At 43.6% G+C, this 71,798-nt stretch overlaps 2 protein-coding genes and 1 long non-coding RNA gene across 13 annotated transcripts; 1 reads left to right on the forward strand and 2 right to left on the reverse strand.

Annotated features, from left to right (window-relative positions):
* Window positions 1-749: 749 nt before the first annotated feature.
* On the reverse strand, window positions 750-3,045 carry LOC112209817 (uncharacterized). The gene is made up of 2 exons (XR_002944779.2): window positions 2,309-3,045; window positions 750-882 (listed from the first exon to the last, which is right to left on the reverse strand). It is a non-coding gene; the product is annotated as an uncharacterized LOC112209817 (long non-coding RNA).
* A 23,039-nt stretch (window positions 3,046-26,084) lies between these two features.
* TMEM176B (transmembrane protein 176B) lies at window positions 26,085-58,543 on the reverse strand. 6 transcript variants are annotated; one of them, XM_016945938.4, is made up of 7 exons: window positions 58,472-58,543; window positions 31,133-31,341; window positions 28,758-28,868; window positions 28,341-28,397; window positions 27,885-28,112; window positions 26,853-26,972; window positions 26,085-26,421 (listed from the first exon to the last, which is right to left on the reverse strand). In XM_016945938.4, the coding sequence occupies exons 2-7, from the start codon at window positions 31,334-31,336 to the stop codon at window positions 26,329-26,331; spliced, it is 813 nt and encodes a 270-aa protein (XP_016801427.1). In that variant the 5' UTR covers window positions 31,337-31,341; window positions 58,472-58,543; the 3' UTR covers window positions 26,085-26,328. The 6 variants fall into 6 exon arrangements, with proteins under 6 accessions (XP_016801427.1, XP_003318950.1, XP_001135907.2 ...); XM_003318902.7 differs by lacking the exon at window positions 58,472-58,543 and adding an exon at window positions 35,768-36,136; XM_001135907.5 differs by lacking the exon at window positions 58,472-58,543 and adding an exon at window positions 35,074-35,178.
* Window positions 35,469-39,888, forward strand: TMEM176A (transmembrane protein 176A). 6 transcript variants are annotated; one of them, XM_063815821.1, is made up of 7 exons: window positions 35,469-35,822; window positions 36,312-36,500; window positions 36,986-37,096; window positions 38,170-38,226; window positions 38,390-38,602; window positions 39,132-39,242; window positions 39,597-39,888. In XM_063815821.1, the coding sequence occupies exons 2-7, from the start codon at window positions 36,327-36,329 to the stop codon at window positions 39,636-39,638; spliced, it is 708 nt and encodes a 235-aa protein (XP_063671891.1). In that variant the 5' UTR covers window positions 35,469-35,822; window positions 36,312-36,326; the 3' UTR covers window positions 39,639-39,888. The 6 variants fall into 6 exon arrangements, with proteins under 6 accessions (XP_063671891.1, XP_519474.4, XP_003318949.2 ...); XM_519474.7 differs by having other exon boundaries at window positions 35,523-35,603; XM_003318901.7 differs by having other exon boundaries at window positions 35,545-35,743.
* Window positions 58,544-71,798: the final 13,255 nt, after the last annotated feature.

The following is a 71,798-nucleotide window of genomic DNA, read 5'->3' on the forward strand; positions in this document are numbered from 1 at the left end:
AGAGGAGGCAAAAATTTGCCCCTCCTCTTTTACGGTTTTGTTGTTGTTGTTGTTGTTGGGGGTTTTTTGTTTTTGTTTTGTTTTCTTGTTTGTTTGTTTGTTGCCTGGGCCTGGAGAATTAAATAGACATAAGACAAATCAACAGGAGAAAAGCATATAAATTATTTAATGCAAGTTTTTCAATGGCAGGAGAGCCTTCATAAGGAAATGAAGACACAAAGCAGCAGCTAGAGTCAAACATTTATGCCCTGAATTGTGAAAATGTAACAAGGCAAAGGGGCTTATGCTAGGGTAAATAACTGGGTAAATAAGTAATTAGGAACATAAGGGATGCTTGTATAGATTCGTATCAGCCTCAACTTCCTATCCTTTGTGATGAGAATGTTACTTTCTTCTTGGTTTAGGGAGGACACCTTTCACATGGGAATTTCATCTCTGGCTTTTAAAGAACAGTGAAGGTCAGAGCGATCTTCTTGCATCTCCTGTTTTGATGTGCCTTTAGTTTAAAATAATTCTGATGCCAAAGTGGCATATTTGGGAATGATGTGTTCTGAGTGACATGTTTTGGGTAGTGTATTCTGAGCCTCTTCATTCCCCATTTGAAACTTTACTTTTAGAAAGTTTCATATGTTAAAAGCCAAGTTAGTAGCTGTGAGCAGATTTGGGTTGGAAGTTGTGAAACAAGAGATCAACGAAGGGAAAGAAAAACACGGAATGGAACACACAGAAGAACAAATATTCCCCGTATCTTATTGACACAGCCTTTTAGTCCTGAGAATAGTTCAGTTCAGTTGAACAGTTGCGTCTCATTTTAGGAGGCCGTGTTGCAGTTGGGCTTCCATCCAAGTTGAGACTTCATAGTGTAAACAATAAGAGGCATTTCTATGGAAACAAGAGAAAAATAAAGGTTAATGTTTAGGGCAAGTTATAAGCCCAGCTTTTGAGTCCAGACGGCAATCAGTTGGTAAGGGTACTATAGGTTGGGCTCAAAGCATCTTTAGATAGACAGTGAAGATAAGCAGTGGTAATTCTGATCAATTTCCTGATTTGCAGTTTGAATGTCTCTGGTGAGGTCATTGGGTGTTCCAGTGGACTTTCTGAGTGGCCTACACAGCAACAGGCACAAAGGTTGCTTATATATTAGTTGTGGTAGTGAGTTCTCTGAAGTTTATATCAAGTCATCCAGTTTCAGCTTGCAAAATTTCAGGAAAAGGGCAGCTTCAGTTTTCAGTGATGTCAAGTCAAGAGAGTAGGAGAAAAACATGAAGCATTAGCCTGAAGATTTGTTGCCGGATATGGGAGGAAATTAGAGTTTAATATCTAATCCATTCTACATATAGATAACAAAACCTCAAAGACAATGAATAGTACTAGAATCCAATAACGGGTACACTATAGTTTTTTTAAATATAATTTTTCTCTCCACAGTCACTCCCACTTTTACCAAACATAATCACAGTAAGACTAATTTTTTTACAAAATAAGTCTAGTCACATTAAACTTGTCTTGATTATTTATATAATGCAGCAAGAATAGTGATTGATCATATAGGCTCTTTTTAAGTCTGCTTTGCTGGAACTGCTAATAAGGAATCTAAAAGCCTCTCAAGTCTAGGAAGCCAAGCCAAGAGCTTGTCATTAGATTTCGCCTGTAACACCTCTAGATTTGGGTGAGTTCCTCTCTTCTCGAGGTCTCCAAAATATTTTTAAGGCTCCTGGGCCTGCATGAAAGTTACCTTCTTTACTCAACTATAAGGCTAGGAACTCTGTGAGCAAGGTACCAGGCTGGGGGTTTTTTAAGGGGCCTTATTCGCCCCACAAAGTCATCCTTAGTTTCTTAAAACTGTGTAGTCATATCTGATTCTATGACATTCTAAAAATTACATTCCAAAGCTTTGGTAATGTAACCAATGTTTTCCATTGTGTCCTGTTACAAACAGATAGATTCTTATTGGAGCTATACAAACAACTATTGTCATGAATGTAAGAATACTCACTCATCATTTTCAAATTCTGGAGGGATTAGGTAGGGAGAAAATTAAATGCTTTATTTCTGTTTACAAATGCATAATCTACCAGATTGTGGTCAACTACAGATAGCGTAGGATAAAAGAGAAAACATTTCCTCAGATCTGGAAAACAAAATATTAAAGAACGAGCAATGTTTTGAAAAAAGGTAATTTTTTAAAGCATCATTTTTTTTCATCAGTTCATTTAGTCCCATCCAATTAATTTTTGTTTTGCCCAACATCGGGTTAACAGTTTTACAAACCAGTCAGTTTCTTCATTAGAGTTCTGGAAATTCTTACCCAGGCCAATGGTGTGATCTTAAAGTTATCAAAAACCTGTACTTGTTGGAGTCTTTTCCATGAATCTCTTTGAAGACAAATTTTGACCATAGTGGCTTGCAAAAGCTTTTAGGAAAATATCAAAGTAAAATAACATGTAAATGATAAAAGATTTTTAAGTAGTCACATTTAAATATCTAATGAGAGTTTCTTACAATCTAATTGATGAGGAAATTTGGTTATTTCTGTGACATACAACATTGTAAAATAAGATGTAGAATTCTGATTGATAACATTATATCAGACATATGATGAATAGCTAAGGGTATTGGCAAATTTTAACAAATTTTATTTCTGAAACACTCTTATTAGTAACATGTGCCCATATAAATATAAAGAAAGCTAAACGTCACTTTTACTTGACAATGCTTCCCACATAATTTAACATATCAAATAAGCCAATTAGTTTAATGTCCCTCTTTTACAAGGTGAGAGAGAAATTCTTTCACATTTTCCAGGAGCCCATCTCAAAAATCCCAAAGTTAGTTCAAGATCAATAAAAAAGGCTTAATTTAGAAATTAATCTTGGGAAGTTTGTCAGAAACGTCAAAAGGGGCTGAGTATGGTGGCTCACACCTTTAATCTCCACATTTTGGGAGGCCAAGGCAGGAGGATGGCTTGAGCCTGAGAGTTAAGACCAGCCTGGGCAACACAGACCTATCTCTACAAAATATTTTTTAAAACATTAGCGGAAGATAATAGCATGCACCAGTAGTCCCAGCTACTCAGGAGGCTGAAGTAGGAGGATCCATTGAGCCTGGGGGTCAAGGCCGCAGTGAGCTGTGATCATGCCACTGCATCGTAACCTGGGTAACAGAGTGAGACCCTATTTCAAAAAATAAAAACAATAATAAAAACTAGGAGTGGAAAGGATAGGGGTTTAGATGAAACAAGATTGCCCATATATAACTGTTGATGCCTAATGATAGCTACGTTGAGTTCAGTACACTATTTTTTCTACTTCTATGTATTTAGAATTTTCCACTTAAAAAGTTTTTTTAAATAGATTGACAGAGGTTTATCAAAGTTCATAATATTTCAATTTTTCCAAATATTTTAGATATAATGGGTTAAATGGGATACTTTTCAACCTTTCAGTGAAAGAGTAAGACATACAATTTATAGTCATTTGATATGTCTTGATAAAGCTTTTTTGGTACACTTCCCAGATACTGAGAAATCAAGTGATTCTAATGACTGGCCATTAAATCCTTTTGCAAGTAAAGCAGTTTCCACTATTTTGTTTTCAACAAAAAGGAAGACAGATATATCCATCAATAGACAATTAAAAATTAATGAGAAACCACTATGCAGTTTTGGCATTTATTTTGGAAGGAGTACAAAGAATTGAGTGGCATTATCATAACAGAATTGATTATATTTCTATTGATTCATTTATATGAACAAGACTTCTCAATTTTTGCACTGATGAAAACAAAAAATAGGAAAAGAATTGATGCTGAACATTGTCTCATTCTGGCAAAGAATGATGTCATAGTGCATGCATGAAATAAATTAAAAGAAGCCTCATTCATCCCATTGAGAGATGCATTTTCAAAATTAAAAAGGTAGTGATAAATTATTTTACTAATGTTGTGATGTATTTATGTACTTTCATCAATCATGTACTGATAATTTATTTTATTTTTTACTGACCCCCCAAATGCTTTAATAATAACTAAATATGAAAGAAAATGTTCACACTAAATATCTATGGCCACAGAATTTTTTTCAAATTCCATATTTATTTTTGTGATAGAAAAAGATGCCAGGGTGACCAAGATTTTTCAAGCATAAAAATTGATCACAAGATACAATTCTGTGGGGAAATAAATGGACAGCCAAGGAGAAAAAGCAACAGGTAAAATTTCCGACTGTTAGAAAAAGGCTTGCTCATGTATTTTTTAAATAGCTGAAGACTGGTGTCCAATTGCTTTGTTATTTGTATTATATTGAAAATAATTTTAAAAGAAGAAGTAATTTCATTTAAAAATGTTAATATCTACAATGTGCTAGAAATTACATCCTTTGCAAATATTCATGATGAAAAAATTTTAGAAGTTCAGCATAAAATCAAGAGAAGACCTAAATTTTTAAAAATCCCTTTAGTGAATACAGAAGTAAAAAAGTTTGAAGACCATTGCCTTAAAGAAAACCTTACATGAATGCATAAGGATATTTTGTAAGAAGACTCATGATAGTAAAAAGCTAGAAACAACCCAAATATTCATCAATAGTGCATTGGATAAGCAAATTATAGACTATCCACACAGTGGAATGATATTCAGCAGGAAAAATGAACAAAACACAATTACCTACATCAACATGAATAAATATCATATACATAATGTTTAATCAAAGAAGAACCGTTCTTTTCCCAGAAGAATACAGAATCTGATTCCATTTTTGACAAGGTTAGTCATGGAAAAAAACTAAAAATATATATCGTTTAGAGCAACAGACATAGGTGATACAAAACTATAAAGAAAAGCAAGGAAAGGCTGGGCGCGGTGACTCACGCCTGTAATCCCAACCCTTTGGGAGGCCAGAGCAGAAGGATTCCTGAGGACAGGAGTTCGAGACCAGCCTGGGCAAAACAGTGAGGCCCTGTCTCTACAAAAAAAAAAAAAAAAAAAATTGGCCAGGTGAGGTGGTGCACAAGGTGATCTTGCTACACAAAAGTCCAAAGTGGGAGGATCGTTTGAGCCCAGGAGGTCAAGGCTGCAGTGAGCTATGATTGCACCACTGCACTCCAGCCTAGGCAATGGAGCAACACCCTATCTCAAAAAAAAGAAAAAGAAAGAAAGTGAATGATTAACACAAAAGAGAGGATAGTAGTAATACCCTAGCGACAGGGAGAGGAACTCATGGAGGTGGGATGGGAAGCTTTCAAGGGCAATGCTCTACTCCTTAAACTGGGTATGGCTTTATTGAGCTTTATGCTGTACATATACTCTTATATATATATATTCATGATATACTTAACTATAAATATAGCTCAACCATATTGAAAAACACGAAACAAGACCTGAACAAACAGAAAAACAGACCATGTTCTTGTATGAAAATACTTACCACTATGAAAATATACATTCTTCCAAAATGGATATATACATAATTAAATTCCAATTGAAATCTGTTGTTTTTGTGTGTGGAATTAGATATGCTTTCTTCAGGCTCCCTTGTGGGGAAAAAAAAAATGCCTGAACATAAGTTAGTCTGGCATCGGCATAAAACACACAAATAAATCAGTAGGACAATATACATAGTACATAATGAATCCTAGTTAATAATGGGAATAAATGTATGAAAAAGCAGAGGAAAATTGGTTATTTAGTTAAGTGGTGAGGAAAAAACAGCTTTCCAATTAGAAGAAAGTAAAGCTGGGCTGCTACCTCACACTACGTAAAAATCCAAGAGGCCAGGCACAGTGACTCACACTGTAATCCCAACACTTTGGGAGGCTGAGACAGGTAGATCACGAAGTCAAGAGATCGAGACCATCCTGGCCAACATGGTGAAACCCCATCTCTACTAAAAACACAAAAATTAGCTGACCGTGGTGGTGCCCGACTGTAGTCCCAGCTACTTGGGAGGCTGAGACAGGAGAATCACTTTAACCCGGGAGACGGAGGTTGTAGTGAGCCGAGATCGCACCACTGCACTCCAGCCTGGCAACAGAGCGAGACTCCATCTAAAAAAATAAAAAATAAAATAAAATCCAAGAAGGACTGAATTTGTGTCTGTAAAAAAATAAGAACATGAAAATCTTAAGACAAAATACAGGAGATTATACGTACAAGCCAAGAGTTGAATGTACCTTCTTAACCAAGATATGAAGCCAAAAGTTATAAAAGAAAAGATGGCTTTAAAGTGTTTAATATGGCAAAGATGCCATAAACAAATTTAAAGATAAAAAAATAAATTTTTCTCTTGAGCCCAGGAGTTGTAGGCTGCAGTGAGATCTGATTGCACCACTGAAATCCAGCTTGGGCAACAGAGTGAAACCTCATCTCTAAGGAAAAAAAAATTTAAGATGAAATTTTAAAATCTATGTTACCAAAAAAACTCACAAATATAAAAATGTGCAACATCCTTAGACTGTTCACAGATGAACAATCAATGGCCAATACACATGTGAAAAAAATTCACTTCATAATGAAGGAAATGAAAATCAAAACAACTTGAAAGCATTGTAAAAAGTTATATACTATTGACAAAAATTAGGGGTGAGCTGAGGTCTGGAGTTCGAGATCAGCCTGACCAACATGGAGAAACCCCATCTCGACTACAAATACAAAATGCCGGGTGTGGTGGCGCATGCCTGTAATCCCAGCTACTCCGGAGGCTGAGGCAGGAGAATCGCTTGAATCCGGGAGGCAGAGGTTGCGGTGAGCCAAGATCGCGCCATTGCACTCCAGCCTGGGCAACAAGAGCGAAACTCCATCTCAAAAAAAAAAAAAAAAAAATTAGTGGTGAGGTTGGGAAGAAACACAAAAGATGCTTTAATGCATTGCTGGTAAATGTAAATTATTACAGCCTTTTAAGAAAGCTCTCAATAGGATTTATTTTATTTTAAAATATTTATACACTTTAATGCATCAACCCTATTCCAAAGACTCCGTCTCATGGCAATAAAAGCTCCAGTTAGTATAGTCTGGTTTTGCAGAACTGTTTCTAGAGGCAAAAACATAGGAAGAGAGGTAAAAGTGCATCAGTAGGGCTACTCATATTGGTATACTCATATCATGGAAATATTATGCAGCACTAAAAAGGATTATTAGAATGGCTAAAATTAAATACACTGACCACACTGAGTGCTGGGGAAGATGTGGAGGGACTGGTGGTATATAAAATGGTGCAATTGGCCGGGCTCAGTGGCTCACGCCTGTAATCCCAGCACTTTGGGAGGCCAAGACAGGCAGATCACCTGAGGCCAGGAGTTCAAGACCAGCCTGGCCAACATGGCGAAACACTGTCTCCACTAAAAATACAAAAAAAAAAAAAAATTAGCCAGGTGTGGTGGCAGGCGCCTATAATCCCAGTTTCTCAGGAGACTGAGGCAGGAGAATCGCTTGAACCCAGGAGGCGGAGGTTGCAGTGAGCTGAGATCACACCAGTACACTCCAGCCTGGGCAACAAGAGCAAAACTGCGTCTCAAAAAAAAAAAAAAAAAGTGGTGCAATGACGTTAGAAAACAATTGGTCAGTTTCTTAAAAAGCAATCTTACACACCCATAATATGACTCAGGCATTCCACTCCTAGGTATATTCCTAAGAGAGAAGAAATCATGCGTTCATAAATGTCTTATACCTGATCATTCATAAAAGCTTTATCTGCAATAGGCAAAAGTTGGGAATAAACAAAATATCTATCAACAGGTGAATGGATAAACTAACTGTAGCGTATCTATACAATGGAATATGACTTCTCAATAAAAAGATATGAGCTACTGATTCACACAACATGGGTGAACCTCAAAATTATTATGCTTAGTGGAAAAAGTCAAACAAAAGGCGTACATATAGTATATATGGTGTGATTCCACTTACTCTAGAAAATGCTTACTATTCTATAGTGACAAAAAGCAAGTCAGCGGCTGCCTGGGGGTGGGGGTGAGAAGTGTCAGGAGGAAGGACTGACAAGGGTCATGAGGATATTTTGGGGGGGGCCAATGGATATGTGTCAAAACTTATTAAATCGTACACTTTAAATACGATTCTCTCTCTCCCACTCTGTCTCTCTCTCCCTCTGAATTCTCCCTCTATCTCCCACTGAAAACTGGAATAAGACAAGGATGCCCACTCTCACCACTCCTATTCAATATGGTACTGGAAGTACTAGCCAGAGCAATCAGGCAAGAGAAAGAAATAAAAAGCATTCAAATAGGAAGAGAGGAAGTCAAACTACCTCTGTTTTCAGACAATATGATTTTATATGTAGAAAACCTCATAGTCTCTGCCCAAAAGCTCTTACAGATTCAAGACAAACAAATTTAAGAAAGTTTCAGGATAAAAACTCAATGTACAAAAATTAGTAGCATTTCTATACACAAACAACGTCCAAGCTGAGAGTCAAATCAAGAATGCAAACCCATTCGTAATAGCCACGCACACAGAAAAAAATAAAATACCTAGGCATTTTCAAATACCTTTCAGTAAAATATGTTTCACCTCCCTAACCAAGGAGAGTTTTGTAATTCTCAACCCCAGTGAGGCGAAAGATCTCTACAATGAGAATTACAAAACAATGCTCAAAGAATTTAGAGATGACACAAACAAATGAAAAAACATTTCATGCTCATAGATAGGAAGAATCAATATTGTTAAAATGGCCATACTGCCCAAATCAATTTACAGATTCAATGCTATTCCTATCACACTACAAATTACCTTTTTAAATAATTAGAAGAAACAATTCTAAAATTCATATGGATCCAAGAAAGAGCCCAAATAGTCAAAGCAATCCTAAGCAAAAAGAACAAAGCTGGAGGCATTACATTACCTGACTTCAAACTTTCCTAGAGAGCTACAGTAACAAAAAACAGCACGGTGTGGTACAGAAACAGACATATAGACCAATGGAACAGAATAGAGAGCCCAGAAATAAAGCCACACACCTACAACCATCTGATCTTCAACAAAGTCAACAGAAACAAGCAATGGGGAAAAGACATCCTAGTCAATAAATGGTGCTGGAATAACTGGCTACCCATATGCAGAAGATTGAAACCGGACCTCTTCATTTCACTATATACAAAAATCAACTCAAGGTGGATTGAAGACTTAAATGTAAAACCAAAACTACAAAATCCTAAAAGAAAACCTAGGGAATACCATTCTAGACATAGGCCCTGGCAAAGATTTCATGACAAAGATAACAAAAGCAATTGCAACAAAAACAAAAATTGACAAATGGGACCTAATTAAACTAAAGAGCCTCTGCACAGCAAAAGAAACTACCAACACAGTAAACAAACAATCTACAGAATGAGAGAAAATATTTGCAAACTATGTATCCAACAAAGTTTGGATCCAGAACCTATAAGGAACTTAAACAAATTAACAAGCAAAAACCCATTTAAAAATGGGCAAAGGACATGAACAGACACTTCTCAAAAGAAGTCATATACATGGCCAACAAGCTTATGAAAAAATGAACATTACTAATCATTAGAGAAATGCAAATCAAACCCACAATGAGATACCATCTCACACCAGTCAGAATGGCTATCATTAAAAGTCAAAAAGTTTGGGAGGCCGAGGGGGGTAGATCATGAGGTCAGGAGTTTGAGACCAGCCTGGCCAACATAGTGAAACCCCATCTCTACTAAAAATACAAAAAATTAGCTGGGCATGATGGCGGATGCCTATAATCCCAGCTACTTGGGAGGCTGAGGCAGGAGAATCGTTTGAACCTGGGAGGCGAAGGCTGCAGTGAGCCAAGATCGCACCACTGCACTCCACTCCGGGTGACAGTGGGAGACTCCATCTCACCAAAAAAAAAAAAAATCAAAAAGTAACAGATGCTTGAGGTTGTTAAGAAAAGGGAATGCTTATACACTGCTGATGGGAATGTAAATTAGCTCAGCCACTGTGGAAAGCAGTTTGGTGATTTCTCAAAGAACTTATAACAGAACTACAATTTGAACCAGCAATCCCATTACTGAGTATATACCCAAAGGAATATAAATCATCCTACCGTAAAGACACACACATGCATACGTTCATCGCAGCAATATCTGTGATAGCAAAGACCTGGGATCTACCTAGATGGCCATCAATGGTAGACTGAATAAAGAAAATTGCTACATATATACCTGTATATGGAATACTATGCAGTCATAAAAATGAGATCATGCCTTGTGGCAACATGGATGGAGCTTCAGGCCATTATCCTAAGCAAACTAATACAGGAACAGAAAACCAAATACCACATGTTCTCACTTACAAGTGGGAGCTAAACACTGAGCACACATGAACACAAAGAAGGGAACAAGAGACTCTGGGGCCTGCTTGAGGGAGAAGGGTGGGAAGAGGGTGAGGATCAAAGAACTACCTATTGAGTACTATGCTAATTGCATAGGTGATAAAATAATTGGTACACCAAATCCCCATGACACACAATTTACCTGTACAACAAACCTGCACACATACCCCTAATCCTAAAATAAAAGTTGGGGGGAAAAAACAATAGATGTTGGCATGGATGTGGTAAAAAGGGAAATTCGTATAATCTCTATGGAAAACAGTGTGGAAATTTCTCAAAGAACTAAAAGTAGATCTACCATTCAATCTAGCAATCCCACTACTGGGTATCTACCCAAAGGAAAAGAAGTCATTATATCAAAAAGACACTTTCACATATATGTTTATTGCAGCACAATTCATAACTGCAAAGATATTAAACAAACCTAAGGGCCCATTAACTGATGAGTAGATAAAGAAAATGTTTTATATATGTGTGTGTGTATATATATGTATGTTATACATACACACATGTGTATGTATGACATATATATACCATAAGATTTTATATATACACATATATACATATACATATATTTTATATATATGTATATATATATTCACCTTAAATGAGACAAGCCAGGCACAAAAAGACAAACATCACATGTTCTTTTTTTTGAGACAGAATCTCACTCTGTCACCCAGGCTGGAGTGTAGTGGCATGATCTTGGTTCACTGCAACCTCCGCCTCCCAGATTCAAGTGATTCTTTTGCCTCAGCCACCTAAGTAGGTGGGTTTACAGGTGCGCGCCACCATGCCCAGCTTAGTTTTGTATTTTTAGTAGAGATGGGGTTTCACCATGTTGGCCAGGCTGGTCCCGAACTCCTAGCCTCTAGTGATCTACCCACCTCGCCTCCGAAACTGCTGAGTTTACAGGCGTGAGCCACCGCACCTGGCCCATATGTTCTCACTTATATGTGGGAGTTCAAAAAATTTGATCACATGGAAGTAGAGGGTAGAATGATGGATACCAGAGGCTGAGAAGGATGTGGAGGGCAGGAAGGTGAAGAAAGGTTGGTCAGTGGGTACGAATATATGGTTAGATAGAAAAATAAGTTCTAATGTTCGACAGCAGAGCAAGGTGACTATAGTTAACAATAATGTATTGTATGTTTCAAAATAGCTAGGAAAGAGGACTTGAAATGTTTTCATCACATGGAAATGATAAATACTCCAAGTAATGGATACCCTTAATAGCCTGATTAGACATTACACATTCTATACATTTAAGAAAACATTACATATACTCCATAAATACATATTTTATGTATCGATAAAAACTTTTTTAATTTACAAAAAAAAAAAAATCCCAGGACTGAGTCTTATGGGACAGCCTTGGATTACAAACCCATATCTGAACCCATCACTGTAGCCCCAGGGATAGAGCATACCAAGTCCCTGTGGTGCAAAGAGGATTAAGTTAGAGTCACTTAAAACCCAAGGACGGAGGAGGGAGGAATAATGTTTTCAAAGAAAAATCAGGGACCTGTTCCAGGAAGGAGCAGAACAGATGCAAAGCTGCAACAATAACCAATGTTTACTAAAGTCATTCAAGAAAGATTAATCATTTATTTATTGATAATCTTGGTGCACACTAGAGCAATGTAATTTTGGAACTTATTTATGCATAATTTAAGTAAATGTGTCCAATTTCTAAGTTATTTGGGGTTTTCTTTAAGATTTTTAAATTTTTAATTTTTTTCTACCCCTTCATGCAGGAATACCTGGAGTGAGTGAATTTTAAAATTCAAGTCCAAAATTATTTTCTCTCAAATTCCTAAGGACATTGCTCTGTTTGCTATCCAGCTTCTGTTAGGTCTGATGCCAATCTGATTCTTACACCTTGGTAAGTGACCTAGCTGCTGTTGTTATTATTGCTGCTGTTGTTGTTTGCGTTTTGGAGTCTTCTTATCCTTGGGGCTCTGGAACTTCATATATATGAGTCTAAGTGAGTATTTTTTTCCTACTTATTGTGCTTCCGTTAGGCAATCCTTTTCGCTCTGCAAACCAAAGTCTTCCTTAACTCTGTGCAGCTCCCTTCCCATGCCTTCATATTTCCTCTTTCTTCTGTTCTCACTCAGAGATGCCTGCCAGTGGATGTCCAATCTCAGATTGCCCTCTTGAATTGTTAACTTTTCGCTAATATTTTATGCCACTTTCTCTTTTTCATCATTTTCTAAGTAAAGGGTTTATGGGGGGAGTTTAGTTTAGGTGGTTTTTGTTGTTCGTTTTGTTTTTTTCTGTTTGTTTTTTTGTTTTTTGAGACAGAATCTCACTCTGTTGCCCAGACTGGAGTACAGTGGTGCAATCACAGCTCACTGCAGCCTCACACTTCCCGGGCCCAGGTGATCCTCCCATCTATGCCTCCCACGTAGCTAGGATGTAGTCCCAAGCTACAAGTGCATGCCACCATGCTCGGCTAATTTTTGCAATTTTTTCGTAGAGACAGGGTCTCCCTGTGTTGTCCAGGCTGGTCTTCAACTCCTGGGCTCAAGTGACCTGCCTGCCTCAGCCTCCCAAAGTGCTAGGATTACAGGTGTGAGCCACTGCGCCCGGCCAATAAAGGGTTTTTTAACTTCAGCAATTATATTTTCAATCTCTAGGTAACTCTTGTCTTCTAATTGTCTCTCTATATAGCATGTCCTTATTGTTGATAGATGCACGAGACTGCCATAAACTATAGTCTTAATCTCACTGAAGATGTTATTTGGACTTTCTCCTCTTCTGCTGCTCTTAGGGTCTGTTTTTCCATCGGCTCATGCAGTCTTCTACTGTTCACCTGTGTGGTGAGCCCTGGCTTTCCATTCGTCCTTGCAAATGGAGTAGGTAGTCAGACACCTGCTGCCTCTGCCCTCGTGGAAACCCTCCTGGTACCCTTCTCCCCACTGGGGCAGTCTGGTTAAGGACTCTGAGTCTGTCAGGCAGGGTTTTCAACCCCCATACAGTCCAAAAAATGGGACTTTGTTGTGCAGTGTCACAGCCCTATTTAAACTTATCTCTCACCAGATAGATTGCCCAATTCTTCCAGTAAAGGGCTGTTTGCCTTGTCCTGACTGCACTCTGGCTTCTCTTGTGAACCAGGTCATTCAATGGATCCTAGGATGTCACATGGTTGTCTCGTTTTAAAGAAGTAAATGACCAAAGCAGATAGGTTTAGTCATAAATCCAGAATGGTTCTAGTTACAGATGATAGAAAGGATCTAGGGGAAGTCTTCAGTTTTAAAAAATTTTAATGATTTTATTAAAATTTTTTTTTTGATTAGAGAATATTCAAAACATACAGGTGGGCAACACCTCAAAAGTACCCCCACACACACCTCACCTTCTAGATGCTCGGTTTCCCCCCCTAGAGGCAGTCAGTGTTGCTACTTTGGGTGTTTCCATCTGAAACTATCCTATGCGTATACAAACAAACATATTTACATATTTGTGTGTATTTGCATACATTGCAAAGAATATATACAATGTTATGTTACACAAGTTTTTGTAACCCGAATTTACTCATAAGGGAGTGATAAATTAGGGGAATGATGGCAGTATAACGTAGAGGCAGCATTAGTGCGTATATGATTTTCTTCCCAGTACTGTGTATTATACAATGTTTTATCCCAAGAAACACGAAGTTCACTATTCAGCTCTTACCGGCAGGTGGCGCCCTCTGGCTGTACATGATGCCCACTCCCATCTCCTTTCTCTTGGATCAGTTCTCCTCTGTCTTGGAGGTACTTTTCCATGCTTCTGGCTCATCTTTGCACATTTTCCGCTTGTGTCCTTGACTCAGCTGACTTCACTCTTCCTTACAGCGCTTTCCTCAAGCTAACTTCACCTTATTTCTAAAAGTAAAGAGGTTTCTTTTTTCTTTTTTACTACAGTGTTTCTGCATTTATAAGAAATTTAACTTGTCTCTCATTGTACTAATCTGTATTAAGACTGGTTTTTTGCTTTTGTTAGCGCTCTTCACAAAGCACTAACTTTCAACAACGTGATCCAACCATAACTCTCTCATAAGTCTGTTGTTTTTAACATGAAATATTTAAGGAATGCAAGATTTTTCACCAGTATATAAATGTTACAGCAGAAATGTCCATACTGTTCCCCACCACCACTACCTGCGCTTTTAAAATAAATCATAGCACACTCTACACACTGAGTTCACTGAGTTGTGTTTGCTTTTATTTTTTATTTTTTTAGATGGAGTCTTGCCCTGTCGCCCAGGCTAGAGTGCAGTGGCTCAATCTCAGCTCACTGCAACCTCCACCTCCCAGGTTCAAGCGATTCTCCTGCCTCAGCCTCCTGGGTAGCTGGGATTACAGGTGTGTGCCACCACGCCCAGCTAATTTTTGTATTCTTAGTAGAGACAGGTTTCACCATGTTGGTCAGGCTGGTCTCAAACTCCTGACCTCATGATCCACCCGTCTCAGCCTCCCAAAGTGCTGGGATTACAGGCGTGAGCCACCCCGCCCAGCCTTGCTTTTATTTTTGAATGAGATGAGTACATAAATAGCCTCTTCATGCTTTTTTCAGCTGCAGAGTGCAGGTAGTAAGTGGTAAATGGGATCTGGAATTCTGATTTGATTCTGTTTCTCTAGCACCGACATTAAGATAGACTCTTGGGGATTCAGTGTTCACAGGCACTAAGTTACTCCACCTGGATTTTGTCTACAGAGTGAATTATCTACAACAAATAAACTATACATTTTATGTATATGTATATATAAATGTACATACACATTTGCAAAACTTGAGTTTATATGCAGCTTTTTAAGGAACAGAACACTTGCTTGAAGTGAGTTTCCCCAAAGTATCTGAAGGCCTGCCACACTCACCTCTCCCCCATTACATGGTATTTCCTCACAGTTCAGATTGGCAAGTGCACTTGGGGTCACCCCAGACACATACCTTGCTCAGGAGCCTCTGAGTGCAGCTCCTAAATATCTGGGGCCTAGAGCCTAGACCACCCACTTAAGTGCTAATTACTATACCTAGTCTCTCAGCCTATTATAATTGGGACTCTTTCAACTGCATGTGTCGTAAGCAAAAGATTGCTTAATGATCGTATACTAACATGGTCAAGACTCAATCTGGCTTCAAGCACTGCTGAATTCAGAATTCAAGCAATACAATCAGGTGTGAGTTGTTTGTTGTTTTTCACCTGTCAGCTCTGACTTCCAGGTTGTCTTCATTCTGAAGCTCCTGGGGTGGTCTTTGGCAGCTCCAAGTGGACTTTTCACAGAGCAATGACGGCTGCCACAGCTCCAGGTTACATCCGTCTAGGTTCACGTTCAGTGAGAAAAGCAAGAGCCTGTGATGGTGGCATAACCCAGAAGCCCTAAGATTTACTCTGATATGACCCATTCAGGCCATGTGCTCACATTTGAAACAATCTCCATGGCCTGGGGAAAATGATCTGCGGTTTGATTTAAGTTTGGGTCACAGGCTTTATCCCTGGAACTAAGGACAGAGCCCCACCATGAACACTTAGCCTGATAAAAAGGAAAAGGTAGATCCAAAAATGGAAATCTGGGGCTGTTATTAGAAGAAAAGAGAATGGATGCAGGGCCATTTCTTGTTAGATTCTATGCTAGCACTAACTCGATGGTTCTCAAAAAAAATTTCCCCACCACAGCAATTTCAACCAAGGATGGTGGTGTAACTTGAGAAAGTCCCTAGATGATTTCACAATATCTCCAGGTGCAAAAGTTCTCCCAGCTCACACCAAGAACCACTGTCCTACTCGATTATTCCCCAAATATGTCCTGTTGATCACATTGCAAACTTTTCAATACAAATGGCTTAAACAAACTCCATGTACAGCTGGAAAAAATAATTCATTCCATTTATTGATTCATCCAACAAATATTTAGAAGCTGTCCTCCCAACTCCCCCTAATATCTCTCTTGTGTATACAAGGCAGGAGGATTTGTTTGCCATTACAATTTATTGCTGACTTCCAAGTTTATATATACCAAATGCTCCTAAACTCCAGGCTAACATGTCCAAATGCCTTCTCAACACCTCAACCTGATCTCTAAAAATCCTCTCATATTTAACATGCCCCAAATTGAACTCCTGTTTTCTGTCATTTAAAAATGTTCCCTCCATAGTCTTCCATGTCTTGGTAATTAACAATACTTTGAGCCAAAAACTTGGAAGCTGTCCTTTGCTCCCCTTCTTTTCTTACAACCCACATTCATCCTGTTTGGGAATCCTGTAAGTTCTGCTGCCCAAATATATTGAGAATCCAATCACTTCTTGCTACTTCCACTGCCACCATCATGGTCCAAAGCACATCAGTGCTTGCCTGGATTATTACAAGAGCCTGCTCAGTGTCCTTTGCCCTTTATCCCTAGCTCAGTAGTCAGGATTCATCCTTCTCACCCACCCACCCCCAATTCCACACATTCCCAGTTACAAAATGCTCTAGAAGGAACTGTAACAAGAGGCATCTAGCCCTACCTTTGCTGAAGAAGGGCAAGGCCCATCTCCTGGGGTTCCTGGCTCCTGCAGCCTCAGCATGGCCACATGTCCCTGCATCTGACTCCTGGGACCACAAACACTGACATACAACTGGTGCAGGGTTAGGATGTGGGAGGCCCCCTGGACATCTCAAGTAGCCCCACGTCAGTGACCATATAGACCCTTCTCTGACTCACTAACCCATTGAAGCCACTCATGCACCCTCCCATCCTCATCTCCACAACCAGCAGCCAGTGTGCATGTCATCTTTTCTGAATGCAGCCTCCCAGATTTTGTTAACTTCACAAGGAAATTTTCTGGGCTGCAGAAGAGATCAGCAAATGAGTGAAACAAAATCATAAGATGCTGCTCCCCAGGCTCACGAACCTGATCCAGAGGAGCTTCTCTCTGTTCCTGGGCTTCAGGAACAGGCATGTGATGAGGGCACAAAAGACTACACAGTAGGATGAAGTTCCAGAAGTGCCAGGCTTGGCAGTTTTCTGTCCTGACTGAGAAGACGCTTGGTGAAGAAGAAAAGAGCCAGCCACCAGAGCTGTTACTTTCAAGACAGACTTGGGCTTCCATATCTAAAAATATGGAGGTCTGGAGGCCTAAATCATCTAAAACATAATAATGTCATTAAATTAGAAATCAATAAGATCTAATGTAACTCAAGTATTCATTTTTTAGCAATGCAGTAGCCCAAAAGCCTTAAAAAATACTCACTACAAAAAAGCAGAAAATTCTGGACACAAATAGTTATTTTAAATTTTTGTAAATTCATTCAGAGCAACTGTCAATTTCTGTTAACTTGTTAAAAACTCGAGTTTTCATGGCTACATAGAGGACAGAAGAAAAACTGAGTGCCAACACGGGTGGAAAACAGATTTAGGTGCTTATATGAAACTGGGATGTTCAAATTATTCTATTTTATGGCCGGGCATGGTGGCTCACGCCTGTAATCCCAGCACTTTGGGAGGCTGAGGCAGGCGGATCACTTGAGGTCAAGAGTTCGAGATCAGCCTGGCCAACATGGTGAAATCCCGTCTCTACTAAAAATACAAAAATTAGCCAGGTGTGGTAGTGGGCACCTGTAATCCCAGCTACTCGGGAGGCTGAGGCAGGAGAATCACTTCAACCTGGGAGGTGAGATTGCAGTGTGCCATACTCCAGCCTGGGTGACAGAGTGAGACTCTGTCTCAAAAAAAAAAAAAATTATATTTTCAAGAGAAAAATAAACCCCAAAAGAATTTTGCCCATAACAAACTGTGGCAAGGGCACTACCTTGGTTCTGGATAGAAAGGAAAGACTCTCCTGAGAAACTGCCAGCATTATAGCTCACATGTAGATTTGGGGCCTGCCTTAGTTTAGATTTCCTCAAAGCAGACTATGGCAAGGATGTGGATACACATAATTTATTTTGGATCCTGGAGATCACAAGTGAGGGAGTTAGGAGAGTGAGAAAGAAAAGGAGAAAAAAAGAGCATGTGCACTATGGGCTTAATCCACTAGAAATCTTTTGAAAAATATGTAGAATTTATAGCCTAAACTTATGATACCAAAAAATCTCAATCTGGGAATTTTTTAAATCCCAAACTTATAGTGATCCCAGGTTTCTGGCAGAAACAAACTAAAATCTTCTCTGAAAAAAGTACATTCATCAACCTAGGTTTCAAATATATCCCACAGATAAAGTTCCAACAAACATGAGGTCAAAAATTTTTTTAAATCACAAAACATATAATTAAATAAAATATTTTTATATAAAAATCCCACAGCTAACATCAACGGTGAAAGACTGAAAGCCTTTTTGCTCATATCTGAAATGAGATGAGGAGGCTTATTCTTGCCATTTCTATTCCAAACAGTACTGGAAGTTCTAGCCGGAGCAAGTAAGCAAGAAAAATAAATAAAAGGCATCCAAGCTAGAAAGGAAGAAGCAGAAGTATCTCTGTTCTCAGACAACATGATTTTATATGTAGAAAACCCTAAAGATTTCAAACTCAGACACACACACCAAAGAAATCTGTTTGAACTAATAAGTAAATTCAGCAAAGTTGCAGGATACAGAATCAACATTCAAAAATCAGTTGCAGGGCCAGGTATGATGGCTTATGCCTATAATCCCAGGACTTTGGGAGGTTAAGGTGAAAGGACCACTTCAGTCCAGGAATTCAAGGCTGTGGTGAGCTATGATTACACCACTGTGCTCCAGCCTGGGCAACAGAGTGAGACTCTGTCTCTTTAAAAAAAAAAAAAAAAGGAGATGAACCTGAGTGGACTTTGCTCATGCCCATGCTAAAACCTCCACCCGGGGAAGTTACAGTTTCCTGTTCATTGTACACCACCTATATGCTGGCATGAGGACTCGCTGAGTGCAGCTGAGAATCCTCTGCATGTGATGACGATGACGCACCCTCTCCACGGCCCCATAAGCCCTCCTGTCACTTTCCGTCGGGGAGGCATGGCTTTGGAGAATACCCTCAGTGCTCTCCTCACTTGTACGAAGTACAAGGCCTCCCATTAATCAAAACCTGAGTTCCCGTTAAAAGTCGTTTGTTACTTGGCAAGTGAACAAACCTCGTTTTTAGGGGTGAAACAGGAGGAATAGATTAAACCAGTAAGAAAGTGAGGAGTCAGGGGAGGGAGGTAAATGAGATAAATCCTGAAGTTCATAGCAGCACCTATGAAAGTGAATTCCTACTTCAGGAGGGGATTTTTTTGTACAGTTGGCAGTTTTCCTAATACTTTGTTGCAATTTTTTGTGTGAGTGCTTCTTTGGATCTGAGGCTCCAGGCTTTCTCTGTGAAGTTTGACACCACAGGGCCTTATGCCATCCGCTAGAAAACCCTAAAGATTTCTTTAGGGTTAGAAATATCTGTAAAAGCAGACTCTGGGTTTTTGCAGAGGCAAGAGGTGGTCAAAAGAATTTTCCCAGTACAAGAAAATCCTCTCCTTTCTGCCATTTCATATCCTCCTCCTCTAGAAATACTTTTCCAGGAGGTTTTCCTGGTTGACCCAGGCAGCTAAGGTAGCAGAGGGCAGGGTAATTCCCAAGTGCCTCCCACACTGAGCAACAGAATTAGACACCACCCATCACCCACATCACATGAGCAAAGGCTGTGAACGCGAAGCCCAGACACTAATCCCTCTGCAGCTTTCCTGCAGCCAGTCACTTCTGGAAACCTTGCCCTGCATCCCTCTTCCTTGTCTCAGCTGGAGTGGGGTGAGAAGAGCAGTGGGAAAGCAGCGGGGAAGAGGAGTCAGCCCTGACCACACTTCCCTCCCCAGCTCCTCCCCGTCCATGCAATCTGAGTCTCCTCTGGGAGAGAGGCAAACCAGGATCCGATAACTGCAGTTGTGTTGTTTTGTTTTGTTTTTGAGATGGAGTCTCACTCTGTAGCCCAGGCTGGAGTGCAGTGGCGCGATCTCAGCTCACTGCAACCTCCACCTCCCAGGTTCAAACCATTCTCCTGCCTCAGCCTCCCAAGGATCTGGGACTACAGGCATATGCCGCCAGGCCTGGCGAATTTTTTTGTATTTTTAGTAGAGATGGGGTTTCACCGTGTTAGCCAGGATGGTCTCGATCTCCTGACCTTGTGATCCGTCCGCCTCGGCCTCCCAAAGTGCTGGGATTACAGGCTTGAGCCACTGCACCCAGCCGATAGCTGCAGTTTTTAACACGAAAAGGATTGGGCAATGACAGAGTTGTGAAATCTAGAATCTGGTCCCGATGTTAAAGAACCCAAGATCCGATGGGGAATGAGTGAGTTGACAAAATACAGTTAAAAGAAGTGACTAGAAAATAAAAAAAGAAGAAGAATCATTTCCTGTTTATACTCTGAAGAGTTTTAAATCCTTCAATAAATATGTTGCACACAAATAGGCTTGAGATTATCTGCATGCCCTCGTGCCAGGGCCGTGAAGTCATGCCCATCTGTGTCTGTGCAGTTTTACCACCAAGACTGAGCTGTGCAAAGAGACAAATAGCTGTCAGCTTTTCCAAGTAAACAGAAGCAGAAAGAAGGGGTGTCACATCTGACTTTCTACAGAGCACAAAGATTCAGACTTCTAAGGCTCTTCACAGGAGGGGAGGGGGAAAGGATGGGAAGGGGAGACAGGAATAGAGGAAGTGGGGCCGGGAGAGGGATCAGATAGAGGGGAGACCATCTTCACTCAGAGGCTTGGAAACTCCAGGGGAAAAATACAGAAGTTGCCTGGCAGAAAGGGGCCATTTTGTGCAACAACAACCCAGGGGGAACAAAGAAAAAGAAAAAAGAAAACCACCAAGTTGACATTTGTCTACCAGAATAAAAAAAGGAAAAGAATTGCTACTGGATTAACTTAGAGACACTGAAGTACAGGAATTAATACTATCTTCAGCTAAGGAAAGTAAGGAAAGAGGCCACTTTTTACTTTTAATTTCAGTATTTTAAAACCACTAGAGGTTTTTTTTTTTTTTTTTTTTTTTGGCAGGGGGTGTAGGGGACGGAGTCTCACTCTGTCGCCCAGGCTGGAGTGCAATGGCATGATCTCAGCTCACTGCAACCTCTGCCTCCCAGGTTCAAGCGATTCTCCTGTCTCAGCCTCCCGAGTAGCTGGGACTACAGGTGAGCACCACCATGCCCAGCTAATTTTTGTATTTTTACTAGAGACGGGGTTTCACCATGTTAGCCAGGATGGTCTCTATATCTTGACCTCATGATCCGCTCGCCTTGGCCTCCCAAAGTGCTAGGATTACAGGTGTGAGCTACCGCGTCCAGCCACCACTAGAATTATTTTGTAAAACTGCAAGGTTAACAAGTTCATGAAAAGAATGAAAACAAAGAGATTAAATTCAAAGAGCCCTGTTCTGTATCTGAATTCTTTCCTGCAAACCACCTAACTGTAATATTCATACCCGTGCCCCTCGAAATGTACGAAGCACATATAGTGCCTGGGACCTTGTGAAAATGCAGGTTCTGACTTGGCTGGTCTGGCGTGGAGGAGATTTTGCATCTGTAGCCAGTTCCCAGGGTTGCCCATGCAGGCCAGTGGATCACACCTTGAGCAGCAAGAATTGAGACCACCCACTGGCTGCCAAAATTTTTCTTTTACAGAATATAGAAGTGAAAAAAAAATCAACCTTTACCCCCTAGTCTCTAAAAAAAAAAATTTTTTTGTTGCTTATTGACTGAATATTTATTAATAACCCCTAGAAGGCTGAATACAAGAAAAACATAGCTCCCATCTTCCTCCAGGCCATGGAGAAGCTCAGGATTATGAGCCTAGAAACTGTGACATCTTCCCTCACCTCCAGTCTGGACCAGGTGTGTCCGCATGCCACCTGCTCTGCTAGTGCCAACAGGTCAGCACTGTGCCATCCCATGGGGAGTGTGACCTGCACAGAGAATCCTGTGCTCTGACCCCAAAGCCCTCACGATTATAGAGAACAGAGTAGAGTTTCTACTGCTCCTTCATTATCCCTGGCCAGGCTCTCCCTCCTTCACCTCATTCTGCTCCAGTGACACATCCCAAGGAACAGACATGCCCAGTTTGAAACAGGGCAGCTCCTGCAAAGCCCCACTCTGGGGTAGCAGAGTCATCTGCCTTACGTGGAAACAGAAAGAAAAGGTCCCAGAACAGAGTGGCAGGGCCTTGCTTTAGGGCAGAGAGGACATTCAGCAGGAGCTGCAAATGTCAGCACCCAAGGTCATCAGGACAAGATAACGAACAGACTTAAGTGGCCCCAGATTTCCAAGTATTTCTACTTCCTCTTTTTGACCATATAGCTGGGCCCTTGATAGAAGGACATTTCAGAAGCCTCTCTTGGCCTCAGACAGTTTTGGCTGATATCCAAAGCAGAAAGCAGAAGCTGCTCTTTCTGGCTTGTTAACGTCTGAGCTCCCGGAAGAGATTATACCAGAAAAGCCTAGGAGATTTACTGGAAATTATACTAGAGGAGACTGTGCTAGAAATGCCTGTGATTATAGAGATTATGCTAGAAGAGATGTTGTGAAGACAAAGGGGGTGGGGTGCCCCTCAGGCGGCACTTAGGGAGTGGGGAGCTGTCCTGGAGACCCTGAGGAGTCAGATGTGGAGGGAGAGGAGAGGCTGGTGGGACCAGGCAACACAGGGCGACGGTGGCCTGAGGATGTGATGAGACCTCAGGGTGATATGCCAGGAACACCAGCTCCTGGGAACTGCAGCTTTCAGCTGTGGCAAAGGCAGATGTGGTCCCACACCATGAGAGGCACCCCTTTATGGGGAACCCGGGGGGCTGCACAAAGGGCTCCTCAACAGTAAACAAGGAAGGGTCTTTGAAAACGCAGTGCTGGGGCACACCTGATCCCCCTCTCAGGCTGTCCCAAGCTGTCTCCCATCTCCCAGTGTCTGAGTTTGCTAGGGCTGCCGTAACAAAACACCAACTGAGGGGCTTAAACAGGAGAAGTTTCTTTTCTCTCAGTTCTGGAAGGCCAAAATCCAAGATTTGGCACCAGCGGAGTTCCTCTGAGGCTCTCCTTGGCTAGTAGATGCCGTCTTCTCCCTGTGTCCTCACGTGGCCTTCCCTCTGGGCCTGTCGGCATTCTAATTGCCTCTGATATGACATCAGACATATTGGATGAGGGCCCACCACAATGATCTCATTTTAACTTAATTACCTCTTTCAAGACACTGTCTCCAAATACAGTCACATCCTGAGCTACTAGGGGTGAGGGCTTCAACATATAAATTTGGAGGGGACAAAAATTCAGCCTCTCACGCCCACCACCTCCCACCCTACCCCAGAAGCAAAAAAGGTTTCCTTCCTGCCTCAAGGACTCTGGTACTCTCCAGGCTTGAAGACCAGCCCTCTGTCCATGCTGCAGTATAGATTGAGATCTTTGCAGATGGAGTTGTGAATATCAACATCTGTGACAACTAAAAGACAACCCCCCTGCCCAACTTTGGCCACAGTTCCTTGGAGTCAGGGTGGTGAGTGGGCAAGTAACTCAGTCCTATCAAATGTGCCCATGGACACTGAACTCTGAGCAGCCCTGCCCACTCTGCGTTCTCATGGCTGTTCATGACATGAGCAACGGCAAGCTCAGGGTGCTCTGCCCCTGAGTGTCTGCTACTTTGCATTCTCCTTTCTCATGTTCCTTGTCTTCCTACAGTTCTTTAGCAAGCACACCACCTTCCTGCCTGATGCATCGCTAACTTGGCAGTCAAGTAACATTTGTTCTTTGTAGTAAAGGGTTTATGCCTCACCTCTTAAGCAGACTGTAAACTTCTTGGTATCAGAAGCTCTGTCTTAAGTCTGTGTGTATCATAACCCTGCACACAGCAGGACATGGTAGTCAGGAACGGTGAAGGGTCTGAGATCTAACTGTACATGCAGGTCAACAAGTCAGTCTGCCACAGTTTCATGGATGCTGGTAGAAGCCACAAAACCCCAAGTTATGACAAAAAACAATTTATTACACACGGCAATAGCAGTGGCCACGGTAGCAGCACTTTTGCTTGGGTTCTAGGACCCCAGTTCCCACAGACAATGCAAAGAGGCATTGCAGGTGACACCAGCACAGCCAGTGGGCTGGGTTCTAGAAAAGGAACCCTGAGCTTAAGGAATCTGATTCTTTTATGACAGGTGATCATGCCTGTCCTTTGGTCCAGAAGAAGACACTATTTTCCAAGGCTGCCCATTAGGAGGTGAGAACATCTTTGAAAAGGCAGTCAGTGCCACTGCTCACAAGATGTGTGGAAACATGAGACAGGGGGAAAGGCAGCCATCCGCATTTTTTGATGGGTTAAGCATTCCCTGAAGCCTGGCTAAGTGAGGCCCCACAGGTTCTTGCCCTGCTAATGGGTCTCTTTCCACATTATCCACTTCAACCCAGCTTGGCTTCTGGGATTAGCTACTTTACATTTGCCTGTTTAGCAAAGAATTGGGGGCTTCCATTACTCCATCACTGGCGGTAAAATAAACGTTGAGGTTCAGGAGATTCTAAATTCCTCCGAGATTCTAATGTCTTCTTTACTGGGGACTGAGGGAGGGATGGGGACTGCAATGGTTCTGAGTCCAAGTTTTTCTGCCTGATGATTTGTGGGCTCTGGACCCTGGGAAATGAGGAAACCAGCTGGCTACACACCCGCTGCTCATCCAAGGCTGGCTCCCCTTGGAAGGGATTCTTGAGCACTCCATACCCCTCAACAGCGAAACAGAACGTAACATTCTACACTGCAAGCTCCTACATCGGGGCCAGCAAGCTTTGTGTGTAAAAAGCCTAATAGTAAATATTTTATGCTTTGTGGGCCATTCAGTCTCTGTTAAGACTCCTCAACTCTGCCCTTGTGGCACAAAAACAGGTACAATGTGTAAAGAAATGGGTGTGGTTGTGTTTAGATACATTTTTATTTACAAAATTCAATGGCAGGCTGGATTTACCCCTCAGGCTGTAATCGGCTGACCCTGTCCATATTCTGAACACACTCCTGTCTCGCAGGCTTCTTTACAAGCCTCTATGTAAAGCACAGGCTGGTGAGGGCCCCAGGGAGAGCAGCACCGCCCTTGGCACAGGCCCCTACTCCAAGTCCTGTGCGGGAGCAGGTCTCGCCCAGCGCAGCAGCTCTGCACCTCTGTGGCACCGCTCTGCCAAGAGGGAAGGTGCAGGCCCTGCAGCCCATCGCCTTGGATCTGAAGACCAGCCCTGTGGGGCTGCTAAGTCATGAAACTGGCCTCATGGAGATTTCATAAAGCCCCTACCAGCTTTCCTGCCCTTCAGAAATGCTTACATCTATATATTTATGTTATATCTTCATATATAAAGAAAATGGAAAAAGTCAAAATCAGTTTGCTATCATTTACAATGAAAGGAAGGAAGACTAAGGATGTGTTTATGTGTGTGTGGAGACAGGAAAAGAGACAGAACCAACACTAATTACTGCAAAACGAAAAAAGAGAAAGGAAGGAAGACAGGGAGGGAGGGGGCAAAAATCTCGTTCCATGCTCCACACAGTTCTCTTAAGTCTACAGGCCGAGGTTGTAGGAGCCTAGACAATCTCAGCAGGTAAGAAGATTCTAGGCCCACTAGACTTACACTTTACACTGAATTGAAGAAAATCATAAAAAAGGGTTTTGCCACCTGGATGTACAGCAGAACATAATTAAATTTAATCTTCTTGGGACAGTGTTTTAATGGGATAAATCAGCTCCCATTTAACCTCATACATAGCGACACAAAGAAAGGCCTTTCATGGCGCACGAGGTGTATAAACAAAGGGAAACCATATCTTTCTGGGCAAAACTGCTTTTCTGGATTGTTTATTATGTTTAATCAGCATTGTGGAAAATGCAGCAATATCTGTTCATGGACTTGAGAACCCCGGAGTGGGAACAGCAGGTGCGGATGTGGGGAGAAGAAAGGAGGAGGGTCTGGAGAGCGGCCATAGGGGAGGCAAGTGTGAGGAGCCAGGAGTGGGGGCCCTGGGCTGCCCTAGACAGGGACATGCGGGCACCCCATGGGGTCTTTGGCGGCTCACAGGACAATGGCAGTGGAGGTCTGCTCCCTAGAGGGCGAAGGGGGCACTGAATTCTCCCCCAGTAGCCTCTTCTCTGATCCTTCCTCATTCTGGAAAAAAAAGAAAAAAGAAATCCTTAGGGGAAAAGGATGCAGGCAGAGTTAGCATCATAGAACTCAGAAAGCAGAAAGAGGAAAGGAGGAGGGAAAGGAAAAGGTGACAGGAAAAGCAGATCAGGCAAAAAAAAACAAGGTGGCAGAGGAAGGGGAGTCAGACGAACACCTGGGGCAGGGCAGAGGGGAGAGTGGGGAGATCAGAGCAGAGGAGGGCGCAGAGAGGCACAGGGCGGTGACAGTTGGCCCAGGACCGTGGTGATGGCCACATTCCCCAGACAGCAAAGGGGAGAGCTGCATATGGAAAGAAGCTGAGGGGCACCAGGCCCAGCCTCAGGTTCGGGTGCCCCTGGCCCCGCACTCCTACCTGTCCCACACACTCACCACCCAGACTCACACTGCCCAGAGGCCCCTCCCCGACAACTCACCAGGGGCTGGGAGCTCTGGCCACACAAGTTTCGAAGACCTACTCCCAAGGAAGCCAAGGACACAATGACCTTCAAGACACAGACAGCCAGGAACAGGGCACGGATTGCTGTGAACAACTTCTGGAGATAAGGGAAGAACAAAGATAGTCAGGTGTCAGCTACTCCAATGCTGCCCACATCACCACCCTCTCCACCCACCCAGGCACTGACTCTATCCAGCTTGCTGCTCCCACCACAGCTGACTGTGTTTCCAGCCACAGCTTCCATCCCGTTGGCTTGTCTGCAGAGTGAACTTATCACTCCCTGTCAAGAAGTGGAGACTATTCCTTCAACCCGTAGAATCTGGAAGGGCCTAGGACTGCTTTGGCCACAGTGAAAGTGACACTATACAGTGACAGGGAAGCCCTTAGCTGGTCTGGCAGCTTCTACTTTCTGTCTCCTGAAATGCTTGCAACTAGGGTACTCCCCATTGGAATCCAGTTTCTGTGCTATGAGAAGCCCAAGCCAAGTGGAGAAGCCATCGCCGGCTCTTGCTGACAGCCCCCGCTGAGCTCCGGACCATGCAACTGCATCATCTCAGACCTCCAGCCTCGGCGAGCACTTGGATAACTTCACCCCCATCTGACTGTAACTGCATGAGAAAACCTGTGAGTGAGGATGGCTTATCTGAATCCAGCCAACTCACAGCACCGTGAGAAATAATAAGTTGTCATTTTAAGCCACTATATTTTGGTGTGGTTTTTAATTCAGTAATGGAAAACTGTGATACCAACACACCAGAAAAGCCAGAAGGGTGACCCACTATCTCCTCTCTGAAATGTCTCCTCTTTATTCCTCATCCTCCTTGATTCAGAGAATCTTCGTGTCATGAGGTCTGAAAAATGTCTGTAGCTTACATTAAAACCTCCTGAATGAAAGACCCAGCATGAAGTCCAAGCTCAAAGAGCCTACATCTCTGTCCTCCAGGGCCCCCAGCTCCCTGGGAACAAAGAGCTGTGATGGGTCCCCGAAGACTGGACTCTTCCTGCTCACCCTCAGCATCTGCATGTAAGCTCTACACTCCTCCTTCTGCCATTGGTTCTCTTGACTTCGCCGCATCCATCTGTACCCAGTGGTAGGGAAGACAGGGTCTGAGCGATCACACACAGTGTCGATGTATAAAAAGGGTTCAGTTTGCCAGATGAAGCTATTCATGCAGAGGACAACAGCAGCCATAGCTGTAGCAAAGCCTGCCAGGGTGAGCAGGCTGGATATATAGCCCTGGAAGAGAAAGAGGGTCAAGACACAGGCTCCTTCAAGCGGTGGAAGAGTCATGAGGTCCCCGCCTCAAACCCATCTCCTCTTCCCCAGCCCCTGTCCAGGAAACCCTCTCCTCCCCTCCAAGAAAGACCCCAAGATATTGACAACCAAAGGGCAGAAGACAGATAATGGAGCAGAACTCAGGAGGGGGTCAGTGAACAAGGTGGAGAGAGGGTGTCCAAGACTCACAGCAAGTTTGCCCGGGTGCTTCTCATGGACAATGGCCCCAGCTCCTGCTGCGATCACCTGAAAAGAGACACCAGAAAAAGGCCTCCAGTTTACTCTTCTGAATTGGTCTATCATCACCCTCTCACCAGCAGTTCCCAGAATAGCCAATGTGAAGCAGGATCCCAGGGACAGACAAAGAACTCTGACACACAGACCAGGATTCCACCTATACCTGCCCCACCCCTCCCATCTGTCTTCAAGAGAAAAATGGAAGTGACAGGGTTTCAGCTACACCCCAGAGCAGCCTCCTCATGGCCAAAGGCCATTTGGCTCCAGAGACTTTGGTCGCTTCCCCAAAGCCCCAACCAAGATCCATAAGCGCCTTCTTGCCCATCACCACTTGCCTCCCTCCAGGCTCACAGCCTGTTCCTTACTCACCACAGACCCCGCCCAGAAGGCACAGCCTGAGGCACGCAGCACAGTCCAGGGCCCCAAGCTGAGACACACTCCAAGAACACAACTCACAACCCCCAGCAATATCTGAGTCACCTGCAAGACAGGATGAGAGACCAGACCCCTTCCCGTGAGTCCACGTGCCCCGGCTGCCCTGGGACCAGCTGCCTGGCTCCTACCTAGGTGGCTCTCCTCTCCTTTTCCTCTGCCTTGACCTCTCTGCAGCTCTGATTCTGGAAGATTCTGTCCCCTTAAAATCCATGAAGCAGCACTGGCCTGGGTCTCCCCTCACCCTTCTCATAGGCTTGGCTATTTATCCTTCATCAATTTTTCCCAACTTCCACACTTTCTCATCCCACCTGAAGATTCCCACTTCTTCCCCCCCATTCTCCTTCAGAGGTCCCGTTGTCCCATCCAAACCCCCAGCCTGACCTGAGCTTCTGGCCTATCCTTTCTCTTCAGATCCAAACACACACTCTTCAGGGCTCTGTGGCAGACACAAAGAAGTGCCGCTGAGACCTCCTTCAAGAAAGGGCTTGTTTGATTGCTGACAGCCTGCAGTTGTCAGCTCCTTCAGGGTCACCCTAATTTTTCAAGCTGAAGACACACACTGAGGAGGGCCCCCCAGCCAATGATTAAGCAAGACAGTGGCTCAAGGGCCATCTCCACCCAGTGTGGAACTCCTGCAGTGGGCAACCTTTGCCTGGGAGCTCCCCACTGGCCTGGCAGAGTCTGCATTGCAGCCTGATGGTTCCTCCTGCCCAATCCTGCTCCCCCTCTTTTCATTTCATAGGTGTCATACCCCAATAAGCCGTTCACACACCCAACTCCAACTCAGAAGAGAACTCCTCTTCTTCCTGGAAAACCCAACTGTCACCACCTCCACATCCTACCGGCATCTCGGATTTGTCACATCCAAATCCCCTACTACCACACACACACACCTCTCGAATGGCTGCTCCTCCTGACTTTCAGGGCTCCGATCTCCTGGTCACCCACACTTCAACCCTCTGCATGCTGTGAATGCCTCTCTTTCCTTATGCCCCAAACCCCTTCACTCCCATGCCATGGAGGTCTGCGAAGGACAGGGACTCCTTTGTCTCCTCACCATTCCTGCTATGATTATGCGAGTGCAGATCCTCGATCCTTCTCACCTGGATGCCTCCTGACTCTGAGGCAGGTTCCTGCTCAGAATCCATTGACAGCGTTCTCACTGTCAAAGCTGATTCAGGACAGACTCCTCACCTGGTCTTTCAAGGCTCTCAGCAATATGGGCCCAAATCACCCATTCATGAAGCCCATTCCCTTTACTCTTAACCATTATAGAACTTGCCCTATGCCTTCTGGCCTCTTTGCCTTTGCTCCTGCCATTCTTTAACCTGGAATTCTTTTTTGTCCATCTTCCACCTCTGTCTATACCTATTCCTTCTCCATTCAGGGTTCTCCTGCCCTCAAGGATGTCAGATGTGCTTCTCCCTCACCTGATCTACCTTTAGTTCCAGTCATTAGTGTAGCTGCTGTTCCTTCTGATGGTCACTGAGTACTTCCAGATATAGCCCAGGGATTCTCTCTGTAGCTTGGCCTGAAGTGCTGAACACATTGCCTTGCACCTGTAGGCTTTCAGTCCATGTGGGGTCAATGAAACCGAATTAACAGCCTCTAGACTGTTCTTCCTGTTGCCCTACCTCTGGCTGGGACCGACTCCTCTGCGCCAAAGAGGAGGTCGATTCTTCCTTTCCATCCAAATTTCTGTGGGGATACTTACAACTTTTTCCTACACAGAATGAGATATAAATAGTGATTTCTCATGTCCCTCTCATGGGAATTCAACCCACTTTCCTCTTTTGCATCCTATTGAAGAAGGAGAGTTTCCATTGTGAAAGCTGAGCCTACAAATGGGGTCATTCTTGTCAAACTCAACTAAAACAGAGTCGAGAGGCCAGGGGCAAAAAGCACTCGGGGCACAAAATGTTGCTCCCAAAATGTAATTCTCTACAAATCAGGCTGCTGAAGCTGCCTGCTGCAACTTGAAACCAGCTTTATCTAACAGCTTCTGACCTTGCTACAACTCTAGGATTAGTTTTACTCATGCCATCGCTCACCCATCAGAGCTCCCCAGCTCCCCAAAACCTATGATCTTTCATGAAGGGCAATATGTAACATTTCTCCTTTTTATAAGCCTCTAACCTTCTCTTTGTTCTAAAGACATACTGGAGACCACCTGGTCTGTGTGTATGCCCCAAATTGAAATTCTCTCCTCCCAAATAAAACGTTTTAATTTTGAAGATTTGGCTCTATATTTTAATTGACCTCATCACCTCGTTAACGTGCCCCCCAACCCCGCACCAGCCCAGTCTTACCCCTAGAGCCAGCTGCTCATAACCAATCCTGGCTGTGGAAGGCACAGTGTCCCCAGGGTGAAAAAGAAACTTCTTCAGAGAACCTCCAGCTTTCAGCAGTTGTGTCAAAGCTGACTCCTGGTGGATGTGGACGTTGACGTGGGTGGGCTGGGATGGCCTAGAGGCCATAGCAACTTCATTCACAATCACCGTGTTTTGCGTCATCCTGCCTGCCAGGGAGAAGACATATGGCAGTGAGGTCTGGGAACTAGGTGAGGGAAAAATACACAGCACAGGTGAAAGGAGAGAAATAGTGTCTTTGTCAAGATCCCAGCTGGGCACAATAGCTCACGCCTGTAATCCCAGTGCTTTGGGAGGCTGAGGTGGGTGGATTACCTGAGGTCAGGAGTTCAAGACCAGCCTGGCCAATGTGGCAAAACTCCTTCTCTACTAAAAATACAAAAATTCGCATGGTGGTGCGCACCTGTAGTCCCAGCTACTCAGGAGGCTGAGGCAGGAGAATCACTTCAACCCGGGAGGCTGAGGTTGCAGTGAGCTCAGATCTTGCCACTGCACTCCAGCCTGGGTGACAGAGTGGGACTCCATCTCAAAAAAAACAAAAACAAACAAACAAACAAACAAAAAACAGTGTCTTTGTCAAAATTCAAAGGGTCTTCCCAGTGCAGATATCAATGGCACTGGAAATCAATAGTGATTTTACACATAAAAAAGTTAAGAGATACAAAAGGGTATATATACCTTTAAAACCTTATCGCTCATCTTTTTCCCTCAACCACCTATTTGCCTTGCAGATGCAAAGTAATATTATCAGTTTCTTATAAATCCTACCATGACATTTTTGCATACAAAAGTGTGAAAAAGTATTTCTCCCCCCTTTTCCCACAAATAGCAGCATACTATACACACTGATTTGCATGATGCTGTGATCACACGATCATATGTTTTTAGAATAATCCTACATGAGTCCATAAAAAGTGTCAACCTAAATAACAGAGAGAGGGTCTCCAAAAGAAAATGAGATTGATTCTGGAATAGGGCATTGCAATGAGAATATGCTTACCATAGTAAATCATGTGCACATTCAGGGAGGTAAAGGAAGACAAAGGTTTTTAAAGGAAAAATGGGGAGACTTACATAATCTCTTTGAGGTGATCATCTTTGGCTACAAGGATCAATAACAAGGGTGACACAAGTCCAGGGTTAGACAGGCAGTTGCTGGTGGATGTCCTCACAGAAGTATTTTTTTGTGTAAGGTTGTCATTTTACAGAGTCCTTTGTGATGACTTTTGTTCCCAGGTTATTTACGCATGAGAACCCTGCCTTGTGGGCCTTCCATTTTCAGATTTTTTTTTTAACTCAAGTGACTCGATTATGATTCTGACAACTTTCACAAAAGCTTCTTCACTCATTTGTGTGACTGCATATATTTTGAGAGTATGAATTCCTCATAATTTATTTAAGTGGTTCCCTATTGGCAGACATTTAGGTTATTTCCAATCCTTTTCCATTACAGACAATGTGGAATTGGCAGGGCAACAGGAATGCGCATTTGCAATTTTAGTAGATATTGTCAGTTTTCCTCCACGGAGGTGGTAGCAATTCACATGCAGGAGGCAAACTCTTTTATCTTTTTCCTTTTATATGGGGAAAAATGCATTGATTTTAATCAATTTTATGTAATAAAAATGTCCCATTTTAAATGTATATCTCAACGAGTTTTGACAAATTTACACATTTGTGCAATTACAGCTACAATCAAGATAAAGGACATTCCTACACAGCAATACATTCCCTAAAGCCCCTCCCCAGAAAATACCCCCAACCACTGGCCATGAGCAACCACTGACCTGCTTTCTGTAATGATTTCCATATATTTTTAATCCATGGTTTTCTTTTATTTCATTTTTTTATTATGTATTTATTTATTTATTCATTTTTTGAGACGGAGTCTCGCTCTGTCGCCCAGGCTAGGGTGGCGCGATCTCGGCTCACTGCCAGCTCCACCTCCCGGGTTCACGCCATTCTCCTGCCTCAGCCTCCCGAGTAACTGGGACTACAGGCGCCCGCCATCAAGCCCAGCTAATTTTTTATATTTTTAGTAGAGACGGGGTTTCACCGTGTTAGCCAGGATGGTCTCGATCTCCTGACCTCATGATCCGCCCGCCTCGGCCTCCCAAAGTGCTGAGATTACAGGCGTGAGCCACCGCGCCCGGCCAGTTCTCCTTTAGAGAGAGAGATGGGGTGTTGCTTTGTTGCCCAGGGTGGTCTCAAACTCCTGGACTCAAGCAATCCTCCCACCTCAGCCTCCCAAAGTGCTGCAATTACAGGTGTGAGCCACCACGCCTGGCCCATAGTTCTCTTATTATGAGTGAGGTTGATTGTCTTTTCATATGTTAAGGGCCATTTTTATTTCTTCTTTTGTGAGCTCTCCGTTCACATCCTATGTCCTTGTTTGGTTTTGTTTTGTTTTGCTTTTTTCTATGGAAGTTCTTTATTCACAAAATTACCGTTTGTGATATGAGTTTCAAATGTTTCTTTACAATTTGAAGTTTATTTTTTGACCTTGCTTGTATATTCATACAATCCATGTTCTATTTCATTCTATTTATGGTGTCTAGCTCTTACACTTTTAAAGGACTTCCCCGTTTCAAGATTATAAAATAATCTTCCACATTTTCTTCTAAGTGCCTTTATGCTTTCAGTTTTCACTTTTAAATGCCGACCATCTGGAATTTGGGAGCTGGGTGACCAACCTTGGCCGTTGGGAGACACGGATCCAAGTTCTGTTGCTGTCATTCAGATGTTTAACTTCTGAAAGATACGTTCCATTTGCGGAAAATACATCCTCTTTTTCTCAGTGATTTAAAATTCTCTCCTGAGCAGAAATGAAGTTCCCCTAGGAATGTAGGCCTATTCTAGTCCTTATATTCAGCCCATTGGCATGTCTCATGGGCTAGGCATCATTACCACAATTTTAACATGGAGCTTAATGCTAATTGGGCTGTTTCATGATCCCCTCGTGTGGTTTTTCTTTCAGAATTGTCATGGCCATTTTTGCTAGACTACTTCTTCACGTGCACTTTAGAATCAGCTTGCCTGGCTCTAAAATAAATCCTGCATAGGCAATTCTAATGGACATCCTGGCTAAGTATCACAGTTTAAATCAAATATTATTAACAATTCTAATAACACCTCCCATTCGTACTCTATCTACTTTTCAAAGCAGTTTCACTCTTTCACCCACCTGGCCTCGTTGGGGTTAGAAAGGACAGGAGTTAGACAACTCCGCACACGCACAAAGGAGCTTCAGACTGCTTCCCGCAAAAGGAAGCCCAGCCCCAGATTCCAGCCAGACCTTCCCTTGACGGCCCAGGCCTCGCCCTGAGGGCACCTCGGGTTCCAGCTACCTCCGGGCCCCCAGGACCACCGCTTCCCCCGCCCCACGCCAACCCCTAGATCTGCCTCGCCCCCGCCTGAAGAGTCGGATCTGAACCAGGCCGGCACCACGGAGATTCCCCTGCGGGCCGCCCGACGCCTGGTAGGTGGTGGGCTCTTCCCGGCTGCCCCGAACACTTTCCTCTGTCCAGCTCTTCCCGTGCCCCGGGGCTGGGGAAAGCGTCCGGCAGCCCCGCCGCGCCCTGGCCCCGTCCCAGGAGCCACCCCACCGTAGGGCTCCAGCCAGGGTCCAGGCGTGCAGGCGGCGGAAGGTGGACGGGACGCGCCAGCCCCAGGCCTCTCCTCCCGCTCTCCAGCCGTTTTTCTGGGGAGAAACACCTGCACCCAGCTGTCCCTCCCTCCTACGTGAGTCCTCCTGGAAACCAGGTTGGAGGAAGAAAGACGTCCTGTGGACAGGACGGGGTGGGGGCATGGCCCTGGGGACTCCTCGTGACAGAGGGTCCTGCGGCAAGAGGGTCTCCCGGGCCGCGGAGGCCCTGCCTCACCTGCAGTCCTCCGGGAGCCCGCGGCCGAGCAGAGCGGACACTAGCTGACCCCGAGCAGGGGAGCGACGGGAGGGCGGAGACGGCAGATGCACGAGTGGGGGCTGCGGCCCCGCCCAGGCTGCGCGGTTTCCCGAAACCAGCTGCGGCCCGGGGGCCCGGCAAGGGGGTTCCGCCCGGAGGAGCGGACCGGGCGGGAGAAGACCGAGCCCCCGCGCGCCCCCTGCGCTCCCACTCGCGCACACTTGCACGCCGGCCCTGGCCGGGCGGGGCTGGAGGCGAGAACGACCCCACGGGCTTTCCCAGGGCCGTCCGCCCGCGGACCCTCCCAGCTCCCCAGAGCCCAGTGACCCTCGCGCAGCAGGAGAACCCCAGACGGACCCCAGGCCCTGCAGCCTGTCCTGAACCCGAGGGGCTGAAGTTCAGCCCCACCCCCGCCTCCCCTCCCCGCCTCCCCCTCCAACTCTCAACCCACTTCTCCAGCCAGCGCCCCAGCCCTCCCGCCGCCCGCTCGTAGGTCCCGAGGAGCGCAGGTGAGGCGGCACCCCACTCCCGGCGGCCCCCGGGCCTCCTTCCGCACGCACCCCGAGCTGCCTCCGCACAGTTGGAGGAGCATAGGAGGGACCCCCACCCAGGGATGAGACTCCAGGAAGGGGACTGCGGAGGAAGCCAGGTGCGGCCCCGGCTTTTGACCTACCTCCGCACCGCAGCGCGGTCCTTCACGGGGCAGGGGCGGCGTGAACCCGTCGGGCGTGAGCAGCAGTCGGTGGAGCGGGAGGTCGGCGGTGGCGGGGATGGGGGTATCCGGAGCGCAGCCGGGGCGCAGCTGCTGGCACAGGAGCTCCACAGGCAGCCAAGGACTCGGTCCTGTCCCAGAGCCTGCGGACTGTGGAGGGGAGGCCGCAGGAAGAGCCCGGGAGGAGGGGGTGAGGGGTCGAGGTGTGGGGCGCTGCTTGACCCAGACGCCAGGGCCCTGGGAGGAGGATGAGGGGGACAGAGCAGATCTTGGGCGAAAGGGGAGGTTCCCGCAGGCTCAGTAGTCGCCGCAGCTCCAGCATGGTCAGCAGCCCCCTCTGCTACACACATTCCCCTCGTGAGGGGCCGGGGGTGCGGCCCTGTGACCAGGACAGCCATTCACTGGGTGACTTTGAGCCACCACTGGCCCCTGACCTCCCCAACTCCAATGAAATCTGCGAAAATCTTCTGACAGCCCTTCCTCTCTGGTGCTCCCTTCCTCATAGACTGTGTCCCTGACAATGGGAACAGCCGACAGTGATGAGATGGCCCCAGAGGCCCCACAGCACACCCACATCGATGTGCACATCCACCAGGAGTCTGCCCTGGCCAAGCTCCTGCTCACCTGCTGCTCTGTGCTGCGGCCCCGGGCCACCCAGGCCAGGGGCAGCAGCCGGCTGCTGGTGGCCTCGTGGGTGAGTGTGACGGCCTGCCTCGTGGGGCGGCGGGAGGGACTCCCCACCTCCAGCCGCAGCAGCACTCTCTGCCAGCCTCCCTCTGAACAGGACACCGAGCCAGTTATGTCTTCTTACTTAGCGATGTGATTCTCTGGCCTTCTCAGTAAGAGCCTGGGGAGGGGAGGCTCTGGGCTGAAGGGGTGTGGAGGAGCCATTGACCATGCAGAGTCCCAATCAGTGGAGCCCTGAGTCCATCCTTTCCTCTGGGCCAAACTCAGGATGGGCCGGCTCTCCTCTCCTTCCTTTCCCTTCTCTTTTCTCCTCCTCCTGCCTCTTCTTCTTTCTCCTTCTCCTCCTCTTTCTTCTCCTTTTCTCTTCTCTTCTCTTCTCTTCTTTCTGTCTCTCTCTCTCTACCTCTCCCTCTCTTTTGGGGGTTTTAGCGGTTAATCCCTGCAGTGGCAGGTCCACCTAGAAGCCGGGATCTTGGGTCCTTTGTCTTTCAGGTGATACAGATCGTGCTGGGGATCTTGAGTGCAGTCCTGGGAGGATTTTTCTACATCCGCGACTACACCCTCCTGGTCACCTCGGGAGCTGCCATCTGGACAGGGGCTGTGGTGAGTAGAGCAGGACAGTGCTTGACTGCCTGTGAGAGGGGTGGGGCATTGCTCTCCTGATTGCCTTCCTCCAACATGGCGCCACAGAATGCTGGCAGTCGGAGAGATCTGATTATCCAGGACCATTCCCTGCCTGTTCAGATGAGCAAACAGCTGAGGGCGGTGGTGGCATGTCCTATTCACACTGTCTGCTCTCCCATACCCTGCCCAGTGCTGCTCCCACCAGGCTGGCCGCCTCTCCCCGCCTTCAACAGTTAATGTCAACTAAGGATCTAAGGACCTGCTCATCTCCAGATACTTGCATTGAGATGGGGGAGGCAGAGCGTTCCAGATAGTATGTGGTCCCCCAGGAAGCATCACCCCCTGGTTATTCCCATTGTCCTCCACAGGCTCTGCACACAATGGAAACCCAGGAATTGTTGTCAACAGATGGGTGTGTGCAGTTTGCACAGGAGCTGGGTAGGCTGGTCATGGTACCTACACTCTCAGAATAACACTAAAACACTCATATTTACTGACAGAAGCCGAAGTAATTACCTTCACCCAGCCTGTGGCAAAATACCCAGCTTAGTTACAGAATTAGCCAAACAGGATTCAGGTCCACCTGTCCACTGGGATATACTAGATTTCCTGTTCTTCAAGCCCAGCTGAGTGGATTATTGGGCACTGTTAGGACAGGCTTCTAGACCTAACAGTGCCCACTCTGTATAGACTCACCCTTCATTGAGATCTTCTCCAGCACCCCACGACTTTTATCCACAGGATCCCACCATCCCTAGAACTTTCATAAAGCACTTGGTGTTGTTTAAAAAGGAAGGTTTAGAAGGGAAGAGGGGCTCACACCTGGCTTGACCACAAGCTCTTAGGTGTCACTAAAGCAGGGCCTTTTGCAGCCTCAGGAATTGGATCCAGGCTCCACCCTCTCAGCAATTATCTTACCATGGATAATAAAGCTTAGCATGAAACCTCCGGCCCAAGCTGTATGCTGGGGAAGGGCCTGCATGGAGGCTCTCTCGTGGGAGAGGAGTTGCATTTCCTGTGCTAAGCCTGCTCCTGGCTCAATCTCTCCCCAGGCTGTGCTGGCTGGAGCTGCTGCCTTCATTTACGAGAAACGGGGTGGTACATACTGGGTAAGTTCAGGGAAGGGCATAGGAGGGGACCAGGTTCAGGCTGGAGGTCACCCCAATCTCCTGCCCTGTTGCAGGCTTCTCTGGGCCTTGCCCTTTTTTCCCCCGACTGGACTCTGAGAGAGACTGAAACACAAAGATTTCTCTCTGCCTCCTCCCTCCCCAGGCCCTGCTGAGGACTCTGCTAGCGCTGGCAGCTTTCTCCACAGCCATCGCTGCCCTCAAACTTTGGAATGAAGATTTCCGATATGGCTACTCTTATTACAACAGTGCCTGCCACATCTCCAGCTCGAGCGACTGGAACACCCCAGCCCCCACTCAGAGTCCAGAAGAAGTCAGAAGGCTACACCTATGTACCTCCTTCATGGACATGCTGAAGGTAGGTGGCCAAGGGGAAGGGGCAGCAGCAGGTGGGGCAGGGACGGCCAGGCCAGGCCAGGGGCAAGAGTCAGGTTCTCCACCAGAAATAGGTGTTACCTATTCTGCACCAAGCTTGAGTATTGTCACCAAAGACAAAGCATCAGACAAAATAGAAATGGCTCCTGTAGGGTGTTACAGACAAGTGGGAAATACAAGCATTAAAATAATAATAAATGAACCACTATAGCAAGTGTGCCGAGTGCTGCAAAGGTGTTAAATGCATGTTTTCCCTTGATCCTCTGAAGTCTTGGAGGTTATCAGGGAATCAAATCATAGCCCAAACCTGTCACTGTACAAATGAGGACACAGGCCCAATGTGAGCAGTTTCCAGCTGTATTCTGTACATTGAATGCATTGACTTCCCCTCCAGAAGCCACGAACTTGGAGATAAAGGGGTAGAGATTTTCCCAGGTCAATAAGGAGCATGGGGACAGAGCAGGAAGGCAGCTGTCATCCTGGTGCTTATGGCCTTGGCCCTCTGTCCCCAGGCCTTGTTCAGAACCCTTCAGGCCATGCTCTTGGGTGTCTGGATTCTGCTGCTTCTGGCATCTCTGGCCCCTCTGTGGCTGTACTGCTGGAGAATATTCCCAACCAAAGGGGTGAGTCCCTAAGGTGTGTGCCTGTGTATTTGGGGCAGTGGAACTGCTCAAAGGAGACAGGAATGGACAGTGGACAGTTTGGGGAGGAGAAAGGGGCCCATGACCCAAGTCCCACCTATTATCATGCCTGTCTTTCTACCCAGTGGTGGCCCAGCCCAGAAAGCCCCTATCCCCAACCAAGTGGCCCCCAAGTCAAAGAGCCCAGGAATCCAGGGAAGTCCATATCCATGCTATGCCTTTGGATCAGGTACCATGCTGCTGATTCTGGTAGCTCCAGAGCTAAGCTGCCCCTGGAGGAGAGACTCCGCCCTTTCTCTCCCACTCACGATTGTCTTGCCTTTCCTCTTCCGTTAGAAAAGAGACCAGAAGGAAATGTTGGAAGTGAGTGGAATCTAGCCATGCCTCTCCTGATTATTAGTGCCTGGTGCTTCTGCACCGGCGTCCCTGAATCTGACTGCTGGAAGAAGAACCAGACTGAGGAAAAGAGGCTCTTCAACAGCCCCAGTTATCCTGCCCCCATGACCATGGCCACAGCCCTGCTCCAGCAGCACTTGCCCATTCCTTACACCCCTTCCCCATCCTGCTCCGCTTCATGTCCCCTCCTGAGTAGTCATGTGATAATAAACTCTCATGTTATTGTTCCCAGGTTCTCGCTTAGTTATTCCAGGGAATTTCTCTTGGCTGGAAGAGGAAGTGGAGAAGGAGCCAATGGCAAACCTCCCACAGCTCCCCAACCTCCTGCCTCAGGCTAGAGTTGCTGGCCCTGGAGCTAGAACCTCTTTGAGGCTGATCCTGTGGCTGTAGGTTCAAAAGCCTAGGAGTAAAGGATGAACGGGGCTGAGACTCTGAGCCCACTCCCTACCACTAACATTTAAGAAGGTGAATGCTTGGCAATTTAAGAATTAGATTTTTTTTTATTGTGACTTTGAAAAAATTAAGTAGACAACATAACACCGATAGGACATCCAACAACATAGAAAGGACATCCAACAATATGGCAAAATAGAAACCCTTACAAATTGTCCCATAAAAAATCCTAAAACTGCTTGATAAAATATGAATCATGTATTTTTAAATTCATGACTATGAACCCAGAAAAAGATGGAGGCCATCAAAGCCTATAGTAGAAGTAGGGGCAAGAATTCAGAGAGTAGAAGCCAGTATCTGCCTGTGTCAGTCCCACAACCACCCACATACTCAGTGTTCCACTTGAAGGACCCACAGGGCTCAGCATGTAGTTGTGTTCATGGCTAAGTTATATTATAGTAAAAGGATACACAAGGTGGGGAAAGAACACATTAGGCGGACTCTGGAAGAATCCGGCACAGGCTTCCTATATCTTCCCACAGTGAGAGGCCACACAGTAACACAGCAGTGTTTCTGCCCAGGGAAACCCACCTAAGACTCAAAGACCAGGGTTTTTATTGAGAGCTGGCCACATAGGCACTCCCTCCACCTGCACAGCTACTGCAATTCCAGACTCTCAGAGGAAAAGCAGGTGTCCACCTGAAATCACATTGTACAGTCGAGGCAAGCTGATAGACTGGAATTTAGTATGCAGGCATACAAAACCACCTTATCAGCCAAGGAACATTCCAGAAGCCCAATTCCTAGAAGACAGCCAAGGGTAGCAAAACCTTGTAAAGGGTGACCCTCTGTGTTAACTCTTTCTTGCACACTGCCCTGAGGGCATCTGCCAACCTCTTGCAACCCAAAACTGCACTTAATAACTATGTGAAAGACAGTAAAAGAAGCCTAGAGCCACTTAAGCTGGAGAGTTACAGTGAAGGACCCAGTATAAATCTTCACTTTCAGAGGACATTTGGGAAAAAATCCACTCCTTCGAGGGAGATGAAAAGTAAACTCTTGGTGAAAGGAGTCAGATGAAGATTCGTGAATACAAGCTGGCCCTAACATGGACTTATGGATGGAATTCCCACTCCTTGGATAAACCCCCAAACCCTGAGAAAATAATTTAAAGGTTCTCAAGATGGTAGTGACCCCTGACACCTGTCAGAAACAAATGCAAATTCTGCTGGAGAAATTTACCTTCAACTAAACCCTTAAATGATCTGCATGACTATATTTTTTAAAGTGAGACAAATAAATAGAAAGCAAAAAAAAATGATGATTATAAATTAAGTTTATGAGTAACTGCAATAAATATAAATGGATAAAATAGTCCATTTGAACCAGATAGACAGACTGTATTTTTATAAAACTCATCCATATGCTAGTTACACAAAACACAACTAAAGCAAAGATACAGAAAGATAGTAAAAGGATGGGGAAAAAAGATATAACAACCAAATTAGTATGGCTGTATTCAAGAGCTGTATGCCAGAGACAAAGAGGCCACTCACAGTCAATCCAATCGTCATTCTCTCTTCCTTACTAATAGAAATCCAGTTTTGTTTTGTTTTTAAGTCGCTACTACCAGCCTTCCTTGCAACTGAGGATTGCAGTGACCCACACTCTCAGCCAATGAGAAGTCAAGAGAATTCACTGGGAACAGAAAGAATTGGTGTCCCTACTTTCTGCTCCCTGCTTCCTCCCCTTCTCCCAGGAATCAGGACCCCATACCTGGCACTGGAGGAGCCATCTTGTGGCTAAGCAGGTAATAGTCAGAGGTTGGAAATGATACAAAAGACTAAGGAGGCTGGACCCTCAACAACATTAATTGAATATGCCCAACGAATCCTGGATACTTACCTTTGAACAGCTCTATATGACAAAAATAAATGCCTTGCTGGCTTTTTTTAAGGAAAAAAAATTTTCTTTAATTTACAGTAGCAACAAAACTATAAGATACTTAGAAATAAATCTAGACACTCAAGACTGGTAAAGAAAATCATAAAACTTTATTGAAAAACATTAATGAATACCTAAATTAAATAAAAAAGACATATACTATGTCCACAGGTGAGAGGACTCCATTTTGTAAAGATGGCATCTCCCTCCAAATTGATGCATAAATTCAGTGCAATCCAAATCAAAATCTCACCAGAGTTTTCTTAGTATGTGATTGGCCAATTCTCAACTTCATACAGAAGATCAAAAAATCAAGAATGTTGGTGTGTTCCAAGATAGCCAAATAGGAACAGCTCCGGTCTGCAGTTCCCAATGTGATCATTGCAAAAGATGGGTGATTTCTGCATTTCCAACTGAGGTACCTGCCTCATCACATTGGGACTGGTTGGACAGTGGGTGCAGCCCACAGAGGGCGAGCCGAAGCAGGGCAGGGCATTGCCTCACCAGGGAAGCGCAAGAGGTCGGGGGATTTTCCTTTCCTAGCCAAGGGAAGCCATGACAGACTATACCTGGAAAAACGGGACATTCCCGCCTAAATACTGTGCTTTTCCAACAGTCTTAGCAAACAGCACAGCAGGAGATTATATCCCATGACTGGCTTGGAGGGTCCCACGCCCACAGAGCCTTGCTCACTGCTAGCACAGCAGTCTGAGATCAACCTGCGAGGCAGCAGCCTGGCACGGGGAGGGACGTCCGCCATTGCTGAGGCTTGAGTAGGTAAACAAAGCAGCTGGGGAAGCTTGAACTGGGCAGAGTCCACCGCAGCTCAGCAAGGCCTGCTTTCTCTGTTGACTCCACCTCTGGGGGCAGGGCATAGCTGAACAAAAGGCAGCAGAAACTTCTGTAGACTTAAACCTCCCTGTCTGACAGCTGTGAAGAGAGCAGTGGTTCTCCCAGCACAGCGTTTGAGCTCTGAGAACTGACAGACTGCTTCCTCAAGTGGGTCCCTGACCCCTGTGTGGCCTAACTGGGAGACACCTCCCAGTAGGGGCCGACTGACACCTCGTACAGGCAGGTGCCCCTCTGGGACAAAGCTACCGGAGGAAGGATCAGGCAGCAATATTTGCTGTTCTGCAATATTTCCTGTTCTGCAGCCTCCGCTGGTGATACCTAGGCAAACAAGGTCTGGAGTGGACCTCCAGCAAACTCCAACAGACCTGCAGCTGAGGGACCTGACTGTTAGAAGGAAAACTAACAAACAGAAAGGAATAGCATCAACATCAACAAAAAGGACATCCACACCAGAACCCCATCTGTAGGTCACCAACATCAAAGACCAAAGGTAGATAAAACCACAAAAATGGAGAGAAACCTGAAAAGCTGAAAATTCTAAATACCAGAGCGCCTCTTCTCCCCCAAAGGATCGCAGCTCCTCGCCAGCAATGGAACAAAGCTGGATAGAGAATGACTTTGATGAGATGACAGATAGGCTTCAGAAGGTCAGTAATAACAAACTTCTCTGAGCTAAAGGAGGATGTTCGAATTCATCGCAAGGAAGCTAAAAACCTTGAAAAAAGATTAGACAAATGGCTAACTAGAATAAACAGTGTAGAGAAGAGCTTAAATGACATAACGGAGCTGAAAACCATGGCAGGAGAACTACGTGAAGCATGCACAAGCTTCAGTAGCCGATTTGATCAAGTGGAAGAAAGGGTATCAGTGATTGAAGATCAAATTAATGAAATAAAGTGAGAAGAGAAGTTTAGAGGGAAAAGAGTAAAAAGAAACAAACAAAGCCTCCAAGAAATATGGGACTATGTGAAAAGACCAAATCTACATTTGATTGGCGTACCTGAAAGTGACAGGGAGAATGGAACCACATTGGAAAACACTCTTCAGGATATTATCTAGGAGAACTTCCCCAACCTAGCAAAGCAGGCCAACATTCAAATTCAGGAAATACAGAGAACACCACAAAGATAATCCTTGGGAAGAGCAACCCCAAGAAATATAATTGTCAGATTCACCAAGGTTGAAATGAAGGAAAAAATGTTGAGGGCAGCCAAAGAGAAAGGTCAGGTTACCCACAAAGGGAAGCCCATCAGACTAACAGTGGATCTCTCGGCAGAAACTCTACAGGCCAGAAGAGAGTTGGGGACTATATTCAACATTCTTAAAGAAAAGAATTTTCAACCCAGAATTTCATATCTTGCCAAACTAAGCTTTATCAGTCAAGGAGAAATAAAATCCTTTACAGACAAGCAAATGCTGAGAGATTTTGTCACCACCAGGCCTGCCTTACAAGAGCTCCTGAAGAAAGCACGAAACACGGAAAGGAACAACCAGTACCAGCCACTGCAAAAACATGCCAAATTGTAAAGACCATTGATGCTATGAAGAAACTGCATCAACTAACTGGCAAAATAACCAGATAACATCATAATGTCAGGATCAAATTCATACATAACAATATTAACCTTAAATGTAAATGAGCTTAATGCCCCAATTAAAAGACACAGACTGGCAAATTGGATAAAGAGTCAAGACCCATCAGTGTGCTATATTCAGGAGACCCATCTCACATACAGAGACACACATAGGCTCAAAATAAAGAGACGAAGGAAGATCTACCAAGCAAAGGGAAAGCAAAAAAAAAAAAAAAAAAAAAAAGCAGAGGTTGCAATCCTAATCTCTGACAAAACAGACTTTAAACCAACAAAGATCAAAAGAGACAAAGAAGGCCATTACATAATGGTAAAGGGATCAACTCAACAAGAAGAGCTAACTATCCTAAATATATATGCACCCGATACAGGAGCACCCAGATTCATAAAGCAAGTCCTTAGAGACCTACAAAGAGACTTAGACGCCTACACAATAATAATGGGAGACTTTAACACCCTACTGTCAATATTAGACAGATCAACAAGACAGAAGGTTAACAAGGATATCCAGGACTTGAACTCAGCTCTGCACCAAGCAGACCTAATAGACATCTACAGAACCCTCCACCCCAAATCAACAGAATATACATTCTTCTCAGCACCACATCGCACTTATTCCGAAACTGACCACATAGTTGGAAGTAAAGCACTCCTCACCAAATGTAAAAGAACAGAAATCACAGCAAACTGTCTCTCAGACCACAGTGCAATCAAATTAGAACTCAGGATTAAGAAACTCACTCAAAACCACTCAACTACATGGAAACTGAACAACGTGCTCCTGAATGACTACTGGGTAAATAACAAAATGAAGGCAGAAATAAAGATGTTCTTTGAAACCAATGAGAACAAAGACACAATGTACCAGCATCTCTGGGACACATTTAAAGCAGTGTGTAGAGGTAAATTTATAACACTAAATGCCCACAAGAGAAAGCAAGAAAGATCTAAAATTGACACCCTAACATCACAATTAAAAGAACTAGAGAAGCAAGAGCAAACGAATTCAAAAGCTGGCAGAAGGCAAGAAATAACTAAGATCAGAGCAGAACTGAAGGAGATATAGACACAAAAAAAAACCCTTCAAAAAATCAATGAATCCAGGAGCTGGTTTTTTGAAAAGATCGACAAAATTGATAGACTGCTAGTAAGACTAATAAAGAAGAAAAGAGAGAAGAATCAAATAGACACAATAAAAAATGATAAAGGGGATATCACCACTGATCCCACAGAAATACAAACTACCATCAAAAAATACTATAAATACCTCTATGCAAATAAACTAGAAAATCTAGAAGAAATGGATAAATTCCTGGACACATACACTCTCCCAAGATAAACCAGGAAGAAGTTGAATCTCTGAATAGACCAATAACAGGGTCTGAAATTGAGGCAATAATCAATAGCCTACCAACCAAAAAAAGTCCACAACCAGACAGATTCACAGCCGAATTCTACCAGAGGTACAAAGAGGAGCTGGTACCATTTCTTCTGAAACTATTCCAATCAATAGAAAAAGAGGGAATCCTCCCTAACTCATGTTATGAGGCCAGCATCACCCTGATACCAAAGCCTGACAGAGACACAACAAAAAAAGAGAATTTGAGACCAATATCCCTGATAAACATTGATGCAAAAATCCTTAATAAAATACTGGCAAACTGAATCCAGCAGCACATCACAAAGCTTATCCACCACAATCAAGTCAGCTTCATCCCTGGGATGCAAGGCTGGTTCAACATATGCAAATCAATAAACATAATCCATCACATAAACAGAACCAACGACAAAAACCACATGATTATCTCAATAGATGCAGAAAAGGCCTTCAACAAAATTCAACAGCCCTTCATGCTAAAGACTCTCAATAAACTAGGTATTGATGGAACGTATCTCAAAATAATAAGAGCTATTTATGACAAACCCACTGCCAATATCATACTGAATGGGCAAAAACTGGAAGCATTCCCTTTGAAAACTAGCACAAGATAGGGATGCCCTCTCTCGCCACTCCTATTCAACATAGTGTTGGTAATTCTGGCCAGGGCAATCAGGCAAGAGAAAGAAATAAAGGGTATTCAATTAGGAAAAGAAGAAGTCAAATTACCCCTGTTTGCGGATAACATAATTGTATATTTAGAAAACCCCAACGTCTCAGCCCAAAATCTCCTTAAGCTGATAAGCAACTTCAGCAAAGTCTCAGGATACAAAATCAGTGTGCAAAAATCACAAGCATTCCTATACACGAATAACAGAAAAACAGAGAGCCAAATCATGAGTGAACTCCCATTCACAATTGCTACAAAGAGAATAAGATACCTAGGAGTGCAACTTACAAGGAATGTGAAGGACCTCTTCAAGGAGAACTACAAACCACTGCTCAACGAAATAAAGGCGGTCACAAACAAATGGAAGAACATTCCATGCTCATGGATGGGAAGACTCAATATCGTGAAAATGGCCATACTGCCCAAGATAATTTACAGATTCAATGCCATTCCCATCAAGCTACCAATGACTTTCTTCACAGAATTGGAAAAAACTACTTTAAAGTTCATACGGAACCAAAAAAGAGCCCACATAACCAAGACAATCCTAAGCAAAAAGAACAAAGCTGAAGGCATCATGCTACCTCACTTCAAACTATACTACAAGGCTACAGCAACCAAAACAGCATGGTACTGGTACCAAAACAGAGATATAGACCAAGGGAACAGAACAGAGGCCTCAGAAATAACACCACACATCTACAACCATCTGATCCTTGACAAACCTGACAAAAACAAGAAATGGGGAAAGGATTCCCTATTTAATAAATGGTGCTGGGAAAACTGGCTAGCCATATGTAGAAAGCTGAAACTGGATCCCTTCCTTACACCTTATACAAAAATTAATTCAAGATGGGTTAAAGACTTAAATAATAGACCTAAAACCATAAAAACCCTAGAAGAAAACCTAGGCAATACCATTCAGGACATAGGCATGGGCAAGGACTTCACGACTAAAACACCAAAAGCAATGGCAACAAAAGCCAAAATTGACAAATGGGATCTAATTAAACAAAAGAGCTTCTGCACAGCAAAAGAAACTACCATCAGAGTGAACAGGCAACCTACAGAATGGGAGAAAAATTTTGCAATCTACCTATCTGACAAAAGGCTAATAATATCAGGAATCTTTAAAGAACTTAAACAAATTTACATGAAAAAAACAAACAACCCCATCAAAAAGTGGGCAAAGGATATGAACAGATCCTTCTCAAAAGAAGACATTTATGCAGCCAACAGACACATGAAAAAATGCTCATCATCACTGGTCATCAGAGAAATGCAAATCAAAACCACAGTGAGATACCATCTCATACCAGATAGAATGGTCGTCATTAAAAAGTCAGGAAACAACAGATGCTGGAGAGGGTGTGGAGAAATAGGAACACTTTTACACTGTTAGTGGGAGTGTAAACTAGTTCAACCATTTTGGAAGACAGTGTGGCGATTCCTCAAGGATCTAGAACTAGAAATACCATTTGACCCAGCAATCCCATTACTGGGTATATACCCAAAGGATTATAAATCATGCTACTATAAAGACATATGCACACGTATGTTTATTGCAGCACTATTCACAATAGCAAACACTTGGAACCAACCCAAATGTCCATCAATGATAGACTGGATTAAGAAAATGTGGCACATATACACCATTGAATACTATGCAGCCATAAAAAAGGATGAGTTCATGTCCTTTGCAGGGACATAGATGAAGCTGGAAACCATCATTCTGAGAAAACTATCACAAGGACAGAAAACCAAACACCGCATGTTCTCACTCATAGGTGGGAATTTAACAATGAGAACATTTGGACACAGGGCAGGGAACATCACACACCAGGGCCTATCATGAGGTGGGGGGCTGGGGGAGGGATAGCATTAGGAGAAATACCTAAAATAAATGACGAGCTAATGGGTGCAGCAAACCAACATGGCACATGTATACCTATGCAACAAACCTGCACATTGTGCACATGTACCCTAGAACATAAAGTATAGTAATAAAAAAAATTCACCGAACACCACAAAAAAAATCAAGAATGTCAAAGAAAATTTCCATGTCCCCCGAAATCCAAATAAATAGTTAGATAAAAAAGGGAGTCAAACCAGACTATGGCCCCAATTGGCAAAGCTGTCCCAAGGACAACAGGGGGAATAAAGCTGGCATGGTGCTCTGTAAGAGCTCTGAGCTTGCAGTCAGAGACATGAGCACAAATCTCAGCACTGCCACTTCCTAGCTCCTTGACCTACCTACAAAACCTCCTGAGCAACAGTCTTTGTATCTGTAAAATGTGGATAATTATATCTAAAACCCAAGGCTAATGTGAGGATCAAATGATACATATAAATATAGAAGTGTCTAAAAACTGGACACCCTACAGTATGAATTACTCAAATAAATGTGGATTACTAACAAAAAAAATTGGGGAGAACAGAAAGTACTCACCAATCCCCAAATCCTCTCTCCTCCCTACTTCAAAGGAAGTATAACAGAGTCCCCAAATGGGAATATAATCTCCTTTGGTCAAACTTCTAGAATGGGCATGCGGAAAACCAGAGCTATATACATCATCAGTGGGACTGACTACGCAGACACCACAGAAGGTGCATGAAGTGGCCTTTGGCAGAGACTGGTGTTGTTCCCCAATTTTCATTCTTTCTTCCTTTATTTCTTGTAATAGGTCCCTCGGGAAAAAAACTGGGCATATAGCTTCTTGGAATGGAGACTAGATTTCCCAGCCTCCTTTGGTGACTTAATTCTAAGCAATAAGATTTAAGAGGAAATAGTGCGTGTGTGTCCTGGGAACATCCTTTAAGAAAGAGATGCCCTTTGCCCCCATGATCTCTTTTGACGCTTGGAGTGCAGGTGTGATAGCAGCAGTATAATGAATGCTTATAATTTTATTTGTCTCAGCATTAATTTTCAATATTAACTGGACTTTCCCATACCAGCAACAGAGCTCAGTTACCCTCGATACAGTTTCCAGTCCTATACTTGATCCCAGTTCTCCTGTGTGGCCAATCCAGATAGCTGCCTTATACAACTGCCTCCTGGTGACCAGCTCACTATGGGTCAACTGGATACACCCTGTTCCACTGGCCCTGCTGACGCCCACACACTGTATCGACTGTGCAGACATGCTGCAGTGACCACCTCTGCATGCTCCTGGAACTCAGGCCTGCTTGCTCTAAATCCACCAACTAAAACTCCTTGTGGGAAACCTATTTAAACAATGTCCTGGACCCAATAAAGGGATCCTTTTCTCTCTGTCTCTGCCTGTGCTGCCTGACCTCCAGGCATGCCGTGTAGCCCCCAGGGTCTGCAAGTACTAAAATCTCTTAAATTTTCACACTGTGGTTGTGTCATTGAAGCCATGCCTGAAATCTGACCCCTATGGCAAGGCTTCCCCAAAGGGACCCATGCAGGTGGATGTCCTGCTGCTCTTTTGTCCAGACCTCTGTTAGCTGCTGTGGACAGTAGCTACCAGCCAAGCTGATGGAAAAAAACTGTTCTGAATGAAGAGTTTCACTTAAAACACGGACCAGACCGGCACGGTGGCTCACACTTGTAATTACAGCACTTTGGGAGGCTGAGGAAGGTGGATCACGAGGTCAGGAGATCGAGACCATCCTGGCTAACACGGTGAAACCCCGTCTCTACTAAAAATTACAAAAAAATTATCCGGGCGTGGTGGCAGGCGACTGTAGTCCCAGCTACTCCGGAGGCTGAGGCAAGAGAATGGCGTGAACCCGGGAGGTGGAGCTTGCAGTGAGCCAAGATCGCGCCATTGCTCTCCCGCCTTGGTGACAGAGCGAGACTCCATCTCAAAAAAAAAGAAAAAAAAATACAAAATTAGCCAGGCGTGGTGGCTCATGCCTATAATCCCAGCTACTCGGGAGGCTGAGGCAAGAGAATCGCTTGAACCCAGGAGGCGGAGGTTGCAGTGAGCCGAGATCACACCATTGCACTCCAGCCTAGGCAACAAGAGCAAAACTCCGTCTAAAAAAAAAAACAAAACAAAACAAAAAACGTGGATCTAGAGCAAGCTATCTTGGGCCATGACGTGATTTAGGAATAGTATCCATTCACTGAAGAGCAACAGGACAGAGTGTGACCTATGCACAACATACTAATCCTGGGCTGCCTGCCTAGATGTTGATGTGTGAAAAAAGCTTCGGTTCGTTTACATATTCTGGCACTCGCTGCCAGACATAACTCTAATTAATAAATTTTCACCTCAAAAAGAATCATCCTAAATGTGCATGCACTTAGCAACAGAGCTTCCAAGTACATGGAACAACTGTGGATAGAACTGAAAGGAGAAGTTGTCAAATCCACAGTTATAGCTGGAGACACAACATTCCTCGCTCAGTAATAGATAGAATGAGTGGACAGAAATTAGCAAGGATATAGAAGAGCCGAACCACATCATCAACAACTGGATCTCATTACCTTTATAATACAATCCACAACAATATCAGAATACACGTTCTTTTCAAGTGCTCATGGAACATTCACCAAGATAGACCATATCTTCGGTGTATCCCTTAACCATAATGCACTATAAATCAACAAATGAAAAGTAATGGGAAAATCTCCAAACACTTGAAAACTAAACAACATATTTCTAAATCACTCATGGATCAAAGAAATCTCAAGGGAATTAGAAAATATGTTGAACAGAACAAAAATGAAATTTTTTCCTAACAAAATTTGTAGAATACAGCTAAAGAAGTGCTTAGAGGTAAATTCATAGCATTAAGTACCTGTATGAGAAAAGAATAAGAAAGTTCTTAGCTCAATAATCTAAAATTTTATCTTAAGAAACTAAAAAAAGAGCAAAATAAACTCAAAATTGACTCAAAGCAAAATAGAAGAAAGAAAATTATAAAGAAGATAAATTGATTAAACAGAAAAATTAGGGAAATCAATGAAACTAAATGCAGGTTTGTTGAAAAGATTGATACACCTCTAGTAAGAGTGTCAAAAAATCATAATAATAAGAGAAACTGGCCAGGCATGGTGGCTCTTGCCTGTAATCCGAGGACTTCAGGAGGCCAAGGTGGGTGGATCGCTTGAGCCCAGGAGTTTGAGACCAGCCTGGGTAACGTGGCAAAACCCCACCTCTACAAAAAATACAAAAATTAGCTAGACATGGTGGTGCACACCTATAGTCCCAATTACTCTGGAGGCTGAGGTGGGAGGATCACCTGAGCCCAGGAGGTTGAGGCTGCAGTAAGTCCCACAATCGCACCACTGCACTCCAGCCTGGCAACAGAGTGAGACTCTGTCCAAAAAGAGAAAATAAGAAAATAAGAAAAACTACACAAATTACCAATATCCAGAATGAAATGGGGGGATATCACTACAAGCCCCACATACACTAAAACGATAATATGGGAATATTATGAACAACTCTATATGTGGAAGGTCAACCACTTAGATGAAATAAACTCATTCCTCAAAACCCATGAAATACCAACTTATCCAATATGAATTAGGTGACATGAATGGTGCTACATCTATTAAAGAAATTGAATTTATAGCGAAAAATCTTCTGAAAAAGAAATCTCCTGGCCTGGATGGTTTTACTGGATAATTCTACCAAATAGTTAAAGAAGAAATAACACTAATTCTACATAATCTCTTCCAGAAAATAGAAGAGGAGAACTTCCAAACTTATTTTATGGGCTCAACATCACCCTGAGACCAAAATCAGACAGTAAAAACAAGAAAAACTACAGACCATCCCCCATGAAAAGTATAAAGAAGAAAGACCACATGATCGTATCAATCGATGCAGAAAAATCATTTGACAAAATTCAGCATCAAAATATGATTTTTTTAAAAAAGTCTCAGTAAACTAGACATAGACAGAAACTTCCTCAAGTTGATAAACAGCATCTACCAAAACCCTGCAGTCAACATTATACTTAATGGTGAAAAACAGAATGCTTTGTCCCTAAGATAGAGAAAAAGAAAAAAATGAGTCCTCCCACCACTTCCAATCAATATTATACTGAAAGTCCTAACCAGTACAGTAAGGCAAGAAATGAAAAAGGCACATAGATTAAACAGGAAAAAGAAAAACTGTCCCTATTTTAGGTGACAATAATTCCCTCTACAAAAAATCCCAAGGAATTTGCACACACACACACACACACACACAAAGCCCTGTGGCTAATAAGTGACTTTATCAAAGTCACAGGATACAAGTCAACACACAAAAAACAACTGTACTTGAATATATTCACAATGTACAATTGGTGAGCAACATTAAAATATATTTACCACTGCTCCAAAAAATTAAATACTTAGATGTAAGTCTAACAAAATATTACTGGATCTGTATGATGAAAATGACAAAATGTTAAGGACAGGTATCAAATAAGACCTTACTAAATGAGATACATACTGTGTTCACGGGTTGGGAGACTAAACATAGTAAAGATGTCAATTCTCCCCAAAGTTTTCTATAAATTTAGCACAATTCAAACCAAAATCTCAGCAGAAATTTTATGTATATATAAATATACATATAAACATATAGAGAGAGAGATAGAAAGAGAGAGAGGGGGGAGCTGATTTTGAAATGAATATGAAAAAGCAAATAAACCACAACAGCTGAAACAATTTTGAAGACAAAGAATAAAATTGGATGTTTTAGGAGTTGCTATAAAGCTACAGCAATCAACACATTGTGGTACTGGTGGAGAGAGACACACATCCATCAGTAGAACAGGGTAGAAAGAAAGTCTTGAAATAGTCACACAAACATGGCCAAGTGATTTTTGATAAAGGTACCAAAGCAATTCAATGGAGAAAGGATAGTCTTTTCAACTAATGTGAACAGGGGTTGACTCCAGCTCAGAGCTGGAAAACCTGTTTCCCAAATTGTGTGTCCTGGAGTTGATAAGGAAAGACAACAACACTAATGGTGTTGGAACAACTGGACATCTATATGCAAAAAATTAACCTTGACGTCAATCTCACAGCTTACAGAAAAATTAACATAGAAGGCGTAATAGACCTAAATGTAGAACATGAATCCATAAAACTTGTAGAAGAAAACACAGGAAAAATATCTTCCTGACCTGAGGTTAGGCAAACAGTTCTCAGACATGACACTAAAATACAGTTCACGAAATAAAAAAAGTGATAAATTTGACTTCATCAAAATTAATAATTGTTGGTCTACAAAATACTTTATTAAAAGACAAACTATATGCAAGGAAAAAAAATTTGCAAACCATATATCTGGTTAAGAACTTAACCAGAATGTATAAAGAACTCTCAAAACTCAACAGAAAGCAAGCAACCCAAGTTTTAGAAATGAGCAAGACTTAGACACTTCCCCAAAGAAGATACACGGATGACAAATAACTACATGAAAAAATGATCAACACCACTAGGCATTAAGTAAATACAAATTAAAACCACGATCAGATGCCACTACACACAAATTAGAGCAGGTCAAATAGAAAACACAGACAATACCAGACGTTGGCCAGAATGCAAAATGGTACAGTCACTCTAGAAAATGCTTTGGCAGCTTCTTCCAAATTTAACCCTACATCTTATGACTCAGTGATCACACTCCATGATATTTACCCTAAAAAATTAAAGCTCATGTTTACACAAAAATCTGTATGTGAATGTTTATAGCAGCTCCATTTATAATTACCAAAAAAACTGGAAGCAACACAAATGTCCTTGCATGGGTGAATGGATAAACTGTAGGAACATCCATACACTGGAATACTACTAGCAATAAAAGGAATAAACTATTGATACACACAATCACATGAATGATGTGGGGGTTGGGGGTGTTTCTGGGGCAATGAGCTATTCCTTGATTTGGTGATACATTAAGTTTGTTTTATAATTATTCACACAACTATATATGCTTAATGTTCATTTGTATGTATATTTTATAATTAAAAAGAAAACTGAAGAACCCAAAATTCTGTCAAAGTCAAATATCTTTAGACAAATCTTGAGGACAAAGGGAATGGAAATTCCATCAAAGTGGTGCAGTGACCTGAGTAGGAGTTTACAGATTATAATCTTAACATCATTATGCTGAGAGGCCAGTAAAGAGGCCAGTCCCCAAAGCTTACGTACTGCATGATTCCACTGATATGATACTCTCAAAATGGAAAAATTATAGTGATGGAAAACAACTCAATGGTTCCCCGTGGTTAGGGCTGGGAAGAGCATGTGACTGAAAAAGGGACCGCCCAAGGAAGATTTGTGGGGTGACAATACTGTTCTTTATCCTGATCATGGTGTTGGTTACATGAATCTGTACATATGTTAAAATTCACAAATTGTACACAGAAAAAAATGATGAGTTTTGCTATAATGATAATTGATAATGATAAGAATCTAAAATAATAATGAGTTTGAGATGAATTTGCCTGTCTCTATCTCAACGTCCCAAAGTTATCTCCAGATGGGAATATTCATTTTCCCCATCAAAACAGGAACTTCAAGCCTGTGGTTTAGATGTGTTTTCAAATACACAAATTGCTTTTGAATTTTTATTTTGAATGAAAGGTTGCGGTGGCACGACATCTGATTTCCTACAGAAGAGAAAACCCGAGACATGGGACTTTCCGAGGCAGTTTGGGAGGGGGCAGGGTGGCTGCAGGGAGAGAAGCTGGGTGGCTGCAGAGAGAGAAACAGGGAAGCTGGGAGAAGGCCTGAGAAGTGGGGTGGAGGGGAGCTGCTTTCCCAGACTCTGATCCTCCAGACACGAGACACAAAGGAGGTTGCCAGATTCTGAGAGTAAAAGACCATTTTCCAGCAGAAGGAAAAACTGGGTTGACATTCATTTATCTGAGTGAAGAATGGTAAGAATTTACATCCAACCTAACCATTAAAGGACTGATTTAGAAGCACTTAGAAGAAAAATTCATACCTTCTTTAGCCTGAGAAAGTAATTTACCAGGTCTTTATTTCAGTTTTACTCTGCCAATGTTTCTTAGGACCTTAATGATTAACAAGTTCAAAAACAGAATTAGAACAAGATTAATTTTAAATTCAAAAGCCTGGTTCCATATCACAAGCCAGCTAGATGTGATTAATTCTGCCACCTAGGGGCTACAAAAAGTTTTCCCCAGGGAAAGAAATAGAAAAGAAAACATTAACTCTTTCATGCAATTCTTTGAAAAATATTAATTCATTAATTGAACAAATGTGTATTAATATCTCTCATGTGGCAGGCACTGTCAGCACTGGAAAGGGAACTGTGAACAGTTTGGACAGTCCCCTGCCTCCCCCAACCCACAGTGACGTTGAGGAGTGAGGGCCAAAAAGCCATGACATTTTCCAGTCTTCGTCTGGCGCGCCCCAAGCTACCTGCTCTGCTCCAGCCAACTAGTCAGAATCACACCATTACATCCCCCAGGCCCCAGAGTTACGGGGCAGGCAGGGTTTTTCCTACTGTTTCACTGTCTTCAGCCAGTTTCTCCTTGTGCCACCTCATCGGCTAGGACACACAATTCAGGAAACAGGATTTCCAGTTCTGAGCTGGAGCCAATCCCCGTCACAGCCCACCCTAGCTGAACATCCACCGTGATGCTGGTCTACTCCTGCCCCAACCCTGGCCCAGTGAGATGCAGGGCTGCCGATTCATTAGGAAGACCCTCTGCACTTGAAAGAACAGTGTGGAAACAATCTGCAGGAAAGGATCTTCTTGAAAACATGAGTGCTACCCTACAAAGAGCCCAGGAGTGGCCTCTCCTCCCTCCCCCACCCAGTCAAGGCTAGGGGCACAGAGAAACCTGCCTCCTCCCCAGCAGAGGCAATGTGACCCAGGGCCCAAAGTAGAATGCCCTGAGAATGCAGCCCCAGTCCCCCAGCACAATCTGGTCACCTTTAGCCTCAAAGACAAGGATTTCTCAAACAAGACATAAAAAGCACCAGCCATAAAGAAAAGGACTGATAAGTCCAAATCCACTAATGGTAAAACTTTCTGATTCTCAAAAAACGAAGGAAGGAAATGAAAAGATAAGCCACATAATCTGATAAAATATTAGTCAACACATAATTAACAAAGGACCAATATCCAGAAGGTGTTAAATTGAATCATATGAAACTGCCATTTTTTGTAAGTCAAAAATGGTCAAGTGCCAGCAATTTCACATGAAGAATTCTTAAAAATCATTAAGGCGGACAACCCAACAGAAAAAATTGCCAAAGATCTGACACTGTACATAAGAGGAAGCCCAAATGGCCAATAAATAGTGGAAATGTGTTCAACCTCATCAATAAACCAGGTAGTCAAATTAAAACCTCAATAAGATAACATGAACTAAATCCACAATATTCCACAAAAATTAAAGTCTGGCAATACCAAGTGTTGGTTAGGATGTGGAGCAATGGGAACTCTTGTACACTGCTGGCAGAAATGTAAACTGGTACAACCACTTTGAAAAACAGGCATGAACTAGCAAAGTTGAAATATATGACTTATGACTCCACCATTGCATTTCAAGGTATACACCCAGATACACAAATTACCAAGGTCGTGTGTGCAGAAAGGATTATAAATACATTGTTCATAATATCCCCAAACTAGAAACAAGACTAATATCCATCATCATTAGAATGAATACACCCATTGTTGCAAATTCCCAGAGTAGAAAATTACACACTAATGAACAACCTACAACTACATAAAATTAAGAAAAATACATAAGACAAAAAAATTATCTTCGGTAAGACCCTGTTTATAGAAAGTTCAAAACAGATGAAACCAACTTATATCCTTCAGGAATGCCTACAAAAAAGGAAAAAAATCTAGAGAAAAGCAAAAAAGTAATTTGCACAAGAGTTATTATATGGCTCGTTTCTGGAGAGAGGGAGAAAGGGAGGGGTTGTTATTAGGGGATTGGGGTTGCTTCTGGGGCAATGAGCTATTCTTTGATTTGGTGATACATTAAGTTTGTTTTATAATTACTCACACAACTATATATGCTTAATGTTCATTTGTATGTATATTTTATAATTAAAAAGAAAACTGAAGAACCCAAAATTCTGTCAAAGTCAAATATCTTTAGACAAATCTTGAGGACAAAGGGAATGGAAATTCCATCAAAGTAGTGCAGTGACCTGAGTAGGAGTTTACAGATTATAATCTGACATGAAAATCAGAAATTATATGAACCAAATCTAAGAGGGACAGCTAAATGGCCACCGCCTTTAAGTAACAATGTCCCTCTTTTAGACTCTAAATAGGATTCAAGGGATCCCAGTAGTGTCACATAGATGTAGACACATCCCAACAGTATTCTCTAGTTAAGAAGTTCAACAAGATGGAAACTCATTTCCCAAAATCAAGAACCACAACTTACAAAGAGAAATTATATGCTGAGCAGCACTTTTGAGGCAGGAGATGGTAGAGAGGGAACCAGAGACTGGATACAGGAAGAATGAGTGAGAGCATGAGAGCAGAAGCAAGGTGAAGGGGCGAGTGAGCAAGAAGTGAGATATGAAGCAGAGGCTGAGCAGCCAAAACAAAAGTGAGATTTTAAAAAAGTGAGTAAGGAGCCCACATGGCCGGCTAGATCTGGACCAAACCTGTCAGGGGCAGCTCCTCAGAGATGAGCATGCACGTTAGACAGAAAACATATCCTTAAAATGTTCCCGTATGGTAATTAGCTACTTAAGGTTCATGCATATGGACTGCATATTATGCACGTACTTAAAATTATGGGATGGAGGTGACTCGCAAGAAGTCACAAGCGCACACGGGCCATAGTATTAAATAACTAAGCAGCCCACCTGTCCATCAAAAGGCAGACACTGGCTAGAGATCAGGCAGTCTTGGCCACGGAAGAGAAAAAATATATAAAAGAATTCAAAGTACACCAAATTGACGTTGATCTCATTTCGCAGAGGTCAGTCCACTCTCCCCTCTCCGAGAGTGTAATACTATGCGTCATACACTTTTGCTGCTTTGCTATCTGTGTTTACCTCGTCCAATTCTTCGGTCAGGACACTAAGAGCCTGGAGCTGCACAGCACCATCTGGTAACACTTTCAAGAAGAACAAAATAAAACCAACATCAGGGATGCCGCTAGTTGCAGAAATGTTTGCGAAAGTTGATCAAATGAATTGGGTCATTTTTGTCATACCCAACTAAAACAAAGTCCAAAAGCCAGGGGGAAAAGCACTCAGGAAAGATAGCATTGCTCCAAGAATGTAATTCTCCGCATGTCTAACTGCTGAAACCAACTGTTGTAACCTGAGACCAGTTTTATCTACCCTGCTGAGATAACTTGCTGCAACTCTAGGACTAATTTTGCCCAATGCCATTGCCCACCAGTTGGAACTTGCCAGCTCCCTAGAACCTTATTAGTGCCAATGAACTTTCTCAAAGAGCAATGGGTAACATTCGGTAAAACCTCCAGCCTTCTCTTTGTTCTTACGGTGTGCATGTGTGTCCCAAGTGGCAATCCTTTCTTCCCAAATAAACGGTTAAATTTAGAGCTCAGTCTCTACTTTTTTATTTTGACTTCAACAACTTGAAGCCAGAAACAGTAGGAAACGCAGTAAAGGAAGCTGAGAGTATGAACTCCCATGCCACAGCTGAATTAATAAAGGACCACCGGGTTTGGAGGCCGGGCAACAGATGAGAGGAACTTTAGAAAGGTGGTGCTATCCCCAGTGAGCTTGAGGAACACATGTCTGTCCCTGCCATGTAGAGGAAGATAGTACCTGGCATTTTACCTGGCCACAGCACACACACATTAAATATTTGCTGAGTGAATCCCAAACCAGGAGTGTTTCCAAACTCCCCAAAGCTGCGCTACTGGGACACGAGGTGGTGCTGTGCGCATTCATGGGGTGGGGAGGCGGGGCTTAGCACATAGCTCCCTCATCATTGGCTGTTAGAGAGTGAGCGGCAGGCAGGTTGTCCATTGGATACCAAGATATGGCGGCCCCCTGACTGGGAAGACATGACCTTACACACCTTGGTTCTTTAACTTGACCTTGGGAAGACAGGGCCAGCCAGCAAGGTGGCTGGGGAGAAGGCCGAGGTCCCCGGGCCACAGACGGGAATTGAGGGTCAGGAGCCGAAGTGGAACTGGAGCCGGCGCCACGAGATGCAGCCCTGAAGGGCACCTCCACCCAGTGGCCCTCCACCACCCCACTCCTGGGGCCCTCCTGGCCCAGCGTCACCCTGCTGCGCTAGGACCTACAAGGGCGGCCTCTGGGAGCCCTCTGCTTTACCTCCTCTCCTGGGTCAGGCTGCAGAAAGAACAAGCTCCTCCACCCTGCCTGGTGGGCATGGAAGGAGGGCAAGTGTTGGTAGCCATGGTAACTCGGGGTAGCCATATTTTTGTGCAGTCACTCTGACCCCATCTCGATGGACAAGGATTGTCCCATCTGTTTCTACAACTGTTTCCCAAACAGGCAGTGCTGTCCTAAGGAAGCACCCACCTGGCCCAAACATGCTGTGCTTTCTTTGTGGCTGCCTTGCCTCCCCAACCAATTGTAACCCCTTGGAATCAGGACTGTCTCCCGTGCGTTTTCTTCTCTCTGCAGCCTCGCCTGCAAAGGCTTCTGTGCCTTCCCTGAGATGCCCTAGCAAATGGGTCTTTTCGAACATTACCCACCTCAACCTAAGTCCTAGGCCAAGCCGGTTCTCTGCTTATTCAGAATAGAGTGCGTCTTTACTGTCATGCCATTACCTGGCAAAGGGAATTGCCGGACGGCAGGTGGCACAGAATTCCTTTGGAACTCCAAATTCTTTTTTCAGCTTAGTCTTCCCTATGATTCTGACATTTTCTACCTGAAGGCAGAACACATGGTTTGAGCTTGGGTTCTCAGAATAGAGGGGTGGAAACCAAAGCGGGTCTGCTTGAGAGGATTCATTTTTGAGCCTTCTTCCCAACAGAGTATGTAGCCAGCCCTGAAGACAAAAACAAAAGAAAGGAATGAGATCGAAGTATCTGTTCCCCTGGCTTCCTCTGTGCCAGATCACAGCCTGGCTTAGCACTGTTCTGCCAAAAGCCACCGATTTGGTCAGGTGACTGTGTCCTGCAAGTCTCCCCCGATCTATTAGCCATGCCCTCTCCTTGCCTCTTCTCACCTACCTAGGGGTGAAAATGGCCTCCAACTACGCTTAGCTTCAAGGTGCTTCACCTCCTCTGGTGATGTCCTTGCCCCTGCCTCATCTTTGTAAATAGTCCCTTTTTTAAACTCGATATTCCTCCTTCTGAGAATGCCATTTCCTAGCAGAACCCTAACTGACTTTTCTTTTTCTTCAACTTTACTCTCCTTTGATCCTGGAATCAACTGCATTCACCAGAGAGTACCTACAATTGCCAGCTAGTGTGCTAAGCACTGGCCATGCAGAGATAAGAGGCACAGGTTACAGTCTGTGGATATCTTGGGAGGCCAGGGCTATGATGGAGGTCAGCTCCAGGTAGGGGCATGGCGGAGAGAGGAAGATGATCAAGGGAGGCATCAGAGAGTCAGCAGCAGCCAGGCAAAGGTCGGAAGGGGCAGAGTGTTCCAGGCAAGGGGTGTGTGCCGAGATAGGAGCCTAGGTAGGCTGGCATTGCTGAGACTGATGAGAGGTCAGACCCTAGAGGTACACAGAAGCCAACATGTCCCAGTAGGCGGCCTCTGGAGGACTTTGGCAGGGTGGCAAATGGCCAGATTCCCACTGTGGAAAGGTCATTCTAGCAGAGGCAGACAGGCTATATTTGGAGGAGACAAGTTTGGGAGCAGGAAAGCCAGTAGGAGTCTACTGCAGGAATTTAGGTAAAACATAGCAAAAGCACAATCCAAAATAATACAGGAGGAAATGGAATGCAGGAGATAGGTGAAGGAATTCTCAGGAAATAGAACTTGCTGGGGCATTGGGTGTGACTGGGAGGGGAAGAAATATGAGTCTGGCAGGACTCTCAGATGCCTGGCTGGAGCATTCGTGGGTTTATGGTGGGTTTATTCCCATGATAAGGGAGGGGCAATATGTTCTTCCTGGAATTTGTTGAGTTTGAGGTACCTGTGGGCTAGGCAAAGAAAAATGCCCATGAGGAAAATGGGGATATGGGTCTGAAGCTCAGAATTGTCTAGACTAAAGGCATGCAGTTGATCATCATTTTCATGATAGGGGAGGAATGGTATAAGCAAGGAGTATGCTAAGCTTCTGCTTCCGTGCTTTCTGTTGAGAAGTAGGTCAGTGAACAATAATGAAAATGCTGAACATTTCTTGAGTACTGACTACATGGCAGGCAATATACGAGGTACTTCATGGTGAATACTTTGACTTCATTTATTAGAATCCTCACAGCAACCCTATGAGGCCCTGACTAGTGTTTTCCCCATTTTTGAACTAGGAAACTAAGGCTCAGAGAAGTTCAGAATTTGTCCAAGGCCACACAGCTAGAAAATGTCATAACTGAGATTTGAATCCAGACTTTCTGACTCCCGGTTCACCTCAGTTACTTGTTCTATAAAAAGATTTTATATTTTTGTCCTTCATGTAGTTTACCCCCAAGAACAGGTAAGCCTTAAAGATGAGACTAGAATTAACTGCCCTTTTCCTACAAACTCTCAGCTTTCAAATCTGTACCTGTTGATGAGAGAACCTCCAGGTTTGTCCCCTACTACCAATGATGAGGCAAACACAGAGAGAGGAACCCCTTTGACTAAAGCTGAATTGTAAAGGACTAAAGCCCTAACTTCTCTTCGAATGACCTGCATTCAAATCAAGTAAGCAGCTGTTCAAAGAATTCAGTCGGAGGTATGACTTGTGCAGTGAGAGTTGAAAACGCAAATCCTGTTCTGTACCTCCCTGTTTAAAGCATTGCACTGGCTCCTCGTTGCCTTCAGGATAAAGTCTATATTCCCTCCACATCTCCTTCCCTACTCCTCCAGCATTCTGACTGGCTGAGCCAACTACTCTTACCCCAGTACAGACAACCTAACTTTGCAGAACTACTCACAATTCCTAAACACCATCGAGGATCAAGCCTCTGCTTTTTTCCCTTCAACATTTTACTATGAAAATTTTCAAAAATAAAATTTTAAAAATTTACAAGTGAATACCTCTCTATCTAGACACTAAAATTAATATTTTCCTGTATTTGCTTTATCATGTATCAATTCATTTATCCATCCCATTTTTGTGCATTTCAAAGTAAGTAGTAGATATCTGCATACTTACCCCTAAATGCTTCAGCATGCATATTATTAACTAGAGTTCCAAATTTGTTTCCAGTTCTTTTTTTCTTTCGTATGTAAAATTAACATACAATGAAATTTTTTCCCATTGTATGTAAAATTAACATACAATGAAATGCACATATATTAGAGGCAGTGTATTAGTATCCTTGCTATGGTAACAAATCACCACATACTTAGTGTCTTTAAATGACATACATTTATTCTCTTGGAAGTCCAAAATCAGTCTGGCTGGGCCAAAGTCAAGGTGTAATCAGGGCTGGCTTCTTCTGGTATCTCTGAAGGGACAATCTGTTTCCTTGCCTTTTTCACCTTCGAAAGCATTCCTTGGCTCATGACCCCTTCCTCACATCACCAACCTCTTGCTTTCATAGTTACCTCTCCTACTCACTCTGATCCCCTGCCTTCTTCTTATAAAGACTGTGATTACATCAGTTCCACATGGATAACGCAGGATAATCTCCCATCTCAAGATTCTTAGTTTAATCGCATCTGCAGAGTCCTTTTTGCCATGTGAAACAACATATTCACAGCTTCCAGGAATCAGGATGTGACCCTCTTGGAGAGCAATTATTCAGCCTACCACATGCACATCTAATGAGTTTTTACAAATGCATACATTTGTGTGACTCAAACTCCCAGCAAGATAGCGTTACCATCACCCCCAGAACATTCTCATGCCCCTTCCCAGTCTGTCCCAGTCTCACCCTCACCCCCTAGAGCCAGCCACTGTTCTTTTTGCCTCTTCAGAACTTCCTATAGATGGCGTTATCTTGCAAATACCTGGTATGGTGTCTGGCATGTAGTAAGTGCTCAGGAAAGGACTTCATCTTTTGAATCTGACTTCTCTTACTTGACACAATGTCCTGAAGACTCATCCATGCTGCGTGTATCAGTCTCAGTCTGTTCCTTTTTATTGCAGAGTAATATTCCATCAAATAGGCCACAATCAGATAGTTCCCTTATTCATCCATTCTCCTGTTGACAGACTCCAGACTGCTTCCAGTTTTTGTGCTTTTTTGTTTTTGTACAAATCTATGGGGTACATGAGAAAACTTGTTACTTATGTGTAATGTATAGTGATCAAGCCAGGGTATTCCAGGTGTCCATCACCCAAGTACAATACATTTTGTTAAGTATGGTCACCTTCCTCTGCTATCAAACATTGAATTTATTCCTTCTATCTAACTGTATATTTATATGCTTTAACCCACTTCTCTTTGTTGATGGCTGCTGTGAAACCTCAGTTCTTGTCTTCCTAGTTTAAAGGAATTTAAACAGGAGACACACAGCAAAGGAGATGCAGTGTAGAGCAATTTATTGCAAAGGAGGAAGAATACCCTGAAAGTTAGGTGCAGAATAGACAGGATGCCCCAAGAGGGATTCAGGGTGGGCTGCCTATGAGGATGAGATAGCAAAGACCCACTTGAGGGAGACTCCCTTTATCGAAGGCTTACCTGATTATTCATGAGGGGGTGGGAAACTGTGTTGCTAGGAAGCATGTTCTGGGATAGGTGCACATATGCAGTACCTGTACATGCTTGTTCATACATTGCATGTGTCATTAGCACCCTAAATCTCCAACCAGGGGTGTTTTTTATTATTATATTGAGCAAAGGGTCAGTCTGAGGACAGGTAAAATCAAAATGTGCATGCTCTCTACAGGGGAAATTCCCTACTGGAGACAGCTTTGCTGAATGAGCTTGACTGCAGAGCGAATGCTGGGGCTTATTGTGGTGACTATGAGGTCACCAAGGTTGCCACATCCCAAGGGCATAGTAACTTCCTTGACTAACTGTCCTGCCTCATCTTCATCCTCCCCCTTTCCCCAGACTCACACTTCCCAGTCTCTGTTCTTTATCTTTCCACTCTCTACCTCCATCTCTGTTCTCTATCTTTCCACTCTCTACCTCCATATGATCAAATTTTTTAGCTCCCACATATAAGTGAGAATGTGTGATATTTGCCTTTTTGTGCCTGACTTATTTCACTTAAGATAATGGCCTCCAGTTCCATCCATGTTGCTGCAAATGACATGTTTCATTCATATAGGCTTGTCATATATGGTCTTTGTTATTTTAAGTATGTTCCTTTTATAGCTAGTTTGTCGAGAGTTTTTATGTAAATTGTATCAATTTTTATCAAAAATTTTTATCAGAAATTTTATCAAATACTGTTTCTGCATTTATTGAGATGATCATATGGTTTTGTCCTTCATTCTGTTGATGTGATGTATCCCATTTATTGATTTGTGTATGTTGAACCATCTTTCCATCCCTGGCATAAATCTCACTTAATCATGGTGTATTATCTTTTTTTTCTTTTTTTTTTTTTTTTGAGACAGAGTCTTGCTCTGTCGCCCAGGCTGGAGTGCAGTGGCACGATCTTGGCTCACTGCAACTTCCACCTCCCTGGTTCAAGCAATTCCCCTGCCTCAGCCTCCAGAGTAGCTGGGATTACAGGCACCCACCACCACGCCCAGCTAATCTCACTTTCGTTTTGGCTGCTCAACCTCTACTTCTTATCTCAGTTCTTGCTCACTTGCCCCTTCACCTTGCATTGTTAGATTGTTAATTTTAATGTTTCTACTTTTTGATGGAACCATTTATTGCTATAAATTTCCCTCTTAGCACTGCTTTTACTTTTCTCACAGGTTTTGGTATGTTGTGTTTCCATTTTCATTTCTTTCACGGAACTGTTTTTATTTCCATCTTAATTTCTTATTGACCCAATGGTCATTCAGGAACATGTTGTCTAATTTCCATGTATTTGTGTAGTTTCCAATGTTCCCTCTTTGTATTGATTTCTAATTTTATTCCATTGTGCTCTAAGAAGATAATTGATATGATTTTGGGAAATTTGTTGAGGCTTATTTTGAAGCCTAACATGTGGTCTATCCTGGAGAATGTACCACGTGCTGATGAGAAGAATGTATATTCTGCAGTTGTTGGATAGAATGTTCTGCAAATTGTTAGGTCCTTTTGTCTATAATGCAGTTTAAATCTAATGTCTCTTTGTTGACTTTCTGCCTAGATGATATATGTCCAATGCTGAGAGTGGGGGTCAATCTTTGTGCTTCCCAACCTGCTGCTGAGGTTGCTCCTTTGGCCTGTAATAACCTCACCACTAGCATCTGTTCCCCTCACAAAGAATCAGTCACCCTTGTCAGCCTCATTATACCCAGTACAAAGGCCACCTGCTCTGGGAAACATTTCCCAAACCACTGCCCCACCCTGGGTGACTGGACCACTCCCTCCTCCATGCCCTGTACATACCTCGCTCTCTGCACCTGGCCCTTTTATGACCCTTACTTGTTTACTTGACCCTTACTTGAGGACATCTGACTCTACTCACTCTAGTTCATGCCCCCCCAGGGCACAGCCAGGGCTTTTCATATCTGTGTCTGCACAGCAAGGGCAGTATAGTGTGGTAGGGCTGTGCAGCTCTGAAAGCACTGCCAGGGTGGGTTGAGATCTTGGTTCTCATTTCTTTTTTTTTTTTTCTTTTTGAGATGGATTCTCACTCTGTTGCCCAGGATGGAGTGCAGTGGCACAGTCTCGGCTCACTGCAGGCTCCACCTCCGGGTTCACGCCATTCTCCTGCCTCAGCCTCCCGAGTAGCTGGGACTACAGGCGCCCACCACCACGCTCGGCTAATTTTTTTGTGTTTTTAGTAGAGACAGGGTTTCACCATATTAGCCAGGATGGTCTAGATCTCCTGACCTCATGATCTGCCTGCCTCGGCCTCCCAAAGTGCTGGGATTACAGGCGTGAGCCACCGCGCCCAGCCGGTTCTCACTTCTTCATATGTAATCTGATGACCCTCACAGGGTCATTGTGAGGAGTGAATAAAATATACACGTGAAGCACTTAGCACAGTGCCGGGCACAGAATCTGCATCTGATTCAATTGGGGCATAAATGGATGAAGGAACTTGTTAAATAATGACACAATGGCCGCTTTGGTTTCTTTGCATTCTCGTTGGAGTGAGAAATCTCCTTTTTCTGAAAACTGACCTGAATGTGGAGGACAGACAAGTAGTGACTCTTGGCTCTGCAATCCACGAGAAGAGCTGCTGGCTTATATCCATAACTTATTTTGAGTTTTGTTCAAGGACACAGAAGTCCACTTCTTCTTGGAGGAAGGACAGAATTTAGTCCAATGTCTGAGAAGCTTTAATAGGCTGCCAGGGAAAAGAATTATGAGCTGCCTCTTTCTCTGGGACATATGTGCCATTGTTTCCCTCTCAGCACAAAGACTTTGCTGTGCCCTGGGGTAGGGGCTTTGCTTCACTGTGAAACTGCCTCCAACATAGGCCTTGAGATTGCTAAATGTTCTCATTCTGAGCTAATCTGGAGCCTAAAGAGGTTAACAATCCAGCAACAACTAAGAAGAATATTTTGATGGAATTTCTCCCTGTCTTTGCCATATATTATATGCCTTTTTTCAGAGTACGCTATTCATCAAGAACTTGAGCTTCTCGAACACTATATTTTGGTTATAGACTTCTTTATTGCTTTTTTATGATTATAAAAATAAATACATGCCCATTGGAGAAAGCTGGGAAAAATGGAAAAGTATAACAAAAAGACAAAAATTACCCATAATTTCACACCCCAGAGATAACCATTGTTAATATTTTTGTATGATCTTTTCACTAGTGATAGATAGATAAACAAATAAGTAGACTGACATACAAATGTATTAGGCACATTTTTCCCACAAGTGGAAAAACACCAGTAATTAGATTTCTTGGTCCAACAAGCCTAGTTGTTTGTTTGTTTGTTTTGTTTTGTTTTTGAAATGGAGTCTCGCTCTGTCACCCAGGCCGGAGTGCAGTGGCTCAGTCTTGGCTCACTGCAACATCATCCTCCCGGGTTCAAGTAATTCTGCCTCAGCCTCCTGAGTAGCTAGGATTACAGGCATGCACCACCACGCCCGGCTAATTTTTGTATTTTTAGTAGAGACAGGGTTTCATCATGTTGGCAGTCTGGTCTCGAACTCCTGACCTCGTGATCCGCCTGCCTCAGTCTCCCAAAGTGCTAGGATTACAGGCATGAGCCACCACGCCCAGCCACAGGACTAGTTTTTTACAGGCTTCAATGTGACCAAGGTGGACTGAAGGAAGAGCTATATTGAAGAAAACTCCTGAACCTGCCAACTGGGAAGGTCCCAAGAGTCCAGACTGGGTGGTCATGTGGACCCTCATCCTTTACCTGGTCATCCTGCCTAGGTAAGTGTTTGCTTAGCTCAACTCTCAGAGGCAGCAAAGGCAGCAAACATAACTCCAGAGATGGTGAATTACAACCCAAAGCCCAGGCACTGGACTGGACAGTGTGGTAGGGAGGTGCAGAGATTCAAGTTAAGACCTACCTGCTCCCCCTTCCCCTTCCTCCTAGATCCTTGTCAGGTCCTTTCACCTGAGCCTTGATTCCATGTGACTATGATAGTTGGTTGTTTGGTTGGTGCCCATATTTGTTTGCTAGAGCTGCCATAGCAAAGTACCACAACTGGGAGGCTGAAACGCACACATTTATTTATCACAGTTCTGGACGCTGGAAGCCTGAGCCCAAGGCATCTGCGAGGTTGGTTCCCTCTGAGACCTCTCCTAGGCTCACGGATGTCTGCCTGTGTTCTCCTCATCACATGGTCATCCCTCTGTGTGTGTTTGTGTTCCAATTACCTCTTCTCATAAAGACACCAGACATATTGGATTAAGACTCACCTAATGACCTCATCTTAACTTAATTACTTCTTTATAGACCCTATTTCCAAATATAGTCACATTCTGAGGTACTAGGGGTACGACTTCAACATATGAATTTTGGGGGACACAGTTCAGCCTATGACAGCGCCTCACTAGGTGCTGGTGATACTTGATCCTCACAAGGCTGCTCCATCAACAAGAGTAACGAGTGGAAATTTCAGCTCCTTAGAACCAAGTATTTTTAAAAGGAAAAAAAATTGAACTTAATGAGAATTTGCTGTTTAACTTTTAAAAGTAAGGCATATCACAACACCAATGACATTCTTCACAGAAATAACAAAAGTAATCCTGGAATTTGTATGGAAACACACACACAAAAAAAAAACCCAAAAAGCTGAAATAAGCAAAAAGAACAAAGCTAGAGGCATCAAACTTCCTGACCTCAAAGTATAATACAAAGCAATAGTAACTAAAACAGCGTGGTACTGGCATAAAAACAGACGCATAAACCAATGGAACAGGATAGAGAGCCCAGAAATAAATCTACACCTTCATAGCCACCTGATTTTCAACAGCAGTGCCAAGATAGCACAATGGAAAAAGGACAATTGCTTCAATAGAATGGTGTTAGAAAAACTGGATATCCACAAGCAGAAAAATTAAATTACCCCCTTATATCTCACCATGTTCAACTCAAAATAGATTAAAGACTTAAATCCAAGACCCAAAACTATTAAACTACTAGAAGAAGACATAGGGGGAAAACTCCACGACATTGGTCTGGGCAATAATTTTTTTATAAAACCTTAAAAGCATGGATAACAAAAGCAAAAAGAGCCAAATGAAATTACATCAAACTAAAAAGCTTCTGCACAACAAAGGAAACAACCAACAGAGCAAAAAAGACAACCTACATAGTGGGAGAAAATATTTGCAAACTATACATCTGACAAGCAGTTAATATCCAAAATATATAAGGAACCCAAACAACTCGATAGCAAAATAATAATAATAATAATAATAACCCAGTGAAAAATTGGCAAAAGACTTGAGTAGACATTTTGCAAAAGAAGACAGACAAATGGCCAACAGGTGTATGAAGAAAAGCTCAACATCACTAATCATCAGGAAAATGCAAATAAAAAACCACAAGGAGATATCACCTCACTATTATGGCTGTTATCAAAAAGACAAAAGATAACACTTGCCATCAAAGCTGTGGAGAAAAGGGAACACTTATATATTGTTGCTGGGAATGCAAATTAGTACAGCCATTATGGAAAACAGTATAGAGCTTCCTCAAAAAATTAAAAACAACTACAGTATGATCCAGCAACCCCACTACGGGGTATATATTCAAAGGAATTGAAATCAGTATGTTGAAGAGATATCTGCACTCCCATGTTTATTACAGCACTATGCACAATAACTAAAATATGGTATCAACCTAAATGTCCATCAAAGGACAAATGGATTTAAAAAATGAGTTGTATATATACACATGGAATACCACTTAGCCATAAAAAAGAATGAAATCTGCCATTTGTGATAACAGGATGAACTTGGAGGACATTCTGTAAGTGAAATAAGCCAGGCACAGAAAGATAAATACCGCATGATCTCGCTCATCAAGATTCATGTGGAATCTTAAAAAACCTGAACTCAAAGAAGTAGAAGCTAGGCTGGTTAGAAAGGAGTGGGGAGATGGGGAGATGTTGCTCAAAGGAGACATAATTACAGCTAGTTAGGAGGAATAAATTTCAAGAGATCTGTTGTATAGCAAGGTGATTATAGTTAATGACAATATATTCTCTTCTTGAAAAATGTAGAAAATGGACATTATGTGCTCTTACCACAAGAGCGATAACTTATACGAAGTAATGCATTTGTTAATTAGCTAAATTTAACCATTCTACAATGTATATGTATATCAAAACATCATTTTTCACCCAAGAAAAACATACAAGTTATGTCAAGTAAAAAAAAAAAAAAAAAAAGATGAAAAAAAAAAAAGCAAAGCAGATTTCTCTGAGCACCATCAGTGCCTGCGTTGAGTTCTTTTTTATCAATGGAGCTGCTCCATGAATGGCTCTGAGTCTTGCCTGCACCTCGGAATCAACTGGGGAGCTTTTAACCCCACCCCCTACAAACCCAGGTCCCCCTGTCTAAATCAGAATCCGGAGGTGGGACCTCTGGGCACCAATAGTTAGGAACACTGCCTGGGTGATTCCAACATGCAGCCAGCGGGGAGAACAGCCCACAATGGCTCTGGTCCAGGGCATGGGTCTTTGGGGGCTTTGCAGGGGCTCCACGGGGCCTCCACTGAGGTTCCTCAGGATCTGCATGACTCCCTTCAGTCAGCACCTCCCAGGCAGTGAAATCCGGAGAAGGGCTTCCAGGCTGTGGCTGCCTCCCTTAGAAACCAAAACCTTTATAGAACAGGGACACAGTGAAGGGCTCAGGACAAAGCAGGCAGTTGGATGCTTGTGAGACCCAGGAGTGTTGTGGAGTTCACGCCTCTGGGCATCCTGTGCCCACATCAGTCACAGACAGGAAAAACCAGGAGAAGCAGCATCATGGCCCATTCCCAGAGCAACAGAAAAGCCCAGGGATCAGTGAAACTCAGGGAGACATTGGTGGCACAGGAACCTAAGTGGGATGAGCTGACCTAATAACCCAGAGGCACAGCCTAGCCAAGACCCTGCTTCTGTGGAAAGTTTTGGAGCCCCGTGGCAGGGGCCTTTCTACCCTGAGTGCTCACAAATCTCCTAAGCCAACACCAGCTCATCAGCTCCTTCTGTCACTCGAGAGAAGCCTTGAATCACGTCCATAGCAATGACAACCTGCTAAGGCACTTAGATGCTCATGCTGGGCAATGTCCATTCTTCTCCTGCACTGTGCAGTCAACACCGTCCCTCAGGTGACCTGGTGGAAGTCCAGCAGACCAGCTTGAGTGAGGAAACTCCTCAGTGTCCAAAGCCACCAGGGTTTCCTTCCAGTGTGCCATTAAACCCCCAGGGGCAAGAAGCTCTCCTGCTGGAGACTCATATCCAAAATGGGGATCAGACACAGCACAAGCTGCTCCACTACCCCAGGACCCTACCCATGAGAGAATAAAAACTCTTCCTTCTCAAATTGGGCATAAGGCTCACTGTTCTTAGGTAGCTCGAACCCTCATTGGCTTTGTATCCTGAGGGTGCTGGAAAATCACTTACTAAGGAGATGGAGCAAGGGCTTAGTCAAGACACCTATGCTGTAGAAAACAGGGTTCTTCTCCAGAGACTCTGGGTGCAGCTGGCCCAGGACTTGGTGCAGACAAAGAACAATTACAGGGATGTAATTGTTCAGGATGTTTCAGAGATGGGTTTCTCGTTTGAAAAACGCCTTTCTCAGAGGA

Source organism: Pan troglodytes, chromosome 6 (genome assembly GCF_028858775.2).
Source record: "Pan troglodytes isolate AG18354 chromosome 6, NHGRI_mPanTro3-v2.0_pri, whole genome shotgun sequence".
In the NCBI taxonomy this organism is placed as follows: Eukaryota; Metazoa; Chordata; class Mammalia; order Primates; family Hominidae; genus Pan; species Pan troglodytes.

Excerpts from the sequence above, each read along its gene's own strand:
- TMEM176B (XM_016945937.4), bottom strand. The coding sequence starts at position 33,928 with ATGACAGCAACAGAACTTGGATCCGTGTCTCCCAACGGCCAAG. Across the intron at positions 28,398-28,757 it reads CCTTCTGGGCGGGGTCTGTG|GTGATCGCAGCAGGAGCTGG; the intron begins GTGAGTAAGGAA and ends GTCTCTTTTCAG. Across the intron at positions 26,973-27,884 it reads CTTACATGCAGATGCTGAGG|AAGTTGTTCACAGCAATCCG; the intron begins GTGAGCAGGAAG and ends CCTTATCTCCAG.
- TMEM176A (XM_003318901.7), top strand. The coding sequence starts at position 35,708 with ATGAGACTCCAGGAAGGGGACTGCGGAGGAAGCCAG. Across the intron at positions 38,603-39,131 it reads CCTTCATGGACATGCTGAAG|GCCTTGTTCAGAACCCTTCA; the intron begins GTAGGTGGCCAA and ends CTCTGTCCCCAG. Across the intron at positions 39,243-39,596 it reads GAATATTCCCAACCAAAGGG|AAAAGAGACCAGAAGGAAAT; the intron begins GTGAGTCCCTAA and ends CTCTTCCGTTAG.